The 72,089-nt window shown below is 33.6% G+C and overlaps 4 protein-coding genes across 4 annotated transcripts in view; all 4 read right to left on the bottom strand.

The window, feature by feature from the left end:
- Positions 1–3,602, bottom strand: part of LOC109712962 (cytochrome P450 90B1-like) — an 8,585-nt gene extending 4,983 nt beyond the window's left edge. The window contains exons 1-4 of the mRNA XM_020236871.1: positions 3,340–3,602; positions 2,168–2,537; positions 1,552–1,704; positions 439–750 (exon numbers count right to left, since the gene is read on the bottom strand). Of these exons, the coding sequence (XP_020092460.1) occupies positions 439–750; positions 1,552–1,704; positions 2,168–2,537; positions 3,340–3,572 (1,068 nt within the window). The 5' untranslated portion in view covers positions 3,573–3,602. The remainder of the gene's footprint in view (positions 1–438; positions 751–1,551; positions 1,705–2,167; positions 2,538–3,339) is intronic.
- Positions 13,042–18,320, bottom strand: LOC109712898 (probable receptor-like serine/threonine-protein kinase At4g34500). The gene is made up of 7 exons (XM_020236741.1): positions 17,845–18,320; positions 15,888–15,992; positions 15,691–15,813; positions 15,137–15,307; positions 14,596–14,725; positions 14,201–14,410; positions 13,042–13,309 (listed from the first exon to the last, which is right to left on the bottom strand). The coding sequence occupies exons 1-7, from the start codon at positions 18,303–18,305 to the stop codon at positions 13,193–13,195; spliced, it is 1,317 nt and encodes a 438-aa protein (XP_020092330.1). The 5' UTR covers positions 18,306–18,320; the 3' UTR covers positions 13,042–13,192.
- Positions 29,110–29,935, bottom strand: LOC109720770. Its single transcript, XM_020248083.1, has one exon. It carries the CDS (start codon positions 29,807–29,809, stop codon positions 29,339–29,341), a length of 471 nt encoding a protein of 156 aa, XP_020103672.1. The 5' UTR covers positions 29,810–29,935; the 3' UTR covers positions 29,110–29,338.
- Positions 35,256–45,682, bottom strand: LOC109718748 (cytochrome P450 90B1-like). The gene is made up of 8 exons (XM_020245146.1): positions 45,246–45,682; positions 43,653–43,977; positions 42,260–42,412; positions 40,324–40,575; positions 39,980–40,072; positions 39,472–39,550; positions 39,224–39,330; positions 35,256–35,769 (listed from the first exon to the last, which is right to left on the bottom strand). Exons 1-8 carry the CDS (start codon positions 45,488–45,490, stop codon positions 35,539–35,541), a joined length of 1,485 nt encoding a protein of 494 aa, XP_020100735.1. The 5' UTR covers positions 45,491–45,682; the 3' UTR covers positions 35,256–35,538.

Below are 72,089 nucleotides of genomic sequence, written 5' to 3'. Positions count from 1 at the left end.
CAAGAAAATAAATTTTATAATTTTTCAATATCATATACCTAGTGATCGAAGTAGCTTAAAATCAACAATTTTAATAATCGTGATGAGTTGTTTGCAAGTACATAATGATATAGAAATATCCAAATTACGTAAAATTTTGGTAGAAAATTTTTTGTATTATATAAAACAAGAACAACATTTTTCATTTAAAATTTTAGTGTCATATCATTATTTTTTTTGTAATATTTTTATTTTTGCTCGTTGATTTTGAGTTATTTCGATCACTAGGTAAATGATACTAAAAAATCACGAAATTTATTTTTCAGATATTTTCAATGCTCTAAATCAAATCTAACGGCGTCAATCATCGATCAGAAACGACTTGATAGTACAAAATCTACCGTACTTGTAAAAGCGCATAAGCCAGATTATATATATAAGGTTGACGTAGTTACGTACTCTCAGTTGTTGCACTGCTTTGGGGGAAGACTGAAGGAAGTAGATGGCGAGGGCGATGGCGGCGGACGACGTTTCGTGGCCGGCAAAGAGCATGCTCAGTACTAGGTCAAGAATTTGCTCTCTAGTTAGATTTTGATGTTTCAAAACCAAATCAAGAAGATCTCCTCCCCCCTCTTCTTCTTCTTCTGCTGCTTTTTCTGCTTCTGCTTTGTCTGCTTTTTCTGCTTCTTTCAGAAGCTTCTTTTCCTGCAGCTTCTGCTTGATCCTCTCATCCAGCTTTTGCCCTATCAGGCTTAGGATCTTGGCCCTTGACTGTAAAATCAAATTTATCCAACTTAATAATTAATGTAAATATTGTAATAAAACATTAAGATTTTGTTTGGTATTGTCGCTACTTTTGTTGTTTTTTAAGTAATGATATATACATCGTACGTATGTAAATGTAAGATGCTTTTTAGTAAACAATAATAGAAGCACAAAAATTCACTTGCCAATATATTTAACCATATTATATATATAACTTTTTAGGGTTTAACTCTTTTTTTATTTTTCTATTTTGCGGTTTAAAAAGTTTAAAAAGTGTCCATGATACGTATACCCGTCGCCGCATAAGTATATAAGCGAAAAATGAGAAAACATCGAAAAGCGCATTAGATAGCATAGTAACTCTACAATATATATATAAGAGTTAATTTCATACAGGTCCTGCAAACATAATGAATGTCAAATATATTCCTATAAAGTTTAAATTTTATATATTGTCCCTACAAAAATCCTGATATTTTCAAATATGTCCCTGCCGTTAGAATTCGTTAGAAAAATTTAATTAATCATAGGTTAAATACTTAATCCTGGTTAATTTTTGACATTTTTAGCACTTTATATTATACTGTTATGACTTTTGAAGGAATATATTTGTAATGACAAATTGAAAGTATAATAAACGGTTCTCTAATGATTCTCTAACAGTAACAAATCAGATAGACATATTTAAAATATCAAGAGACTACTTTTGTAGAGACAACATATGAAAATTGAACTTTATAGGAATATATTTGTCATTCACTATATTTGCAGGGGTCAGTATGAAGTTAACCCTATATATAAACTAACCTTGCGAGCTTTCCTATGAGCCATTCCCGGGAGATTCAACGGCAGTGATGCCATTCCCCGCATGAAGGTGGCGTACTCCTTGCTCAGCTGCTTCGCCTCGGCCGTTTCCTCCTCCATGCTTATCAAATGCTTCACCATTACACTAAACGTAAACTGCATGGACATATACACACACGTGCGAACAAAATTAATACACATGCATGCACGCATGCATGTATCTGAGCCATGGAGAAGTTCACGTGATTGGGCTTATTAATTAGCTTGTTCAATAATAATAATAAATAAATAAATTTCAGTTTACTTTATTATCGATTAGTGCATTTTTATTTTACTAATTAATCGTATGGTTCAAAAGATTATACTTATCTATTTTGTGATTAAGCGCATTTTACACTTAATAATTCTGCAGTATGTTATTTTTGTTTCATTGTAAAGATCTATTGTTAAAGAGGATATATAATATCATTTTGTAGATTTTAAAAAATTTGGCTCTGCTATTCTAGTTGACAACTGACAACAAGCTTTTTTTTTTTAATAAAATAAAATTTTTTAATCATAGGATGATAAAATAAAAATATACTAAATAGAAATGGTCAAAGAAAAAAAAAAGTTGTACGTTCTTTGCTTCCTTGTGGGCAGAGAAGGAGGCGGCGGCACCGACGGAGCCATGGCAGACTCTATCATTCCACGAGTCGAGGACCTTCGCCGCCTGCCGCTCGACGGTGGCGAAAAACCGTGACCTCCTTCGCAGGCCGCCACTGGTTCCGCCACCGAGGAAGGCGACGGCAATGGAGCGCATCTCGCGGTGGGCATCGCCGACGAGGGCAAGCATCGACTGCCGGCCCATGATCTCCGCGATGCTCGTCGGGCAGCTGCCAGCGAAGAGGCCCTGCCCCTCGGCCTGCAGCACCCACCGGTTGAACTCTGCGTCCGCCGACACCACCGTCGCCTTCCCCAGCAGGCTCGTCCGGAATATCTTCCCATACCTGCATTTATGTCGTCAAGAACACATAACACAGTACACGTACAGTACACGACTCAAATACAGTGACTCGATAATTTAAAAAAAATCAAAATACAAACAAAATATGAAACCTACTAAGTAAATATAATATCATATCTATATTTATTATACATAAGATTATGTTTTTATTAAAACATTATTATATTTTTTATATGAAATTGTATATGTACATATTGTAGTGCTTAAAGTTAAATTCTTTTATTAGAGACATAGCTCAGGGAAAAAGCCGATCGAATTTTTATTTATTATGTACCTTTCTAAGTAACGAACATCACATCATGACAATGACTGAGAATCACTTTTATATTACAAAACCTAATATAAAATGAGTGAGAAAGATAGTGCTCAGAATTTTTTTTTTTTAATTTAGTAAGGTATCGTTTGGTTCGGGGATAAGAAAAAAGTGGCTTCCGTGCTTCCAGGTCGTTTTCCATGTTACCAAGTTGATCAAGTTTAACGGGGCCGATCAAGTTTAACGGGGCCGATCGACGATTCGAAAGTCGCAACATCGAAAATGACCTGGAAGCACGGAAGGCTCCGTGCTTCCAGAAGCATTTATAGTAGCCTCACATTATAAAAAATGATGCCGAAAAATTATGAAATTTAGTTTCCAAGTTATTTTGATAGTGTAGATCAAGTCTAATGGAACCGATTGTCGATTTGGAAGCCGCATCATTGAAAACAACTTGGTAGCATGGATGTCTCCGTGCTACCGATAGTATACCAGCCTATCTCTATATATATATAGAAGTGTATGTATATACTTAGCGATGCGTCGGTCGATGAAGTCTCCTAAGGAGGCCGAGGAGTGGGGCCGCATGAAGGAGACGGTCTCGCCGACGAGCGGCCATCCAGAGCTCCCCGGCGGCAACCGGAGCGGCCGACCGCAGTGCGCGGCGGCGTTCCAATGGCTACAGCGAACAATGAAGATGTTGAGAGCCAAAATAGCTAGAAAAGATACTAAGAGGAGGAGAGGAAGCGCCATGAATAAATGCATGAGAAGTTGATTATTATTTATTTTTTTCTTTTTTTTCCTTGTGTGGTTTTGGAGGAGTGTGATGAGCGAGTGTGAGTGTCTTGCGCATATATATAGGTGTTGGGGACACGTTTTGGCGTGAGAAGCAACGTGTGCGTGTTGCCGTACGTTGTGTGTTTCAAAAAAAAGGGGATTGGTTAAAGCATCTTCAAATTAGTTAATTAAATTACACCCTTAATAGTTTCTAGAGTAGTACTTAGAATAGTACTGAAAGCAAGAATTTATGTATTTATCGGTACAGATCGTATTCACAGAATCGTACTGTATCAATAAGATATCGATATGATACAGTTTTTATATCAATAGCACAACTTAAAACTCTATATTTTTTAAATTAGTAAGTAATTTTCTCAATAATTCGAATGAAATTTGTATCATGATTTTTAAATTCGTTGAAAAATACGATTTAAAAATGGGCTCGCTAATTATTCGGATATACGATTTATATAAAAATTATATGTTCACCAATTAAAAATACGGGATCAAAAATTCGGTTGTTAAACTAAGCTTTTTTCGTTAAATTTATGCTACTAGCTAGCACACATAGTTATAAATTCATAAGAATATATATAAAAATAGAAAGCTACAAAATAAAGTAAATTAAGTAAAAAAGCTTAGTTTAACAACCGAATTTTTGATCCCGTATTTTTAATTGGTGAACATATAATTTTTATATAAATCGTATATCCGAATAATTAGCGAGNTTAAATTTATGCTACTAGCTAGCACACATAGTTATAAATTCATAAGAATATATATAAAAATAGAAAGCTACAAAATAAAGTAAATTAAGTAAAAAAAATAATAAAAAAATTTATTGTTGTCTCTTTCTTCATTTTTTTCATGATCCATATATTCCGGAAGTTTACGGAAGTTTTTCAATAATTCTTGAATAATTCGACAATAATTCATGAATAATTCGGCAAGGGATGTTATCCAAAAATTTTGTGCGTTTTTTTGGCTGAATAGTTCTGCACATGTGAATTATTCGTGAATAATAAATCTTATCCAAAAATTCACGTTTTATTCTATTTTTTTAGGAATAAATTGCCTACGAACTGTTTTATTCCGAATTTTACTAATTCGTAAATAATTCGTGAATTAGCTAATTATAATCTCAACCCTTCTCTTTTCTCTTTTCGTCTCATTTGCTATACTCGGTGTATAAGTATATTTTAAAACCCAAATGTCCCAAAATCAAAATATAATTTATTCGATGTATTCCACAATATTCAAAATGCCTATATATCAAATTTGATCTTAAACATTTCATGTAAAAACATTAACAGTTAATTAAAAAAGGTTAAAATACAAAAAAATTCCTTTGAAAAAGATCTATAGTTTATATATCCATTTAATATTTTAGAAATATTTTTAAAGAGTTACGATGTAATGGAGAGAGAGCGAAATTGTGATATACTGAACGTTAGCAAATTGATAAGGTTACAGTATAAATTTATGCTTGATTGAGTTGGAGACGTTTTGCGCAAAATAGACGTAAAAACAGACTTTAAAAATCAAGATTTATATTGTGAAGGACTAAAGTTGAATACCTAGTTATATAGGGGCTTGTGGGCAATTTTGTTTAATTAATTTTGTTTAATTAGACGGTGGAGTCCACGTGCTCCCCCATCCTTATCCTCTCTTTTTGATGTTTTTTATTGCCAAGTTTTGAGCTAATTAATTAGCAGAGGAGAACTTGGGTTCGTTGTTACGAGCGAGCGAGGCGAGCGAGCGAGCGAGTCGAGTGTGTGCGTCATGGTAGCGCCATTGGAGGCCGGGCGAGCACGGAATTTTTTCTTCTATCGACTTCTCACTGTCGTGGATTAGCTTTTAAGGTGGGTTAATGTTATGCTTACCGAATTACACGGAATTCCTCCTAAGTTTAGTTGTTGTCGACATGTATTCGCCGTTTTGTATAGCATATTTTTGTTGCTCGATTCGTTGGTTTACTGTATTTCTAAATTTGAATTGAAGCTTAAAATATTAGTTAAATTATACATGTTGGATTTGGAATTGACTTACGAGAAAACTGCCGATTCTATACCGTCATATGTTAAAACTACCAGATTTAGCTCTAGTAGCCGTTGTTTGTTTGTATCGTCACAGTTTGTGGGCGGTGGATACCCTAATTAGTGTAGAATACATTTACGCTCGTGCTGAGATGTCAAGCTTATTTTTATAGCAGTGTTTAGACTATTCTGCACTGTTGGGTGCCGTTGTGGTTGACGGTGGACCCAGTTTACTGCCTTTGCATCAGATTGTGTCGAGAGCACGTGAGTTTGGTTGTTAGACCTTGTTTATTTTGACCATAGCCTGTGAGAGCCTGATTGAGCTCGGCAGAGATACGCTTGCATAGTCGGTTGGATAGCGCCCACGAGTGCCACTCCGGAGTCGGGCTTAGTGCTTTTGCGTTGATATCAGTTTGTCCTGTTTGGACTTGCTCTCCACTAACGATCTAGCGCGGTGGCAGTTAGTGTAGCTTCGACAGGCGGGACGGTTGTGTTCACAGTCCCTAGTGAGATTAGGTCAGAGATTGTATTATTTTACAGATAGTTAGTGTTGGATTATGATAGTATAGTGGTATATAGCTATAGATTGTTTTCAGATCATTTACTATCATTGAGCATACATCTGTAGACTTAGTGGGTGAGCCGTTGAGGTAGTTAGCGGTACCCATTGAGGACTATTTCTTTTTGCAGTAGTTCTCACGCCAAGTTGTGGATCTTTTGCAGAGCCATCTTCTTCGGCTGCTGCTGTGGTGGAGACCGATCGTGGAAAGGGTGTTGCGAGTTAGAGCTCTTCCCGACGAGTTACAGAGCTAGAGGAGCACCAGCTACAGGTAGTTGTAGTTTTGGTTCTTATATATACTGATATTTGTATCTCGCTGGAGCGAGTAATTTTGTATACTTGGATGTTATGTATGTATAGTTAACCTTTGTTATTATATATGTTTTTATTTTAGCAGCTCTATACTACTGGTTGTAGTGTTGTATGATTACAAGTATAGGTACAGTTTCGCTTCGTATACAGAAAAAATTTCTATGTATACGGCGGGCCTGTTAGCGTGTCCGGAAAAATAAGTAATCAGGGGCGTGACAGAAATGACTAAATTATTTTTATTTGTTCTATTAGAAAGAAAAGATTTTTTTAAATATATTTTTGTTAATTTTGAATAAATTTTCGGTATAATAAACTATAAGAAGGGTGGAATAGAAACAAAATCCTAGCGTAAGGAGGCTAAATGTATCAATTTAAAATTTTTAGAAAGTAAAAGAAACTCAATATAAAGATGCTTTTTAGACGACGCTTGGGAGAAACGTCCCCCATTGTTCTTATAATACAGTAAATACCGACGCTTCAAAAAGCATCTATTATATCAAATATTTTATTAAATGACAAATTTTACTATTATTTTTAATTTTTTGACGTTTTAAAGCATCAAGATTTTAAAAAATCCTAACACTTTAAAAAATAAAATTATATTTTACCGACGCTTGGTATAAGCGTCGGTATATATTAATAGCGACTTTTCATTTTTCGACGCTTTTAAAAGTGACGCTATGTTATATTGGGACGCTTTGAAGCGTCGTTAAATATAATATTTTTTATAGTGATATAAGTTTTTAAAAGTCATTATTTACAGAAATTTTTTAAATATTTTAGCCAAAAATTTAAAATACACGAGCATTCTACTCACGTGTCAAATTTTTTTTTTTAATATATTTTAAGATGTCAAACGTTTTGGAGTAGTTTTATATTGAAGGCAATATTCTTTTTCACTAGCTAGTATGAGATTAGTTTTTTCTTTTCTTTTCTTTTCTTTTTATTTTCTTTTTTTAGAATATATTTTATTTTAGACGGTTCCCCACCCTAACATGTCACGTACGGAAAGAACTAGAAAGTAGAAACTCGTCTTTGTTTCTTTAATTTTTTTTTTTCCAATTCTTATAAAGGAATAATTATTTATATATTCCTCAAAATTTTAAAAATATCTAATTTAATTTTTTTTTTACAATATACCTCTTGTATATTCCTCCATTATTCAAAAATTTCTCTGCAGCTACCATCCGTTAAATTATTTCGAATTAAACGTGAGTTAAATATTCGATCATCAGAGTTAAAAGAATTAAAATATCTTTTTGGTTCTTAATTTAAAGGCAAATAAGAAAAATTGATAATGATAAAAAAGTACATATATTTGAAGAGTTATATCACACAATACATTACAACAAAAACGGTCTATAGCGACACTTTTAAATATTGGTATAGGTCAAAAAAGTGCTGCTGGCTAAATTTACCGTCACTTTTGAAAAGTGTTGCTATATGTGGGGTCGCTAGATATATAGTGACAGTTAAAGAGTGTTGATATAATCTAAAAGAGTGCTGCTAATTTACCAACATTTATTTAAGCATCTAGCAACCGCCGGAACTCTACTTCGTTGGCTGCGGTGGCGGAGGAGGACGAGAGGAAATGATTTTCGTCTAGGATTTCAGTCGATTGAGTTAGGGGAGAAGGAAAAATGATAATCGATTTTTCTTTTCTTTTTTTTCTTTTCTTTTTCTTTTCTATTTGTAATCGGGCCGAATGGGCTAAGTAGAGTGGGTTGAGTACAGTACCTTTTTATTTTTAGTTGACTTGGACTTTACATTTAGGTATTAGTAGGATTTTTTTTAAGTTTTGGCATAAATGTGACACTTATACAAAAGTGTCCTAAATATGTGTCGCTATAATCTAATTCTGTTGTAGTGATAAATCATTTGATGTGACGTCGCTTTTTTCTGTGTAATTAAAACACGTTTTTATATTGAATTTTTCTGGTAGCGTACACAAAGTTCAATTCACATACCCATCATTTTAAATAGAGACTGTTTTAAATTGGAGACGGATTTTCCACGCTTTAAATTGGAGACAGGTGCTCCTGTCACTGTAGCTTTGAAGAGTCAGAGTTTGTTCTTTTGTTCTTTTGTTTTAGCCTTTTTCTTTCTGTCTTTATTTATTTATTTATTTATTTTGTTTTGGTCCCGGCACCCGCACCCACCTTCTCTTGTCACGTACGAAAAAAGCCGCACGTTGGGTTGCATGCATGCCGCAGTCAGAGCAGTGAAGATTCCGGCGGCGTTGGATGCGTCACCGCGTAGGTCAGACTGACCGACCATATGTGTGCTATTTTTTTTAATTTTTTTTTTTTTAAGGAAAAAACAGCATGCTACCAACTTCATTAGAAATGAGAGTTTTTTCTGCACATCCATATGTCCCAAACTGAAGTCATGTCATGACCCAAATCCCTTCGCTGAATATTCTCCAAAGCCAAAACCAAAAGGAATCTGGAAAATACACACCGGGTAAATAAATGATCCACAGTTTCTTCTGCCGTCCTACATAGTACACAGTCCGTGTTACCAGTCCATCCTCTCTTAAGGAGATTATCTACAGTGAGGGGCCTTTTTTTGAGGATGAGCCAGCAAAAAATTTTACTGAACCGGGTATTTTTTTTAAATTTTACTGACTTGATTTGGATCTTTAGTAAATTAGTCAGAATATACTCTCTTCTTTTTTTTTTTTCTCTCTCTCTTCATCTTTCTCCTCTATCTTATCCTGTCTTTTTCTCTTTCTCCTCCCACTTTCTCTCCCTCCTCCTCCACCAGCCTCACGCCGATGTTGCTCTCTTCTCTCCTGCATGGCCCGCACCAACGTCGATGTCGATGGAGGCGATGCAGGCTTGAATATGAGACTTATTGCGGAGGTAAGGTTGCGGGGGAAGGAAATGGCTGTGGACAGTGACAGCAATGATGGTGCAACAAAAATTTGAGCGAGACAGGAAGAGAGAGCGTGTTAGGGTGGGGGCGATTGGGGAGGGCTGCGTTAGCGAAAAAATATGCAGAAGGTTGAATAAAAAGAAGAAAAAAGTAAAAATAAAAAAATAAAAAAAATTCTCCTGAGAAGGCTGTTATATGTCGTAGCTGTTTGAAACAAAATTATATTAGTTGACATTTGCGATGTTTGAGACTAAGTTGCACCATTTAAAACTCTTTGAAACTATGTTGTATCACATAAAAGATAAGTTGTATTGGTTGAGATTAAGTTATACTATTTGTGACTTAATCTCAACCAAAAGTAGTCGCATATCAGATGAGAAATAAAATAGAATAGGAAATACAAAGGATCGGGGATCTATAATAATAACATGGTTTAAATTTGAGCTCGATTCACTAGCGGAAAATATGTAGTGGGACTCACATTACCTAATGATTTTGGATTATGTGTGTGGTTGGACTGACGAAAAGGCTAAGTTCTTAATGATCTAATAATTTGGCCGTATAGTTTAGAGCCCAATGAGTTATTAGTACTAGTAGGTTGGATCATTATTGATTTATTTTGGAGAGTGGATGGAAAAATAAAATAAATCATAGAAAAACTAAAATTGTGATTCCAGAAAAATAAATAAATGAATAAAAATAAGTAATTATAGCTAGGGATGCAAACGGATTCGGGTTGGTGGAGCTCCCGCCCCGATCCGCCCCGACGGGATAGTAAATGGGAGAAAATAAACGGATTCGGGACAGGAAATGGGATAAATTTTACGATCCGAGACGGATGCGGGGCAGGAAACGGGAGAAATTTTGACCCGCTCCGAATCCGCCCCGAATCCGCTCTGCCATGATCCGCCCCGAATCCGCCCCGAAAATTATTTATATTTTTAAAAAATATTCCTAAAAAATAATGTATTTACAAAAAAGTTTAAAATACAAATAAGTCAGTATTCTCATTTCTAATGTATTTGAAACTTTTAAATTTTATTTTGAATTGTAATTAATATTTTTGATTTTTATAATTGATATTGTTAAATTATATATAATATTATTAAAAATTATTATTTTATATTTTACAAAATATTAATAATATTATAATTTTATAAAAAATACTAGTTGGTGGGGCGGATTCGGGGCGCCGGCGAAAGGCGGGTTACAAGGTGGGACGGATTATGGGATGTATTTTTTAACTCATCGCGGATTCGAGGCAGGAGGCGAGGCGGTATTTTGCTAGTCGGGGTGCGAGGCGGGGCGGGGCTCCCGCCCCCATATCCGCCCCGTTTGCATCCCTAATTATAGCTTCTATTTGCGTGGCCCGAAAGCCCATTACAGTCTCTAGCAAGCATTTAAAACTTTTCGTATTTTCATTTGTCAAACATCTCATTCATTGCTAATTCTACCAAAATTGTTGTTTCAATAACACTAGTGTAGTTACCGCAAGATGCAGCGGACAGATTTTATCGAAATAATATTTTTTACGCTAAATTATAAAAAACCCCCTGTTAAAATTTAATTTTTACTTTCCACCCCTGTCATTTAAAAACCTACACATTGTCCCTTGTAAAATGAAAAATATGACTTCACCTCCTACCATTAGTAATCCGTTAGAATTTCGTTATAAAATATTTTTTTATGCCAAAAATACCCCTTTGCCATTTTTCTTGTTGCTTCGCCCTCTCCGCCTCGCCGCGCCCTCCTCCACTGCCTCGCCCTCGCCCATATCTCCATCTGGGCCCACAAACACCCCTTCGCCCTCCTCCGCCGCCTCGCCTTTGCCCTTGTTGCCCTTGCCTACCTCTCCATCCATGCCCACCTCGATTTCCTCCATATTGTCGCCGAAATCGAGGGGCAATGAGAGTGCAGGAGAAGAAGGGGAGCATATGGAGAAGAAAATGGAAAGAAATCGCGGCCGATTGAGGCGCGAACCGCGGCCGATTGAGGCGGCAGATGAGGAAGATGAGGGAGGAGACAAAAATGGCGAGGGACAAAATGGTTATTTTGTCAACACAATTCACATTGTACCTCTATGTGAACATTTTTTATTTTACAAGGGGGCAAAGTGTAGGTTTTTAAATGACAGGAGGAAAAGTGAAAAATCGAATTTTGATAGGAGGATTTTATGTAATTTAGCTTTTTTTTTTTTATTATCGTTGATTATCAATGATAGTACGTATGAGGTTATACATATATTAAAAAAAGAATTAATTTCATACGGGTCTTTACAAATATAGTGAATTACAAATATACCATTACAAAGTTCAACTTTCATATGTTGTCTCTACAACATATGTCCTCACAAAGTTCAACGTATGTCCCTACAACATATGTCTTTACAAAGTTCAACTTTTCAAATATGTCCATGCTGTTAGGATTCGTTAGACAAGATTAGTTAACCATAGATAAAATATTTAATCTTAGTTAATTAATGAGGTAAATTAATCTTTTTATCATTTTTTAATTAATAGTTATGACTTTTTAAGAGACATATTTATGATGCAAAAAGGTCATTTCACTTATAAAATAAACAGTATTTTAACGGTAACAAACCAGAGGGACATATTTAAAAATATTAGGACTTTTATAAGGACAACATATGAAAGTTAAATTTTGTAGGAATATATTTGCAGGAACATGCATGAAATTAACCCCTAAAAGGGTTAAAAAAAATGTGGCAGGGAGATGAAGAGAGGAAGAAAGAGAGGCATGGGAAAGGAAATTGATAAAAGTTGACAAAGTTATACGTATATATTAAAAAAATAGTTTTTGTTGAAAGTGGGTCCCACTTATCCCAAAATAAGGAGAGGCTTCCACTTTAGCAGTAGAAATTGAGGTTTCATATTATACCAAAATTTTTTAAATTTAAAGCATTTTATTATTATCTAAAAGATTGATCTGGCAATAAAAGAGGCCTCAAAAATAGTTTTAACATTCCCACTTACGTGGACCCGAAGAGGTGATGGAAGTAGCAGCAAAATAATAAATAGAAATTTGAAACTCAAAATTGGGAGCTATTGAAAACGAAAGGTGCTTAGGACAAATTCCAAGAAGCAAGTTTTAATTGCTCTGATTTTGTACCTCTAAAAAATCAGAATCAAATTTTGAAAACATTCTATTGAAAAAAAAAAAAAAAAAAAAAAAACACTTTTGATCCTAAAATTATTTTCCAGAATCTATCCCAAACACTCCCTAACTCTATTATCATGTTGCCAAATTCAGAACCACTGAAAATGGAGGTGTACGTGAGATTAATTCCAATGCCATATTACCTAAAAAATCGACATAATAAGAAATAGGGCCCAAAAATAGTCCTAAGGGCATGGGACTAATTCTATGCCATGTTACCCAAAAAATCGACATAATAGGAAACAAGCCCAGAAATAATCTTAATATTCCCCACCTACAAAGGATTTTGGAGATCTTCCTAACATAAAAGAGAGTGTGAACAGCTCCTTAATTTCTATAAATCAAATGAACAGATAAATCTAATATGTATATATATAAACCAAAAAATCCTACAATGAAATATATTTCCTATTTATGCATGTAAGAAAAAAAATCTGCTAGCAACTATAGTAACTTTTCATGCTGAGTTTAGTAAAAGAATAAAAACACACCCTCTAATAACATAAATAACATTACTTAAAAGCATATCTATTTCTGCAAAAATTAAGTGTTTGCAGTTACAAGTAGAATTATTTACATATCTAAGAAACTTTGATAACATGATTATGAATTTATTGTCTTATGATATGTACTGCGCGATTTCGTCATCTGCACATCGACATTTTGGATGCAGGAAGTCCCACACTTTCAGCGAGAGCTGTGACTTTGTTGGTCGCGAGACTGCGAGAGTTCGAGTTATGCTCTCGCGGCGATCGATGTTCCTGCAAAACAAAAACAAATATAGCATAACAATTTCAACAAGCCAAAATGTAGCTCATGATGTTTTCTTACTAAGAACCGCGCTGATATTCTTTTCGGTCGATAGTGTTGATCAGGAATTGAAATTGAGATCAATAAGATTTCACGTAACAGGATTACGAAATACTCAGCAGAGACATTCGAGAGAAAGAAAAAAAGGATATCTATATCAATTTGATTTGAGCTTCTGAGTCAATTGGACTATTACTTATTTGAGCATTTGATGAAATGGACATTTTCGATAAGCCTAAATATTACGCTACGATATTTATCTCGCGTTTTAGAAGCAGCAGTTGATAAGGCAATGTCCTCGACTGCGACTCCTCACGACTCGCTATTTTTTGACAAATCATTCAGAAGAACAGCCACTGATACATAAAAAGTTAAGAAAAGAATATCGAGACTCGACTCTTCTGCTATCTATGGTTCCGTAAAACTGCAATTATATAAGCTCATGAAGGTGCTTATTAACTTAAATAAGGCTTTTAAAATCCAATCACTAGATACGATCTCACCGAACTAAGTCAAGCTATGATGATACATATATAAATGCGGTAATACCCCAAATTTGCTACAAAAAGGTTTTTTCTTTGTGTGTGTAGTAGATTAAATAAGTTTTAACTCTTCTTTAATTTAGTTTAAATGTCATGTCCCTTTTTTTCTTGTATTCAAATTTCTCCAAATTGGACATAGATAATTTTGATATAGTAGATTATATACATTCGTTTCGTAATTACTTACTCCTTAGTTTAACTTTCGTTTTTTTTAACCATGTATATACCAACTCTTTCTATGGTCTAAACAAATTCGCAAGATCAAGAAGAGAAGATGTGGAAAGAAGAATATGATCTTACCGTGCGAAAGGGGAACTCGTCTCCTTCGAGCATGTGCACAACATGCCCCATCCTCGGTCTCTTTTGAGCATCCGGATCGACGCATCGGAGACAAACCATTACCACTCGCTTCAATTCCCGCGACGAAGGTCGAGCTTTGATTGATGGGTCCAACACTTCCTCTAAACACCTCTTTCCGACCATCCCTTTAAACCACTCTACCAAGTTTATCTACAAAGCAGAAGCAATGATACATTTGAGAACAACAACTAATGCAAAAGCCACATTTTAATCCGCATTTTTCGTTTTCGCAAGTTCAGGTCAAAATTTTCACTATGGACAAAACGAAAGAACGAAAAAAAGAAAAAGAAAAAGAAGAAAAGAATCAAAACTGTCAAAGATTTGCCGTCACCGACCTCTCCAACCGGCCTGCTGTAGTCCACCGGATTACGACCTGATATCAATTCCATCAACAGAACGCCGAAGCTGTACGCGTCGCTGCCCTCGTTGAGTAAACCTGTGTTTACATACTCAGGTGCCACATACCTGGACAAACAGTTTGAGGAAAAGGAGAAAAATTTACATAAATCGGATAGGAATATACTGGGGATAAGATTAAATTGATCAAAAAGTGGTGCTTCTGTAAGTGCTATTTCTGTAGAGCTCTTCGAAGAACTCATAGCACTTTAACTAAAATCCGCGAATAGCTATGTTACTGGAGTCGGAGTGAAATCTTTAAATTGGAGATTTCGTTCTTGGGCTCAGAAGCTCATTTCAGTTTCCTGTCACGGCCAAAAAATCTAGACATTTTGTTCGTCAAATGTACGGTTGCTACTTTTTGGAGTAGAGAATCTGCTCCAGAAGCCAGGCTCAAATGACAACCTTCGAGAATGCCTACTAATGAAGGGACAAAATAAAATAAATGTTAGTATAAAAGAAGAACGAGATGAGGCTCACCCAAACGTCCCCATAACACGAGTCGTCACAAAGCTCGAACCAGAACCCAAAAGCTTGGCGAACCCGAAATCCGATACTTTTGGGTTCCATTGCTTGTCTAAGAGGATGTTACTCGACTTGATATCTCGGTGCACGACTTTAGGCTCTATTCCTTCGTGCAGATATGCTATTCTGCAGCAGATTTAGGTAAAATTCAGTAAGTAACTTCACAAAGAATGTTATTGGGGGAATTTCGCAGAATTAGAACCAAAAGAAGAAGCTTCTGAAAGACAATGAATGTGCAATTGATGTCTGAAATAATTAGCTACATCAATGACACATATATATATATACATATACTGAATCAAGTAAACCTGTATACATTATGTAAGATATAAGTTATGTCCCTGGAACTGAATTTTCATATATACTGTACAGAAACTTGATATTGGTATATATACCATGCACTATCTTATTTGCGAAAAGCACGGAGGATGCAACTTCTATTCACTGAATAACAAGAACACTGAAACAGAAATGAAGCAATTGGATAATATACATGAGCTAAAACTAACCCTTTTGCTGTTCCTACAGCAATTTTCATTCTGATTTCCCATGTTAGGGGGCCGAAACGTCCAACATCTCCATGCAACCACTGCTCGAGATTGCCATTCTCAGCGTACTCGTACACGAGCAGCCTAAAATTGCAGCGACAAATTATAAAACAGGCTGCTGTTTCGACAAATTATAAACTGGACAGATCTAAGTATACCTTTTAGATCCTTCTGCGCAGTAGCCAATGAGGCCGACCAGGTTCTTATGCCTTACTTTTCCTAAGGCTTCGACTTCCACCTTGAACTCCTCCTCTGCTTGGCCCCTGCAGAAATGATTGCTTACCATTATCAAGAGATTTGTCGAGCAACATATTTTGCTAAGGGAGACAGAAGATTACATGTTGTGAAGTTCTCACGAGCTCGCGTAAAGATTATTTATTGCTTTATATGTTTCAATTTTATGTTATGTATTTGCATATCTGCAACTGTAAAGTAAGATTTTGTCAACTACTACCTGTGCAACCAAATTTTCATATATGCTGTTCAAAAACTCGGTTTCGTGCGAAAACTTTGTCCTAGTCAGAATCAGCTGTTACTCCTATGGAACAGTGATAGCTTGTGCGGTTTGGCGATTTTGTTTGTGATTCCAGTGTTTGAAGTATTTACGATCCAAATTTTATAATTTTTCGATATCATATATGGTATAATCGATTCAGTAAAAACGGAGGGTTAAAAGTGATAAATCACACTAAAATTGATGATAGGATTCTTTATTTTTAGATTACGGGTATTTGCGTTAGTCTAGATACCGAAATAGAATTTGCGCTTGGATAAGTTATTCATATCTGTCATTTAGACTATCGATTTTGAAACATTTTAATCACTAGGTTAATATGGTACGAAAAAATCATTAAAATTTGATTTTAGAAACTTTAAATACTTTACACCATTGTCATTTGAAACAAAGTAGAAGTACGGAAGCTTCATAACTTTGTACTTCCTAAAGCACTCCAGCACAACTCTACTCTATATAATTATATGTAATTTTTCCATTTTTTTTTCTAAAATCATATCTAGAGTTTCATCTGTCACGTCCCCAACCTTTTAGGTCATGACGGGTATGCTCTAAAATTTAGAATTTAATCCAATTTATATACAAATTTTTATAAATTTTGTAATGTATCCGTTACAATCTAAAAGGTCTGGAGCATAATAAGAAAAAGTTAGCATCAGAGCAAAAAAAATTAAAGATGACTACGCAATCTAACAATGCTATCGGTACACTCTAAAGTGGGGTGTATGTCTTATACTCACTCCATCTAAAGACCATTTATTTTTTACTTATCATATCAATCTTTTTTGTTTTTCTACCGAAAATCATTTGAATTTTTATGAACTCTAAAATGGGGGGTGTAAGATCTACACCATATTTGGAGTGAACAAGTAGAATTTCTCCTACGCACTCACTTGTTGTTATGTAGATTCTCGACGGTGACAACCAAGCAGTCCGGCGGGACGCCGCGGTAGACCGTCAAATTGAAAGGTTGGATACTAAAGCCAAAATCTCGAAAGGCTTAATAGCCAACTCAAAATGATGTGTAGTTCAGATAAATTCTGCACGTTTTTTATCACGATAAGGATTACCACTAACTCACTTGTTATTATGTAGATTCTTAACAACATCAACCAAGCAGTCTGGCAAGACGCTTTGGTAGAACGTCAAATTGAAAGATTGAATACTAAAGTTAAGATCTTGAAAGGCTTAGTAGTCAACTCACACTGATGCATAATTCAGATAAATTTTGTACGTCATGGTAAACCATCAAATTGAAAGGTTGAGCACTAAAGTCAAAATCTTAAAAAAGCTTAGTTACTAATTCAAAATGATGCATAGTTCAAATATGTTCTGCACGCCACGGTAGACCATCAAATTGAAAGATTGAGCACTAAAGTCAAAAACTTGAAAAGGCTTAGTTACTAACTCAAAATGATGTATAGTTTAGATAAGTTCTATATCCCACGGTAGGCCATCAAATTAAAAGGTTGAGCACTAAAGTCAAAATTTTGAAAGGCTTAGTAGCTACCACAAAATGATGTATAAATGTGCATAGTTCAAATAAGTTATGTATGTTTTCTTTCATCACGATAATGATTACCACTCACTCACTCACTCACTTGTTGTTATGTAGATTCTTGACGGCGACCACCGAGCAGTCCGGCAGGACGCCACGGTAGACCGTCCCGCAGCCGCCTTTTCCAATCACATTTCCCCGGCCGCCGCCGCCGCCGCCGCCGAATCCCCCTGTCGCCACCTCGAGCTCCGCAAACGCATACCACCTCCCTCCCCACCCCATCTCCATCTCCACCACCACCTCTTCATTAGCATTCTCCTCCTTGCCGAAACCGGTGGCCTCGACCTCCGACGACGACGACGACGACGTCGACAGGCCGGACACGTGGTTCACGCGCAGCGACGGCCGGCGGCGCCACCGCCGGTCGCTGCAGCGGAGGAGGCGGATGAGGACTGCGGCGGCGGCGGCGGCGACGACGAGGGCTGCGGCGGAGACGGCGATGAGAGCGTACAGCCTCAGCCCCAGCACCGCCGTCTTCTCCGACAGGAAGAAGCCGCCGGCCATCCCCTCCTCCCGCCCGACCAGACGGCCAGCCGTGGAGATTTTTATTTTTTTATTTTCTATTTTTATTTTATTATCTTTATTTTTATTTTATTTTGGTGTAGTAGTAAAGAGACAAAAGGATTGCCGGGAAAGGCAGTGGTGCGAAATGCGAATGCCAAAGCAGCAGAGCTTATATAGGATCTGGTGGGGATGCCAATGGAATGGAATGGAATGTTAATGATTTATCTGTATTTGAATTCCAACAAAATAAATTTATTCAATACTAAACGAATATAGTTTCAAATATATCAAAAATAAAAATGGGACAAATTTTATTTGAATTTGTATTTTAAAAATTTAGATTTAATGTAATATATTTTGAAATATAGTAAAGAGAAATAATTATTTTGAATTCGGGTTCAAATTTTGGTTCTCAAATTTTTGGCCGGATTCAGGTTTGAATATGAATGCTTAAAGTATGTCGAATTCGGGTTTGGGCTTTGTATCTGATTTAACCGGTTAAGGTTCGGATTTTTAAAAATTTGCTCTATATTTTCCACTTTGTTATTCTGTAATTTAAGAAGTACACGAAAAACTTTATTTTTAAATAAGATAATAAAGTAAGTTTCTTTAGCAACTGTGCAGGATAGTACTATGTTTAACAATAGTTCCTTGTAATAAAACAAAAATAATATCACAGAATAATTAAAAATAATTTTTTGAAGCACAGAATAATAAAATAAAAGTACGCTATATCACAAACTAATTAAGTGCAACATTTTGGGTTAATTGGATGTTTAAAAAGCCAACTCAACAAACATTAAAAACTTTTAGCTTTAATTAGCTTGTTTATAAAACAAAACAGCAACAAATTAGAGGTTTTGCTTCGAATGGTAATGTTAGTTCATGAGAACTTTTTAAGTACATGCATGATAACGCGCGAGAGCATAAGCCATAAACAACTACCAGTAGTTCGAGCCATTAACTGTTGTTTATATTAATTAATAAGGGAATTAAGAGTTTAATTAAAGTTTTAATGATTATCATAATATAAGTAATATATGGCTATTATACTAATCGTGTTTGAGACTTTGAATTGAAGTATCTAAGTTGCTGGAACGTGACAAATATATAAATAGGAGTAGAGGTTGGTGCGTTATTGGAATTAGTTGTTGTCACAGCATTCAACGAGAATATAAATACAACTTTTTCAATGTATTTATTTTACAGGTTAGGTGTTTACATTGAATTCGAAGCTATGATAATACTATAAATAGAGTTGAGCTGCTATGTTTTTAAAAGCATAGATCGCCTCAAGACTCGTGCAGTATTAATAAAAAATGCGTGTAGGAACAAATCATTAATAATACTCCCCAATAGTCCCACATCGGATGGGAATGGGGTTGTCATTGGGTTTATAAGAGACTTAAACACTAGTAATAATAACTGGGCTTAAGCATTTTGGGTTGTTGGCTGGGCCCAACGAGTTATTGTTGCTAGTGGGCTGGGTCGTTACATTTGGTATCAGAGCCGGTTCACCAGCTGGACATGTGTGGCGAATCTCGGCTGAGTCAGGGTCTGGATGACGGGCTAGCGAGACGAGTCTCACATGAGTCTGTGACACCCCAATAGTCCCACATCGGATGGGAATGGGGTTGTCATTGGGTTTATAAGAGACTTAGACACTAGTAATAATAACTGGGCTTAAGCATTTTGGGCTGTTGGCTGGGCCCAACGAGTTATTGTTGCTAGTGTGTACGAATTTTGAGGCGGTCTGATGTACAAATTTTTCAACAGTAATTTATTCGAATTGATGATCAATACTATTAAACGCGATATATCTAATCTATTTGAACTCTATAGGGGTTTAATTTTGTAATTTTACGATGATTTTATGGCAACTATATTTGCCTAGCAATTTAGACATCTTATATTAGTGATTAAAAATTATTAAATATATTTGATGCAAATTGAATATATAATAAGTGATGCCTAAAAATTATAAAATTTGATTACTAAAAAGCTCAAATAGCTAGCCCAGAATCATATTTGACGATATTGATTATTAATTTGAATATTTCATCATCAAAAATGACTACATCTACTTCTTACACTCTAGGTTAACTTGCTTGTTTTATCAAATTTTTATTTTTAACATACAAAAAGTTCTACAGAGTTTTTTATATCTTTGGATGCAAGGGTGTACAATTTATACACCGATATGAGGCGAACAGGTAGTATTTTTCAAGTATTTTGACTTTGCTCTTTAAAAAAGATAATTATAATATATGTATAGAGAGAGAGTTCAATTACTATACTTATGAGTACGATCACCATCGTGTTTATAAGTTGTTTTCGATGATAAAATTTTTAAATTCACGATTCATACCATTAAACATGATTTAAAACATTTGAAATTTTTAGTAATCAAATATTGTAATTTTTCGATATATATTATTTACCTTTCAATCAAAAGATCTCAAATTTGATAATTTTTAACGACCAGTATAAAACGCATGCTAGCTTAACAATATACAACAAATATATTGAATAAAATTTTTAGTAATCAAATATTGTAATTTTTCGATATATATTATTTACCTTTCAATCAAAAGATCTCAAATTTGATAATTTTTAACGACCAGTATAAAACGCATGCTAGCTTAACAATATACAACAATCACAATCAATTAATTGATAAAAAATTTTATTCAATATATAGATAAAGATCAATAACTCTGAATTGAAATTGAAGAGTCTGTTCTTCTATTTTGAGGATGTCGTTCATTTTGATCCTTTTTTTTATTCTCTCTTGATGAACTTTATTAATAATTTCAAAAAATCATGATATTCATAATATTCTACAAGATTCAAATGCTCTATATTATATTTAACAATATGAATCGTAGATTTAGAAGCACTATCGTTGAAAACAATAGTGAGTACGACAGCCTCAGTACTCATAAAATTACTATAATCCTCCTCTCTCTCTCTCTCTCTCTCTCTCTCCCCCATAGCTAGGATACTATTAATAGTATATTAATATTGGTTACTATCCTTTTTTTTCACTCTCCCATAGCTAGGATACTATTAATAGTATATTAATATTGGTTACTATCCTTTTTTTTCACTCTTAAATCTTTACTATTCCACCATTCAATTCACTCTTTTGGGTACAAAAAAACGAGATTGTAAGGCTCTTTCTCAAACAAAGCGTTCAATATTCAAAAAATGGATAGTAAAGAATATTATTCATATATGCTAAATTACAGAAAACTCTCTTGTAATAACTCGTTTTTTCATTTTTTTTTCTGACATTTAAAAACCTACACTTTGCCTCCTTGTAAAATAAAAAATGTGTACTTCATCCCCTGCCGTTAGGATTCCGTTATAAAATATTTTTTATGCCGAAAATACCCCTCCGCCCTCTTCTCTGTTGCTTCGCCTCTCTCCGGCTCGCCACCTCGCTGCCGCCTCGCCGCCTCGCCACCTAACCGCCTCGCCGTCCTCCACTGCCTCGCCCTCGCCCACATCCCCTTCGCCGTCATCCGCCGCCTCGCCTTAGCCTTCGTTGCCCTTGCCTACCTCTCCATCAACACCCATCTCGGTTTCCTCCCTACTGTCGCTGAAATCGAGGGGCGGCGAGGGTACAGGAAGAGAAGGGGAGCAGGTGGAGAAGAAAATGGAGAGAAATCGCGGCCGATTAAGGTGGGAATCGCGGCCGATCGAAGGGACGGCTGAGGAAGATGAGGAAGAAGACGAAAATGGCGAGGGGCAAAATGGTCATTTTACACACCGTAACCCTCCTGTGAACATTTTTCATTTTACAAGGGGGCAAAGTATAGGTTTTTAAATGTCACGGGGGGAAAGTGAAAAAGCGGATTATTACATGAAAGTTTTCTGTAATTTAGCCTTCTTATATATACTATTAGTATTATTCTAGCACAACTTTCTACTTCTCTCTCTGTATATATATAGAGAGAGAGAGAAAAAATTACACTGAAATGCTTCTAATAGTATTAAGTCATTAGCGCTTGTGAGTTTTCGGCCTTTGAGTTAAGGAGTTATGAGGTTAGAATAATAGTGACCCACTTTGGTTTAGTAGTCGTTGGTGGAACAGTATAATTCATAAGAAATCTAAGAATAACTTTATTTTATACATTATTTATAAAAAAAAATTCAATCAATTTTAAAAATTTACGCTGATAGCTGAAAAATCCAAACACATTCCATACATATCAAAATTAATTTATACTTTTATTTAACATATATAACACTATTAATTTTAATAATATATCTGACTTTGTTTTCCATCATATTTTTTGTTTGCCTGAAATTCTATGAAACTTTTTTTTTCACTTACCTTTTTATATATTTTTTTTTTTGTGAAAGGTGACACGAAACGCTAGATAGACCCCAGAATCGAGGCGTAATATATTATATATATATATATATATATATATATATATATATATATATATATATACACACACATTAATCAATGTATATATAGCGATTAATCAATTTCCCTCAAAAAAATATATATATACATTAATAATCTATGTAGTTATTGTCTTGTATTGAACTAGAATTAAGATATATAGTTTTCTCTTTCTATGTTGGGAGTTAGGTGTGCTTTAAATTCTTAAATCCCACTATTTACGCATTAGAATCTTACTCTCTCAAAAAAAAAAGAATTTATAACTAATAAAATTAGAATATTTTTAAAAGTAAACGGAGACACTTCGCATTGTTTACAGTGATGGATCATCCGAATCAGCAATTGATACTGTTAAATTTGATTTAGAGTACTCTTTTAAAGTTTAGAAGATTCAAATTGGAAGAAATTAGATAGATGCTATGTTGGGAATGTTGGCTTAAAGGAGACAACATCATTTCTTTTGGCGGGAGGTCAGGTTAGGCCACATCACGTTCGAATTGACGAGAGCTAGATTGGGTTGAGCCGAGTCATATTTGAAGTGGTGTGAGACTGGTTGAGCCAAATCACAGTCGAGACCCGTGAGAACTGTATTTGCACGTTTTGAGTGAACTAGTTGCATTTTCCTTACAGCTCGAGTATTTGGAATTAATGATTAGTGCCAATGATCCGAGAGGAAAGCATCAACTGAAAACAACAAAACACTTATATTATTTACAACTAGTGCCTCTTAACAGAGCAGTTAACTTCCCTATGTAACATTATATAGTTTTGTTACATACTAGTATAGAGATTGGCAATTCAAAAAATAGAAAATGAAATTAGCATAGTAAATGATAATAACCCTGCTAAAATATAGAAAAGAGATATAGCTAATCTATTTGAACATCCTAGCAGTCGAATTTTGTGAGTTTTAGACAACTATGTTGTCTACTGATCAAGTAGTTTCAAACTCATCTTACATTAGCTAATAAAAAGTATCAACCTGGCCTAAATTTGTAGTGTAGTAGGCAATGATATCGAAAATTATAATATTTGGTTTCTAGAATGTTTAGGTAGCTTAGAGTCTTATTTAATGATGTTGATTATTGATTCGAATGTCGCAACGTCGAAAATGATCATGCAGAAGTAAAAGGCCTTATTTACTTCAAAAAGAATCTAAGCTTTGCTCTATATAAAGATAATAATAATTTTTGTTCTATGTTTTCAAGATGTTTCTTAAGTCACAATGTGCATACACTTTCTATATAAAAAGGATTTCGTGTTTCAATTTTTGAATCTGAGTCTCAGAACAGAAGGTAAAAAAATATATATCTCACTAAATTAAAATTGTTCTAAACAGTGATAGCCAATAATAGGACTTGGGAATAACTTCTTTCCATGTAATGTTTGTAAAAAATTTCAAGCGAATTTAAAAACTTAAGCTGATAGATAAAAAAATTCCAACATATTACATGCATGCCAAAATTAGTTTACACTTTTATTAACATAAAACTATCATTATTTTAATAATTATATTTGACTTTGTATTTCATCATTTTTTATGTTTGGCTCAAGCTCTATGATTTATTTTATTTTATTTTTTTTTTTTTTTTGGGGTGGGGGAGGTGACCCTAAACCCTAGCTAAACCCTAGAATCGAGGTGTAATGTACTTGTCTTGTATTGAACTATACAATGCATATAACTATATATCTCTTTCTATGTTGGTTGTTAGGTGTGCATTGAATTTTTTTTAAATCCCACTATTTAAGCATTAGAAGCTACAATTAATTATATTATTATATAAAAAAGGGAATAATTTGATAATAGTGTCAATTTTCCCCATGCATAATTTTTTATTATGTCTTAGAACTTGAATTAAGTTCAATTTTCTCACACAATGCCTAAAATATGAACATGATCTTCGCATATCATATTAAATATGAACATGAACTTTGTGTATCTTAGTGGCTATTAATTACACTTTATTTTATATACGAGAATAACGTACCGTATAAACTTTTTCTGTTTATAAATAACTACATAAACTTTAAAAACTTTATATCTATTATCTGAACTTTTAATTTTTTACAATTAATCATTTTGGATGTATTTTTATTAATTAGAGTGAGTAATATTAACTAAATAGTAAAAATATTCAAAGACTGTAATATAAAAGAGCAATGTTCCTATACACCAAATAAATCTTAGCCCTTAAATTTTTTTAAATGGACGGTAGTGATGCATCTTTTATAATGAGGTGACTGGCTTTTGTTGTCACCGGTACCGGTCACCTCGCCTACCAAAGGCAAAAACTTCCTCTTTACATGGAGTTGCACTGAGGGTATTTTTGTAAAATCTCAGCATCATAACATACAATCCTTGTAAATACAAAATATTCCGTCTTTCTCCTTCAATATTCCATCTTTGCATAATTATCTTTACTAAATTTGATTTTTTTTACTAATGAATCATATTCAAATTAAAAATATAAAATGATGCATTATTGAAAGGATTTAGCCTATCCGTTATTCTTGAGCCTGACTTCTAGTCTTTGTAAAATAGTTTGGTCCACAAAACCGGTTTTATCCAACTAAAAATATTGTGACCCTCTTAAATACCTACAACAATAGTTGAATTTCAAATTACAACCAAACTGTAAATTTAAATTCAAAACAACATTTAAAACTTTATAAATCAAATTCAATTTTTTGAATATAAAACACAAATTTTGAAATAAAACTTTTAGTTCCAATTCAAAATTTCAATTTAAATCAAAATTCAAAAGTTGGCTTTAAGATTAAACGTTCAATTTAGATTCAAATTTAAAAGTTTAATATAAATTTCAAAATTAAAATTTTACATTACAATACCAATTTCAAAAATTAAATTTAAATTCAATATTTTTTTGAGCTGGATACTTAATAAATTGGATATCATCTAATTTGGTAAGTTATCAAAGTAAATAAAATATTTAATATTTAAAGTATGCTGACAAATTTGGTATATACTAATTTTTTTTCCAATATTGTCATGTTAACTAATTCAAATCGGTAACATGTTCAACAAGTTACTTCATGTAAAGTCCAACTATACCCTTTACTAATTAAGGAATTAAATTTTAATATTTATGGTGTATTGAAGTATTTCTCAATATAAAAAGCCTTTTAGACGTCAAGGTTAAAACTTGTGGTAAAAATATTAAATTTTAGCATTTGAGTGTTAAAGATTGAATACGATCTTTAATACTCAATTTTAGTCACCAAAGCCTGTGCAATGCTTACTTTTCTGTTCCTAGATAGTTGAGTACTTAATTTTTGCAAAACTTCAATCCCTCTTTCTCATTTTCTTTTTTTTGCACTTAGTCTTTGAGGGCAAGGAGGTCCGGACAAGCAAGATCGAGATAAGTTTACCCATCTTTGAGCAGAAAAGCTGGCACCGCATGGACTTTAGCGAGCAAAATCACTAAGTTCGTGACAAACAGGTCACATCTATATTGTGGCTTGCACGTTTTTTTCGTATGTTGATCATTTAGGTAATGGTTATAAATTTCAAATTGATAAAATAAAAATCTAAATAGTTAGCTATAAAAGTTTGAAAGTTCGGGGTGTGTGCATGAGAATTGCAAGAATTATACTAATTAAATCTATAAAAACAATTATACATTCAAATTACTTTCTCCAACTGATGCAATTGGAACTACGGTCAATTTCGGTATAGTTCGAACTACTGCAATTTAACCTCTTTACGTAGTTCCAACTACAATAGATGATTCAAATGTATCGAACTACTTACTAGATTTGGATTTGCATATAGTTGTAAATAAAGTGCAATTATAACTATATGTAATCAAAAAGCCCTTTTACATTTGTACAGAGCTTGACTGCTATAATTTTCTGATTAAGATCGCCTATACACTCATAAGTCATTTTTCATGATAGAATTTTCGAATTGGCGTTCATACCGTTAAATATAATTTAGAATTATTTGACATAATATACACTATGACTAAAAGACCATAAAATTGATGGTTCTAATAGCCGATATGAGGTGCTTTTTAATTTAACAATGTTGAAGAATCAGAATAGATTCAAATTTTTTATAAAACAATATTTAATTCATTATCTACATTAAGATCAATAACTTCAATCTTGATTGAAGATTCCGATTCTTTAGTTTTAGAAAACCGTTCGATTTTGGTCATTCTTAGCCGTCGTATTAATAAGTTATCTTCTTTGATAGAACTTCTGAATTAACAATTCATATCGTTAAATTTTATAATTTTTGATAATAGAAACCAAATTTAGCAATTTTTAAAATTATAATAAATTTTATCAAGAAGGTATAAAATGAATAGTTAAAATCGAATGACCTTCGGATTCATTAATTTACGATCAAAATTATTGATTTTGATTTAGATTGTAGCTTTAATCAATGACTTTGCAGTAAAGATAAAATAATGTCATGTCCACCTATATATTATATATTGTTCATCAATCATTCATTCACTCTAACTAATTCTTTTCTTTTCTTTTGTTTTTCTTTTTCTTTTTCTTTTGTCTTTTCTCTTTTTGGGGGGCCATTCCACCTCCCACTCTCTTTCTATGTTCTTTTAAGGCAAGATGTAGACCTATTTACTTTGAAAATTTTAAAGCCATTTACAAATAAATAAAACTTTTCAAAAGATGAGCAATACTACTAATACGGTACACTCTAAAATAAAGAGTACATCTTACATCCTTTTCATTGCAAAAGTATTAATACTTGTCGGATCAATATTTTTTATTTTTACTAAAACCATTTAAAATTTTATCAATCCTAAGATGAGAGGAGTAAGATCTACACTTTCCTTTTTAGTGTACAAGAGGTATTTTCCTTCAAAGATATTCTTGTTTGATGTTGCAGTTAGGGAACTAAGCAAATGGATGCGGGTCGATGGAGCTCCTGTCCCACTCCGCCCTGAATGAGACGATAAATGTAGACCAAAAAAAATAATAATAATAATCCGGTTTAAATCTGTCTCAAATATTTAAAAAATAATAATAATCCGCTCTGATTAAGGCTGGAACTTAGCTGGGCATTGGTCGTGCCATACTATGCTCAAATCGGGTCGAAATTAAAGTCCGGTCCAATCCCGAGCTGTAAGCCTAATACACATCAAGCTTTGCATGCATTTATCAAATAGCACATACAAGATATCTATTTTTATAAGTTCGAGATCGACTGGAGTTTGATCATACCAAAAATTAATTTACTTTCAAATAACAAGAAACGTCTAATTAATTAGGACTATAGAATAATACTATATGTAACAAATAATTAAAAATGTGGTTAGTTGGTAAATATAATTAATATATTGGGCTTTCGGGTCGGATCCAGACTGGGCTTGGACATGTCCAAATAGACCCGTAATATTTGTGGATCAAAATTTAAACCCGTGATGTGTGGCAATGATTTAGAGACTGTTGACCATCTGTTGGTTGGATGCGTAATTAGCAGATTTTTTATGTACAACATCCTAGAAGGTAGATACATTCCAGAGCCTGGGATGGAGGTCAGGAGTGTTTGGGAGCTTCTGGCTGCGGACCGCTGTCAAGGGGCAGCTATGAGGGATCTTAACCAAGGTCGTAACCTGTTGGTGGATGATCTAACGAGAAAGAAATTATATTACTTTTAGGAGCTAATCATTTGACTTTTTTTTGACTATTCGACGAATACGGGACATGAGTAAAGATTGGACTGAGTATTGCAGCTCTTAGTGCTTTAGTTTTGTGTGAGGGATATTGAGTGAGGAGTACAAGTATCAATTTTTTGTATTTTTTTATTTTTATTTTATTTGTCTTTTTTATTTTGGTTGCCTTTAATATTTTTCGATGCCGTGTTGCCTCAATCTTTGTAGCTAAATTCATCTACTAAATGAATGAAGTGGGTAGCGTGTTACCTTTCTCTCTCTCTCTCTCTCAAAAAAAAAAAAAAAAAAAAAAAAAAAAAAACCCAGCTAAGGCTCAAAATTACAAGTCAGATATCCAAAGCTTGGCCCATACATGGTCCGTTGGGCAGTGCCTTGTTTAGGCCCAGGCCGAATTTCACCCCTAGCCGCAAACCATCAAAAATTCACTAAAAACCCGCTCCTACCCCGGCCCACTCCGAGGAGCACTAATTGTGAGTAAAACAGGGCCTCTATATTATGAGAGGTGTAAGATTTACACTTCATTTTAAGGATATACTAGTAGCACGACAGAGCTCTTTTTGTAAGGAAAGTTCTATGGGTACGACGTAAAAGGGCAACGTAAATCTTTCACTCTTGTCCTTGGATTTAAAAATTCTTCATGTTTTTACTAATAAAAAAAAGAAATTTGAAAGGCAAGAACTTAATAAAAAATTGGATATTCCATACACTTTGGCCATATGGTTCAAACACCGCTGCTAATATATATATATTTTTTTTGTTACAATCTTTCCTTAACAACCGTTTTAGAAGGTTATCCTTTCTGTACAGCAAAATTTATTTTTTTTAATAAATTTATTTGAACTATGCAAAATGATGCATAGTTTAAATAAGTTGTATACATTTCTATCGAAAATAAGACCAAAATGGTAGCACAACAAACCAACCGATCAATCAAATATACCATTTTATCCCCACCCCTGGATGGGCCACCTCTTCTCCGGGTCCGGCAACCACGACGACCTCTTCTTCTTCTTCTTTCTCCTCCTCTCCTCCTCCTCCGTCTTTGCCGCTGCCGCCGCCTCCGCATCGTCATCGTCGCCTTCTTCGCCCCCTCTCCTCGCAAACACGTACTGCATCAGCTTCTGCTTCTGCTTCTGCTTCTGCTTCTGCTTTTTCCTGTCGATCGGATCGGGATCCTCAGGCGACCGCATGGACTGCGACAAGCGCTCATATCCGGGCAACGGCATGTCGTCGTCGTCGTCGTCATCGTCGTTGCGACCGTTCTTGTGCGTAAAGGCCGTAACGCCTCCTACTGCTTCCATTAGAAGCAGGTGCTGGCAGCTTCGGGAGCGGCCGGTGATCCTCCGGAGGAAGGAGCAGGAGTCAGTCCTATACATCCTACGGCTGCTGCCGTGACTCTCCCCCGCAGCCGCCATCGTGACCTCGCAAGCAGCGCATGCGCTACTACGATCGATGCTTTCGCTTCTGAAAAAATGGAATGTCAAAGAATATTATTTTAGGAAAATGATAAGAAAATGATGAGAGAGATCAAGGAAGCTTCAGCTCTCATGAATTATCTTCTTTTAATTTTTTTTTATTTATTTTTTCTTTTAAATCGTGGTTGACTTTTTGATTGAGGAGACTTGACCGAAAAGCCGTGTGGATTTTTTTAAAAAAAAATAAATTTTATAAATTTATTTCTATTTTCTTGTAAAGATCTAATATTAAATAGGATAATAATTAAAGTGGCAGGCATATTTTAAAAACTGTAAGATGATAACCTATAAATTATGTATAGAAGTGCAAAATATTATATTTTAGGGTAAATTTTACTTTTGGCTCTCGAATAATGATTATTTTGACTCGAATTTTTTAAATTATTAAAATTATCCAATAGAGTCAGCAATATATTGATATCTCTTTAATGTTGAAATGATACAACAATATCGTGATGGATGTAAGATGATATAATTATTTTCATAATAGTGACATGTCATAATATTTCGGCAACCGTTAGGTGGAGAAATCGATTCGGTGCGATATGTACGTACATTTTCTCCTCTATGTTATGTCCCTCGATATGCAGCTGAATTTGTACTCTTTATTTTAATTGTGGACAAAAGAGGAACAACCAGGTCGGGTTCTTTTCCGAGTCTTAGTCCATCGTGTTCTTTTTCCATATCCTTCAATTCAACTACGGCGTAGCTATAATTAAAGCGACATCCGCAAGGTGGTTTCGCGTCATTTTCTTAAATCGCTTTCGAAAACCACTGTTTGAAATTTGAATTTCAAACAATCGTCGATTTGAATACTCATTATGCATTAAATCCTTCTGCTCTTCGGCTTAGTTCCCCACCCACTGTATGATCAAAAATACTTCTATAGTTAAAAGAGAGGCCTATTAAATTATTTGATAATATTTAGGAGTCTAAGAAGGGATGAGAAACAGGCTAGAGATGTCAACGGGTCGGATTCGGGGGCGGATTTTTAAAAACCCGAACCCGAACCCGACTCCAAACCCGAGACCCGAACCCGAACCCGAACCCGACGGATTTTAAAAATCCATATCCAAACCCGAACCTGAACCCGAAAATTTGAACCCAAAACAATTATTTCTTTTTGTAATATTTCAAAATATATTGTATTAAATCTAAATTTTTAAAATACAAAATCAAATATAACATTATATTTTTATATACATATTATATATAATGTAAAATAAATTCGGGTTCGTTGGGCTTTGGGTCCGAAAGTCGGGACGTTCCTGGTCGGATCACAATTCAAAAATCCATATCGCAATCCATATCCGTACGGGGTTTCTATTTCTTTATATCCGACTATCCAAATCTATATTCATATCACACGGAATATATCCGTTTCAATTCGATTGCGGATTGACATAAAATTTTGTGATATCCATACACATTTGAGCATTCCTAAAGCTAGTAATGGAATGAGTAATGTAACTGGCTGTCATTTATAATCCATATGCATATTTTATTGTCAAGCATCCAAATATATAATATATATAGTATATATATATTATAATATATATATATATAGTATATATATATATATAGTATATAAGTTATCTAATGTTATATGAATCGCAAATCCGAATCCAAAAAGAAGGAATAGTAAGATAGAGTTAAAAAAAAATCTCTATTCATTATTTTATAGTCAGATCCATATATAAATTTGAATCTGAAGAAAGAATAATAATCTAAATCTAAATCTACTAATCCGAGATTGAAAAAGGTATCTAACTCTAGTAATGAGAATCAATAATCGAGGGCATAGTACAAGATTTCAAATTCATAATCATCTCGGTAGGTTCCAATTTTGAAAATTGAACAGGTTCTATACATTTTCTAAAAATAAAAAGTTGGTAATAGTTCTGGAATTAAAATAAAGAAGTTAATGTTTGCCACCATTTGAGGCAGTGGGGCATAGATGACGATTCCCAGTATCGTGTAAATTGATAAGTTATTTAAATAATTAAGATCCCGATTGTATAATGGTTTTTTAACTTGTATTATGGGTCACTATCAATAATTCTCGAAAATTAAATTATTTTTAAATACAAATAATAGAAAAGTTTGATACATCCTTGATCGACTCTATATTAGGCAAATAAAATATAGAATATTATGAAATTAATTTGTAGCAAAACTAAATATAGTCTAAATGCGTGATTTAACATGAAAGAGTTTTCCTTTCATTGTGTTGATTCATATATATATATATATATATATATATATATATATATATATATATATATATATATATATATATATGTAGCTCTTTGCACGATCTTAAATGTCATGATTTGTCACGATAATATATTTCACTTACTAAAATATTCATATTATTTTGTAAAGAAAAAATGACTTGAGAGGTGCAATATATGTCTGTATAGAAATTTAATTATACTTTTTATCCTTTATCTAGCAAATAAAAAATATATTATTATTAATATATTACCATAATATGATATAAAAGTTTTTAGTTGATACACTTCAAGGACAAAAATTGATGAGAACAACAAGAATTAATTAATTGGATAATCTTCAAAATAAGAAAAATAGAATATATTATCTTTAGTGGTGCCCAATGGTGGCCATTAATTATAATGTGGCAAAAGTTTGATCCTACACAAAAAAAAGAAAAAAAAAAAAACAATGGAGTTTGAGACCAATTTGATCTCTAACACAATTTCTGATTACTGCAACTAATTAGCTAGATATAAAAGTTTGAATTTATAAACCATATATCTCTTTATTTAAAAACAGATTGTGGTTTATTTTATTTCATTTTTATAGTTTGGATGATGTTAGAACTAAAACTGAGAAAATCTAGTTCGTCGGATGCGAAAATACCAAAAGAGATCCGAGAAAGAGAGAAGAAAAATAAAGCACACAATATTTACATGGTTCGGCCAACGGCCTACGTCCACGGGCGAAGACAGAGCGAAAATCTTCATTAGAATCAAAGTGGTGTACAAAATATGTCTCTCTCACAAAACCCTAATCCCAAAAAATACACCCATATTTCCTCTCTCATCTTCCGCACCAAATCAATGGTATAAAGGGTATATTTATAATAGTGGCTAAATCCTAATACAACTAAGAATACAAATCCACTAAGATTAGGAATATATCAATAAAATTAGGCATAATCTAAACTTAACTTAATGGGATAATCAAAACAGAATAGAGTTAGAAAATCTTGTGGTACTAAAATTCGAGACATATCTAACAGATGATAATGTCAAATTGTTCTGATAGTTCAAATGGACCTAAAACTTTCTTTCTCAAAAAATTAATTACACATTTGGACTAGGCACTACATCTACTCAGAAATTCAAAGCTTGGTACGCGTTAAAACTAATTATGGGCTAGTTATCGACTAATCAATTTTTTAGTACGTTATTAGAGCCAGCTCACTACAGGAAAAGGTGCTTGTAGAGGCGCTTTTTAGTTATCATAGAGGTGGTTTAAGAAAAGACGTTTGTAGAGGCGGTTTAAACCGCCTATACGAATTGTAGAGACGGTTCCAACAACCACTCTAAAACATCTATTTTTTTATTTTTCTTTAATCAATAAATATGGCGCAGCGCATCTGATATCTATCATGTACGTGAATATGGTATTAAGACTAATTCCAAATCCTTTTCCACTAAATCAATCTTTTTGGATGCATATTTAGTATTAATAGTTAGATCACCAACTTATAAGTGCCAATGTATAACAACTTTTGAACTAAATAATTAATGAAGTACTTTTGCACCTATTTAAATGAATCAATGGTCTTTCTAAGTTTCTAATTGCTACAAAGTGAACTTGATTTTTTTTCTTTTTTTTTTGAAAAAAAATTGACAAGTTGATCAATCATGTTATCAACCTAATTTCATTCTTTAATATTCAGGGGTGTTCGTTTCCTCTGAAAAAAAATTTAGAAAATAACTTTTTGGCCGAAAAAGTATTTTCAGTACACTAGGTTTCCAGAAAAATTAGTTTTTCTAAAAAAAAAAATTCCCCAAATCCTATGAAAAAAAGGTTACTTTCATGTTCGATTTTTTTTTTTTTGTTTGGAAAACAAAAAAGACAAAAAATTGTTTTCCATAAATTTTTCTTCTCCAAAAAATAATTTTTCATAATTTTCTGAGGAATTAAACACCTCCTAAGTCAAAAAAAGCTTTGCACATTGATTTAAAATTATTCTATAAGACTTTCAAAATATGAAAATTTTCACATGCCGCCTAAACGCAAACTTCTTAAAAAAATCATAGGGAGAATAATCAAAAACGCTCCGCAAAGACCACTAGCGCTAGTAACTCGTTGGACCCAAATTATTAGACCAAAATATTTAAGTCCAGATATTATTACTAAAGCCCTTCTTACTTATACTTTGATACAAAATTTCTTTCTCATTCGATGTGGCACCGTCGGGATGTTTGAGAGAGAGAGATTCGATGTGGTACTATCGGGATGCTAGAGAGAGAGAAAAAAAAAAAGAGAGGAATAAGAGAAAGAAGGGGAGATAAGGGGAGACAATTAGAAAAGGAAATGGATGAGGAAAGAAGTAAATACATGGAGAAGAGGGGAGAGTTAATAAGAGCACTACACAAAAGAATCACCTTGTATTTTACACACACAAAACAAAAATAAAAATAAAAAACAAAAAAAGGGTTAAATACATACAGGTTCCTACAAACATAGTGAATTACAAATATATTCCTATAAAGTTCAACTTTCATATGTTATTTTTGTAAAAATTCTAATATTTTCAAATATGTTCCTCTGATTTGTTACCGTTATAAAATTATTTATATTTTANTAGTTTAACTATAGGTTAAATGCTTAATCCTAATTAGTTTATGAAATAACTCGAATTTTTGTCCCTCTTGTATTATACTTTTGTAGCTTTAAAGGAGCATACTTGTGATGACAAAAATGACATTTCACTTAAAATATAAACAATTAGGATTAAGCATTTAACCTATGATTAACTAAATTTTTCTAACGGATTTTTAAAGTAGGGACAAATTTAAAAACATTAAGACTTTTGTAGAACAACATATATCACGAAGACGCACAATTTTTTTAAAAAAATAAACGGTTAATTTTATCATTTCTATAAATTTTTTTTGAGAGATAAGTAGCATGCTACCTACTTCGTTTATTTCATTTAGAAATAAACTTAGCTAGAAATGTGAATCAACTAGAATTCGAACTTGGGTCTCGAGTATCAATCACCAAGCCCTTAGCCACTTGCTCTAGGGGCGGTCGGTCTCGCAACTACATTTTTATACAACACAAACAGTTGGAGAGGCCATATCATGATCGCATGGCATGAGACCATTTATATATATATATATATATATATATATGATCACTTTCCTTTATCATAGACTTTAATTAATCACCAAAATAAAGAGATATACAATAGAAAAATAATGTACAATCACTTGATCATCATTTCTAAATCTCTCTCTCTCCTAGTCTCCTTTAGTTCCTTTAAACCTTGCCCTATCTATACACCCAAAAGCCTATTTTCTTTTTCCTGATCAATCAATTTACTTAATTTGAAACTAATGTGATCTAATTTGGCTTAATTGATTCCATTAATTAATCTCTCCTTAAATTGACAAAAGAAAAAAATGTCATGTGATGCTATAAACCTTTATTGGTAGACCTTTTCGGAAGTCCAGAAATGGGTGTGCAAGGGCTTGGTCAGGCTCAGCTAACTCCCAACTGAACTTGAGCACAAGATAGTGCAAGAACACTGCCATCTCCAGCTTCGCGAGCTCCGACCCCGCGCAGAGCCGCGGACCGCCACCGTACGGCATGAAGTTGCTCGTTGGCGGCAGTGAAACCGCGCTGGATAAGCCACTCTGCGAGATAGCAAACAAACATAAATTGTTGAATTCAGATATTAAAAGTGCTGTTCTTCACTAGCTTAAGTTTTAATTATTATTGAGAATTTGGTAACTTAGGAAAGGGTAATATATAAGTAGGTAACTTTGAGAGAACCTATCACTTGTTGGAGAAACAAGTAAAAGCTCCAATGAGAAGCTTTTGCATCTTGCTTAACCAAAAATTTGCTATAAATAGAACTTAGTCGAAAAGCTCTAGGCAAAACGCACTTCTTCTGTATTTAAGAAGAATACTATGCCCCTTCGCCAAATTGGGCTTCACTAAGAAGTTTAGAGCTAGAGCCCATTAATTTGGCCGTATCTAGGCCGATCCGGGCCCAACTTTTCTTCTTCATTTAAAGAAAAATTCTACTAGGAATAAGAATAAGATATTTGATAGATTAGATATGTTTGAAGTTCTGAAGAGTATATTAGATATTTTCTCTAAATTTTATCACTTTTACGTGGAACCAAATTAAAGTTGGATCACATGTTTAATTAACTTCAGTCAAGTTTCTATCAGCTTATGTTCCGTTGTTTTAATCCGATTCTGATTTTTGAAAACTTACTCAGATTTCGTCTAATTCTATTATGATCATGCTAGGTTGCCGCAACACACTAGTAAAGCCTAGTACGTGCCAAGTACATGCTCGGAGTTAACAAGCAGGGATCTAAACAGGACAAATCTGGAGGCAGGTTCCACCGCCCCCCCCCCCCCCACTTTTCGCCAGATTGGGATGAATTCAGGGCAGATTAATTTTTATCCTATTTTTAGCCCTCACATACCACTCCATTAAGGATAGATCGAAACGGGAGTGAATTTGTGACAAATCGGGACAGATTAAAGAAAGAAACTAAGCTCCCACCGCTCACTCTATTTTTTTGACGGATCGAGATGGACTGAGCAGGGGAGGTTACAATTATCTATATTTTGGTTTCCACTCACTGGACGGACGGGGTTGGTTCTCCACCAACCCGGATCCATTTGCATCCCTATTAACAATGGTGATGTACGTGGTGCCCACAAGAATTGATTAGGCCAAGATGTGTGGTTGCTTTCACACAAGATTAGGCAAAGCCAAGCATGCCCATCGACCGAATCATATGGTGGTCCATGTATGACATCCTCATTTGATAGCTATGCCCATCATTTGCCATGATAACCAAGGCATGTATTTAATTTCACTCAATTTTTCAATGGACTAAGTTCAAATATATTGATGGTGCCAATGATCAATCCCACCAACAAAAAGATAAAATATTTAAAACACTATTTTCTGACTGCTTAAATCTGCTTTTTCACATCATATCAAAGAATGTGATCATAAGTTCAAATGCCACTACGAACACCTATGCTTTATTACGTAAACGGTGGTTGTCATATAGAGCCAAGACACTATTGGCAATTTATTATTGGCTAAAATAGGTTAAACAATTAATAGGTTCGAGTGACTAATAAGCTGAGTTAGGTGAGTCCAATAAGTTGAGAGTGGTTGCGGTCCATAAGGCTCAACAAAAGACCTAACATTTAGATAGGTCGAGGCAAGTTGAAATCCGTGAGCACTGTGGTTGAGCCGTTAAATGCAATGGCACACTTTCTATACTATGGCAATAAGCCTAAAAGACTAATAAGTTGAGTTGGATGAGCCCAATAAATTGAATGAGGCTACAATTTATGATAGATCTAACGGTAAAAGGCTCAACTATAGACCTAACATTTAGATGAATTGAGTTAGGTTGAAGCCTGTGAGCATTATGGTTGAGCCATTAAGGTGCGATGGCGCACTTTCTGGCCTATGACAATACACCTAAGAGACTAATAAGTTAAGTTGGGCGAACTGAATAAGTTGAATGAGTTTACAGTCTACAATAGACTTAACAGCAAGAGGTCCAACAATAGATCTAATATTCAGATGGACTGAGTCAGGTCGAAATCTATAAGCATTGTAATTTCATTCTTAAGTGCGATGGATACGTCCTTTCTATCGGTACGTGTTTTGGAATTGTTGAAAAATGCTTATGATCCACAAACACAACCCAAAATAACTTTGGATTCAGATCATAATTAAGTATAAGTAGACCCAACCCTATTTGGGAAAAAAGATAGACCTGATTTACTTATTCAACCTTTGAAGTAACTTAACATGTGTATGCTTACAATTTCCTTTTCTTTTGTTTAACTTACAACTAAGCCGCACTTATTCTTTTCTTCAGTGGTGTAAATCCCAATTGTGAATGGTCAGCCATATAGACCATCCTCATTTTCAAGTAAAAGCTTACTGTTATCATGTTGTGTTATTAAGGGCTTATTTGGGTTACTACAAGTAGCAGAAAGCAGAAAAAAGATTCTATGTCTAAATGCTAAAAGCGCAAATTTAGTGCTAGCTCTTCAATCTGCTGCAAAGAAAAGGTTTTGAGCAAGGATTTAAGTGCCGTGGCACAGGATCGTGCCGGAAACCTGCCGGCACGGTACAGCACGGTGCGTGCCGAGCCGTGTCGATACGTGCCGGTCAAAAATATTCTTGTGTGCCAACGCATAATAGCATGAAATATTTATTTTCTTTAGCAACAAATAATTCTAACTATTTATTATGTCTTTTTATCACATTTTTTGAACTTTATTGAGTAAATTACTTACTAATTTAAAGAATAAAGGGTTTTGAACTATGCCATCGGTACGGGGTCTGTATCGTGCCGGTATCTTGTTGGCACGGTACGATATGTTGGATACGGCCCGTGCCGACGGGCACTTGAAACCTTGGTTTTAAGGTTATGTCAATATAGTGCTTCTCCTAATACATAGATAGGTTGTACTATTTATATAATATTTTATCGAACAACACTAGAAATACAAAATTACAAGTTGCCGACTCGAATTATATTCTTGCAATCTGAAGTTTATTTTGCTTTTTCCCACATAAAAACACTATTTTTTCCTGTCAAATATTTGCTTGCTACTTCTTAGAGCAGAAAAGCTGTTCAAAAGGCCAGACAAATATTATAAAGTAATACGTAACACCTAATTTATTAATTGTGTCTAAAAGTAGTACAAGCTAACAAAATTATCATTTAAAACTATGGTAAAAGACTAATCGATTAAATGACATAGTTAACAGTGTTAGATGTATGCCCTAGAAGCCAACCAAGCCGACACATGCATTCTTTCTAAGATATAAATTTGTATTTGACTTTAAAATAGTATGAATAACTTCGGGTTCTTATTTCCATTCATATTGTGTATGTATCCATGAATCGTCCAAAGAATTAATAAGATGATGACTGATTGGCTTTAGTGCAAGTGGGAGATTGTTAGATGTATGCCCTAGAAGCCAACCAGGTCGACAAACAGAAGTTGATTACTAATAATATTCGAGAAAAATTAATCGCTAATTGTACCGTAATACTAACAATAAGCTGAAGATTTTTAATTTACCTTCCATCTCCAGGGATTAAACTGATGGGGATCTTGGTAGAGAGAGGAATCCAAATGAACAGCAGCAAAAACAGGTAGAATTTTCCATCCACGAGGAATATCATACCCTACAAAATCATACATACATAAATAACATGTCACTCCCATTTTGTCACCAAATCCTATATATTTACTTCGTTGAAGAATAAGAATATTCTACATGTGTATAAGAGAGAGAGAGAGAGAGAGAGAGAGATTAAAATTTGTACCTTTGTAGTGCACGTCTCGAATAACTCTTCTGTGCACAAACCTAACAACGTTTCCTAGCCGTAGTGTCTCATTTATAACCTGCAGAGGACCATAACATATATGTATCTCTCTATCTAGGTAAGCCAAACTACTATTTATAGCACAGTGACTTTTAGAAACTATGGCCTTTAGTTATTACAATCACTATTTTCAATTAAGCATTTCACCAGTAGAAATATCTAAAGCATTAAATGAAATGAGATTTTGACACAAAGAAGCAAATAAAAGTATTTTAATAAAATATTTTTCTCAAAAACACTGTTCAAGCAGCACTTCAACAAACAGCACTACAAATAGTACTCCTGCTTTGTATGGCCTTCAAACAACTTCTATACTCCAAAATACAGAAGAAAAGGAGCATTTAATTTTCAACTTAAAACTTCTGCTTATGCTTTTGGTTTTGTTACGAAGTTTATTATTAGTATGTCATTCAACGGTTCGATCAAAATGGTTCTCGAATTCGCTTACGCATTGGGTGAACTCCATCTTCTTGTAGTCTTCCCAGTTTAATCTGCTCTCTCCACAGTCCTTTTTCTTTCTGGCAATCTCAAAGTGCTCCTCCTAACCAATTGTCGCGAAGAAAAAGGAGTTATTCATTTGAAATTTGATCAACATTGTAATGACCCGACCCGCTAGCAACAATAACTCGTTGGTCCCAAACCAATGGCCCAAAATGCTTAAGCCCAGTTATTATTACTAGTGTGTAGGTTTAATATGTTCTAATTAGAATTAATTTTTCATCCGATGTGGGACTATTAGGGCGTTGCAAACATGCACAAACCAAGTGAAATTATTAAAGTGTTGTTCGGTACCCGCAGCTCGCGAACAGCTTTCGGGCATCCCTCGAGGAAGAAGATGGCTAGGGCTAAGGCCATCGACGACGTCTCGTGGCCAGCGAAGAGTAAGCTAAGTAAGAGATCAAGTATCTGCTCTTTGGAAAGTTTGGATTGCTTCATAGCCCATCCTAGAAGATCATCCTCCTCAATTATCTCCACCTTTTGATTCATTTTCCGCATCCTTTCTTCCATTTTCCTTTCTATCACTGTAAGAATCGCCGATCGCGACTGCAACACCATACCTCTCTTAATTAGATAATACAACATTTTATCGAAATTATTTCATTTCATAAGTTGAAAACCGATCATTTTCACTATGTCTACTCTGTCGATAATAATAATTATCTTGCTTATATATATATATCAGACTTTAAAACAGATCAGTATCATCCGTGTTTAAAACTTAATGCTATTAATGATCATCCTCTTCAATTAACTCATTCTGTTTCTTCATTTTTTGTTTTCTCTCTTTCATTTCTCGTTCTACCACCATAAGAATTTCTGATCGCAATAATTAGATATTGAAACTTTTCATCTATGGATAGATTACGTTTCTAAGAAAAAAGTTACTTAATTCAGTGTATCTTCTTGTGAAAAATGATCATATTCAATACATCTGCTCTGTTAATAAAAAACGTTATTTTATTACTGTCGAAGCTGAAAAGGAGATTTATATCGATCACTTTTTTAAAGCTTAATGGTATTGACGATCGATGACGAATATGTCCCTTAATCATTCATGTGTAATTATGAGGTGGGTCATCTAGCTAGCTTTCAATTTACTAAATAGTAAAATAGATTGATCATAAAATAAATAGAAGTAGCTGGAGATATGAATTAATTACTTGATTGTGACCTCTCATAAGCAAATAATTTTGTTGGAGTTATAATAATTAATGCTCTATGAACTTATTCTACCGACAAATTAATATGAACCACACACAACAATACATGTTTAAGAAATGAAACCATCCTAATAATCACATACATAATAATCAAGTTTTAGTTATTTTTCCAAAATTTCGATAGAATAAGCATGTTTTTTTTGTTAGGTATGAAACATTAATACCTTAGTTAAACCACGGTGCATGTTGAAATAAATACCAGAGTTTTAAAAGTTTTAATTTTACTACCTAACACAACAATTTTTTTAATATAAATACCTGAATTTTAAAATTTCTTATTTTACCAACAACACTTTTTTGACGAATTCAGTTACTCGCAAAATACTCCGTCAAAAATCATACAAATATCCTAAGATAGATAGTAAAATTATTTTTTTTTTTAAAGTTCAGTTATTTATTTCAAAATATATTACAGTTCTGATAAGATACTATCTGTGTTAAATATAAAAATATTTGAACATCTTTTCTACTAGCTTAAACTTTTAGAGTACAATAATTATTTTGTATATTTCACATGTTATCAGAGCAGAAATCATGAGTTCGAGTTCCGATCTGCATAATTCAAGTCCACGTCATCGGTCTAGCAACAAATCTCGAGCCCAGACGTGAGGGAAGGGTTTCGTATATTTCACATCGTATCAAAACAGAAGATTATGAGTTCAAGTTCCGCATAATTCAAGTCCACGTGATGGGTCTAGCGACAAATCTCGAGCCCTGACGTGAGGGAAGGGTTTCGTATATTTCACATGGTATCAGAGTAGAAGATCATGAGTTCGAGTTCCGCATAATTCAAGTCCACGTCATGGGTCTAGCGACAAATCTCAAGCCCAGACGTGAGAGAAGGGTTTCGTATATTTCACATGGTATCAGAGCAGAAGATCATGAGTTCGAATTCCACATAATTCAAATCTACGTCATCATGGGTCTAGCGACAAATCTCGTGGCCAGACTTGAGAGAGGAGTTTCTCTACCATATTTAGTAATCTATTTTATGTATATAACCATACCTTTAAAGCCTTGTAATATGGAGTGCCAGGAAAATTGAGAGGGGCAGAAACAACTCCTTTCATAAAAGTTATGTACTCTCTCCTCAGCTTCTCAGTCTCTGCCTCGCCCGGGTCCATGCTCATTATATTCTTTGCCATTAAATTAAAAGTGAACTGCATTAAGAAAAGACCAAAAGTAATGTACCCTTTAATTTAATTTTTTTTTTAAAAAATAAATACCTGTTTTATAGTTAACATGGTTTTGTGACTCATTTGATTAATTACTAGATCTTCAGTAGAATGTATCCATAGTTTTGCACTCTATCCTTTCACTTGAACAATTTTTTTTTAAAAAAAAAATCATGTCACAATAAAGTGAAAGTATGGGAACTAATTAAAGCTTCAGTTGTTCTACATGGAATAAATAAATGGGTACTTGTGGCCAACAAGCATCTTCAAAGGAGCAAAAAGAAATGATAATATATATATATATATATATATATATATATATATATATATATATATATATATATATATATAGACGTGGGCTGGGAGGTGCTTTCGGAAAGCACGGAGCGCTCGTTGCGCTCACTTTGTTTTCGATGTTCGGGCATTTCGACATCGACGATCGGCTCCGTATAGATTGATCATAGAGTATTTAAAGTACCAAGAAATTAAATTTTGCGATTTTTTCGAATTATTTGCCTAGTGAATCGAAGGGGCTCCAAAATCAATAATTTTCACGGCCGTGGTGAGCCGGTTGCACGTAATACGATGTAGAAATACCAAATCAACGGTGATTTTGATAGAAATTCTTTATACTCTATAAACAAGATCATATAACTTTGATCTAAAATTTTAATGTATATCATCATATTTTTGAAAGATTTTTATTTTCAGCTGTTGCTTTTGAGCCACTTCGATCTAGGCAAATGATATCGAAAATCGATAAAAATTTAAATTTTCGTAGATACTTTCAACATATGTGATCTAATCAGTCTAAACGGAGCAGATCGTCGTCATTTGAAAGTCCCAACATCCGAAAACAAAGTGAAGCACGGAGCGTCCGTGCTTCCAGAAAAGCACCCCAGACGCACTCTATAATATATAATATATATTATAAAGGTTCAAAGGGGGAAAAAATCTAATGAGATGTGCATGGACCAATTATGGGGACTATCCATAAAGCAACATTAATTTCTCTTCAGCTTCTTGCTATAGCACTAGCAAAAATTTTTTATAATTGTCGAACGTTTTACTAAAAATAACTGTTGCTGAAAGCAAAAGCAATTTCCTCAGTTTCTTGCTGCAGCAGTAGAGGGAAAAATTTCTAATAACTATCAAACGCTATACTAAAAATGACTATTACTGAAAGCAAAAGTAGAAGCGGAGATGCATATAGACGTCATCGTACCTTCTTGGCCTCGTCCTGGGCCGAGAAGGGCGGCCCCTCGCGCCACGACCGGAGCACGTGCAGCGCGTGCCGCTCGACCTCGGGGAGCAGGTGGTCCCTGAGCCTGGTGTTGCTCATGAAGTTGAGGGAGATCATCCTCATCTCCCTATGCATTTCCCCTACCAGCACCAGCATAGACCACTTCCCCAGTATCCCGCCGATGCTCCGCGGGTAGCTGCACTCGAACAGCCGCCCCTCGTTCTGCAGCACGAACCGGTTCAGCCCCGCGTCCGCCGATACCACCGTCGGGGAACCGAACAGGTCCGACCGGTAGATCTTTCCGTGCCTTAAAAAAAAAAAAAAGAAAAGAAATAGAGGGACAATTATGTGACAAAACCAGAGTATATGTTACACCATTTGATTTGCTCACTATCAAAATACCATGTTTAGTTCAATTCAACCAACCAATCAACCAATTCACTTTTTTTAATATAACTTTTAAATTTCAAAATCAAAGAAAATATAAAACATCTCACTCACTAGGCAGTGCGCATATGATGTACATAGTGGACATGGTCCAACTAAAATTCCCTAATAATAATGTATACCCTATATCACATGTTGCCTAGTGAAATATAATTATGCTTGTCTCCCTTATTCTTTCACTTCTTACACTGAATAATTCTATAATTAGTTACTACTAATGTTATGCTATAAAAATATATATACATGTATATATATTATACTAGAGAAATGTTATTTATACACCTCAAAGTAGATCGTACATCTTATAAATATTGAGATTTTTTTAAAATTTTAATATTACAAAAAGGATTGATAAGACTACTTGAAATATTTTGATTTTTAAAATATGAAATTTATATTCACCTTTTTTTTTTTTTATATATACAGATAGTATTGCTCTCTATATTATAAAAACTAATATTGTTAAGAAATCTAGCAATAAATAAGAAATGACAAGTAAAGTCACAAGTTAAATCGGTCAAACAGAAAACATGACCTAAAACAGCACCCATCATGACCTTCACATGGTAATTCTAATCAATCATTAATAAGTGGTCCTTATGGCATAACAAAATAGCAACAACAAAATTATAAATTGCAACAAATAAAACAAATATTCTATAAAAATCCTCCAGAAAAATTATTAGGCATACAAAAAAAATATATATATATATATACTATCACATCACTCCTACATTAGCAATACAGTAAAATTTAATCAAGTATATTAAATTATAAAATTTAATTGCAACTATTTAGAAAATTTAAAAATCAAAATATCATGCAACTGACGGATTAAGAACCAAAAAAATAAATTAGATTGTAAAACTTAATCATAATTATTTAAAAAATACGAGTCAAAAATTATAATAATAAATTAAAATTTTGAAACTAAATTTTAATACTTCTGACAGATTGAAAGTCAAAAGTCTCTATAAATTCTCCTATAGAAGTTGTTGCGGACAACAAGTAATACAACAATATTTAGTTGACTAAACTAGATCGTAAAATTTAATCATAATTATTCAAAAAGTTCGAACAAAAACTTATAATAAATTAAGATTTGAGAACTAAAGTGTTACGCGTTACCTGGAGATGTGGTTCTCCATGAATTCTCCCACGGAGGCCGCCGGGTGGGGCTTGAGGTAGGCGAAGGTCTCGCCAACGAGCGGCCAGCCCACTCCGCCGCCGCCAGGCGGAAGGTTGAGCTGCCGCTCCTTCCTTCTTCTCCTCCAATAGTGATCATAGAATAAGACCAGTAATAACAACAATAAGAAGAAGGAGAAGAAGAAGCAGCAGCTCCGGAGAAGATGAAGAAGCGCTTCTTTTATCATAGGAGAAGAAGATGTATCCAACTGAAGCAAAAGAAGGGGGATATATACTACAAATGCTATCTTACTATATATATATATAGAATATGTAGTAAGCTTTTATTACAGTATTATATGTGTGTGTGTGTGTTGTAATTGGGTTTGGAATTTGGAGCAGGAAAAGTGAGATTGGTGGCTCATCTTTGTCTCGCTTTATAGAGTTGTTTTAGGAAGGGGGGGAGGGGGGGTGGTGCTTTGAAATTCGTGCAGTGGGGAGTGGGGGTGTGCTTTGAAAGTCGTGCAGTGGGGGTAGTGCCCACGACAGCGGCGAGGGGAGGTAGGATTTGGGGGTTGGGACGAGCCGCTTTGGGGGGTTTTGTTTCTCTGCTCGTCGCTTCTGATTTGAGACAAAGCAAGAAAGATAAAAATTTGGAGAAATAATAATAATAATAATAAAAATAATAATAATGTATATATAGGAAGGAGTAGAGTTATTGTACTATTGAAAACATAGAAGAACAGATAATTTCTACTTTTTTTATCATTCATAATCTTTTGATTAATATTATTATTTTATAAGGATCACTCACCGTAGAGGAGACTACAATTATCATAATCATATAATTTTTTATCCAAAGACTAAAAAGTCGAAAACACCAAGTTTCTATATTTCCGATTGCATATATAGTAGCTCTTCGTATATAGAAAGCTCATAAATTTTGGATTTTTTCTTTATAGAGGAAAGAAAAATGCTATTTGTATGCTAATACATAAGTATTAGAGCTTGGTTTCTTGAAAAATTATAGAAAAAAATTTCAAAACGAAAATTTTTTATCTATTTTTTTTTTGTTTTCTGTCTATTTAGTTATAAGAAAGGCTGCTTTTTTCGGATTTTACACCAAAAAAAAAAATTAGTATTTTTGTTTTTCGATTTTTTTTTGAAAAAAACAAGAACAGTACTACTTTTTCATAAAGTGAGAAAAAAAAATCAAATTAAGAACTAGTAGCCTTTGGAATCAAACAGGCAAAAAACGAGAAAAGAGATTTTCCATAAATATATACTTTTCTTCGTACTTTTTGAGGAACCAAATTAACAATCTCTAAAAGAGTGTGTAAATTAATCTTACACTTTAGCATCTAAGAGTCATTATAATATTTGGTGTCTCAGTAAATTTGATTTATAATATTAAAAATCTCAAAGAATATAAGCTGTAGAATGTATGACGTAAGATCTATACCCTTTTAATAACGTACTATTATTATCTTTCTAAGCATAAATTTTACACCTCATTCATTCTGAGGTTTAAATAATTTTTTTGGAGTTTTTGTACTAAAAAAGATGATAAAACTAGTGAAAAAATAGTGGTCTTTGGATGACCAGAGTATAGGATTTAAATCTAGGGGCGTACATGTAGCATTGCTCTTCTTCAAATAGATGTATGTGTAGTGTTCCTGAGCTTTGGATAGGATTGGCTTCAGTATTATAGACTGGTCGACATCTCTGGAGAGTGTCGGACTGAGTCGGAGTCAATTCTGCACGAATTGGATGCAGAATTGGACTCGGCGCACTCAAATAAGCAAAACTGGAGTTTTGCCANCTGCAGGTAGAGGTTTTGTTTCGAGTTTATGTACATAGTGGACTTAACTCGCTAGTGCGAGTAGCTTTGTATTTTGAATTTGGACTATGTATATGAAACTCAGTTTGTTTAGCTTCTGTTTTCTCTAACAGCTCTCTACTACTGTTCGTAGTAGTGTTTGTTTTACAGGTACAGCTATCGCTTCGTATACAGGGGAAATTCCTTTGTATACGGCGGATTTATCGGCGCGTCCGGGGAAAGTGTAATCCGGGGCGTGACAGTATGATTGTTTTATTTTGATAATTAGATCATCTAAATTTATTAAAAAGTTGGATAGGCTCACATCCTTCGTCAAAATTATTAAATTCACAGCCATTTTGATAGCATGTTTTGCACAAAACCTTATAATATTTGAAATATTATACATTAGAATAAAAGAATTTTTTTCATTTTTTGTGCTTCGAAATTTTCTATAATAAATTTGCAAATAATATAAGATCCAAATGGTTGTATAACTAGCAATTTCAATTAATTAAGGAGGGAGACATTAAATTATTTTATAAGTTAGAGGGTCTCTATAAATTGAAAGTTTCTGGCACCTACACTACAACAAAAACGCTCTATAGCGACATTTTTAAATGTAGGTACATGTCAAAAAAGTGCTGCTAGCTAAAATTACCGACACTTTTAAAATGTGTTGCTATATGTGGGGTCGCTAGGTATATAGTGACAGTTAAAGAGTATCGCTATAATCTAAAAGAATGCTGTTAATTTACCAACACTTATTTAAGCATTTAGCAACCGCCGAAACTCTATTTCGTTGGCTGCGGTAGCGGAGGAAGACGACAGTAAAAGCTCTTTATCTAGAATTTCAGTGGATTGAGTAAAGAGAGAAGAAAATATGGTAATTGATTTTTTTTTTTTTTTGCTTTTCTGTTTGTAATCGGACCAAATGGACTGGGTGTGGTGGGTTGAGTAGAGTAATCTTTTATTTTTGGTTGGATTGGGCTTTATATTTAGGCATTAGCAGATATTTTTTTAAGTTTTAGCATAAATGGGACACTTACTCAAAAGTGTCCCAAACATGTGTCCCTATAACCTAATTCTGTTGTAGTGCTATTTGCGAAATAGCTAAAGGTGATAAATTTGTGTGGTTATTTGTTAAAAAATATGAAATAATCGTTATACTTTGAAAGCTTATACTCGTAGAAAATAGTGTTTAAATATTTGACTCGAACTCAGAACATCCTGTTTTGATATTATATTAAAGAATATAAAACAACCATGACACTATACAAACTTACGGTTATAGAAAATAATGTTTAAATATTTTTATATTTAATAGTATTTTATTTTATTTTCTAAGTTTTTTTTTCTTTTTTTATGCTTATTTGGACATTGCCGTATACTTATATAACTAGTTCGTTAGAAGCAAAATAAATTCCCCTATTACATCTCCATCAACAGATTCAAAATGGACGATGTGTAAGAAGTACAATAATAACTAAGTGGGGGATAGAAAAAGTACAAGCAGTATCAAGGAATAAAAGCATTAATGGATCTTCCTCAGTTCACAAATGGTCCTATATCCACACTCTTGTTTCTATATTATATATATATTAATATATTAATGCAAAATAAAATATTTTCTTTAAAGGATGTGTCATTTTGGACTTGTTTCAAACTAGTATCAAACTAATTTTATAGTCTTGTGAAATGGTGAGAAATCTAGCGAATTAGGATATATAATAAGACAATTTTATATTAAAAAGATGTCAAAAAAATTTTTCTTATATTTATCTGTAGTATATTTTCTTTTTCAGATGTACATCTTTATAGTGATGTAGTAGGTTTTATTCTGTAAAAAGTGATGTAATTAACGACATGGCGGTCGATTGGATATGGGTTGCTCAGTTTAACGACATGGCGGTCGATTGGATATGGGTTGCTCAGTTTAACGACGTGGCGGTAGATTGGATGTTAGTGAACATGGATTTATTTTGTCTTTGAGAAGCAATCGAAATTGCCGCACTAATCGACCCTAAGGTGAGTTAGCATTCTGTCATTGGCAAAATAGATCTTTGGGTAGTCTGGTGCCCATACATGGCGGTCGATTGGAGATGGGTTGCTCAATTTAACGACATGGTGGTCGATTGGATATGGGTTGCTCAGTTTAACGACATGGCGGTCGATTGGAGATGGATTGCTCAGTTTAACGACATGGCGATCGATTGGAGATGGATTGCTCAGTTTAACGACATAGCGATCGATTGGATATGGGTTGCTCAGTTTAACGATAGAGTTCTAAACTATATACTTAGAATTCAATCACATGATATCAAGTTCATTTGAACTCTAATATATATACTTAGAGTTCATCCGACTAACCCTAATACAATCACAAGTAACATATAAGTGAATAAAGAAAGATTTTCCAACTAGCTATTACATCACTTGCATTCATCATTTACATCAAGACTACATATACATCTTCCAAAATGAATATATACAATGTTTATCTCCTACTAGCATAAACCCAAAATACATGCAACTCCCAAATAAATACATCAACATCTCTCAAGTGCCCAGGTACTCTAATGCAAATAGAAGCTGCTAACTAAATTAGGGCGCTATGCCCTTACCACGATCCTCGTCGGGAGCACTCGAACTCGGCCCTGCAACAAAGTGGGGTGAGAACTATTGTCCATAGTTTCCAGTGGGTTCGACCGCCGATTCCGCCGATCTCTCCACTAGGTCTAAGTAGGCATAAGCAGGTAGATAGATAGATAGATATGAAATTGAAGTGCAACATAGTAAGCAATTTGCAACATTCTGCTATGCTTTCAATAATCAAATGGATGAGTTACAACATAGTATGCAATCTACTACGTCAAGAAACTATGTCACTCTTGCTATCATTCAATCACGCGGCTCACCTGTAGGTGCCGCATCTACTAAATCTCACAGGTGAGGACCTGCTCACTCACCCGACTCATAATCTAGATGCCACAACTCAATTTCAATTTCACAGGTGAGGACCCGCTCACTCACCCAACTCACAATCAAATCTCAAAGGGGAGGATCTGCTCACTCACCCGAGACCGTCTGCGGGACCCCATAAGACTATCCCTTGGGACCCCATAAGGCTATCCCTCGTGTGATAAACTCCGGAGCGCACTGCTTGTGCGGAGCGACCGCCTACAAGCTCTGAACAGACATGTGAGTATGATTAAATCCTCGTCACTAAGAATACCCTGCCATTAGGGTCAATATCCACTAGGGAACTATTTGATCCCTAAGTTCAACATGCAACAAGTATTTTCATCTATACACTACTTGTCATGCCACTCGTCAAGTTATCAACCTTGTCTAGGTGCCATTCGTTCTTTGGTTCTCGTCAACACAAGATTAAGTTCATCATTTAACTTTACCACTATAGAGTTCTAGGTCACAATTCCTCTATTCTCATGCATCCCAACTCAAGTGCCAAACTTAAGTTACTACACTACTAAGGATCATGCAAGAATGGAAATGCGACTATCCAATACCCTATCATGCATAATACTAACATGCATATGTAATCAACAGTATAACTCAGACATAGAGGGAAGCTCAGTTGCTTCGGGATGACACCACCCACCTTCTAGTGCTATCACGATGCTACGATTCCGGTTCCGTGATTTTAGGAAGCCTACGCCGCGAGCTGCGACAATCAGTACTAAAACCGGCTCTTTCCTCGATTCCTTCACGTACACTCGTCGGATTGCCGAACCGAGCTCACCAACACGTTAGAATACCTAGCAATTAGGTTAGAGAGAGATCAATTTCTACTTTAGATCTCATTTGGGCAAAACCCCCTTTTGGATGCCCTAGATTCTTATTGTTGCAATAAGCCACACCAAGCTATTATTTCAAGTAATAAATAAGATCTACTACTCCTAGAGCATCAACATATACCATTTCTAGGGTATATAAACAAATCCCTAGCCATCTACCATGAAAAGGGCTCAAAAGCTTACCTCTACTAAGCTTTTGCCTAAGCAAAAGAAAGAAGAAGGTGAAGAAGATGATGGTGATCCTTCTCCAAGCTCCAATCTAGCTCTCCTTCTTCTTTTTCCTCTTGATCCACTTCTAGAGAGAGAGGAAGAGCTTCTAGAGAGAGAGAGGGTGTTTTGGGTGGTTGCAAATGAGAGAAATGAGAAGGAATGAGTTCTACATCACCCATATGCCTCCACTCATGCCACAATTGCAAAACAGTCCCTCAACTTTGCAATTAGTGCACAGCCCGTGCAGGGCATTTTTCGTCTCGAGGTTCAGACCCTAAAGCTAGGGTCCGGACCCCGTATTTCCAGACAGCCCAGTAAATTTTAGGACTTAGCCAAATTTCAGCATTTTCCGTTTCTTCTCCGTTTTTGCTCATTTTCGCTCGTTTGGCCTCCGATTCATTTCAAATCGCACTGAGACTCTCAAAATATGTTTTCGAGCGTATTTAAATCCACTTTTCATCCACCTAACGCCGGATTTAGTTCTCGGTCCAACATAGCCTTTCGGGTTCCATTTTCGCGCCCAACGCGTCCCGAAAACACCCGAATGCTCCCGAACTTCACCGGAATCTTTTTAATGGCTTTCCAAACCAATATCCACCGAAACTTCATAACTTTAGAAGTTCGGCACCTTACAACAGTGGTATTTCAAGTTTCATGAAGCTATTATCTCTATCAGTATGTCCTTAATATAGAAGGATCATTGTGTATATGTCAAGAAGATAGAGAAGGAGATTATGTTCCTTTCCCTATACGTCAACGACATACTATTGGCTAGAAATGATATGGAGTTAATCAATACCACTAAGGAGTGGTTGTCTCTCAACTTTGAAATGAAAGACATGGGTGAGGCGAGCTATGTGCTCAGAGCGAAGGTCATCCGTGATCGCTCTAGAAGGCTTTTTGGTTTGTCTCAAAAATCTTATATTAAAAAAATTTTAGAGCATTTTAGGATGCATCATTGTAAACCCGTTGACACTCCAGTGGAAAGGAATCACATTCTAAGGTTGATCAATTCCCTAAAATGGATAAAGAAAAAGAGCAAATCAATAGGGTTCCTTATGCGATCGAGTGCAATTGGCAGCTTGATATACGCTATGATGTGTACTCGACCTAACATTTGCTTCGCTATTGATTTGGTAAGTCGTTACCAGAGCAACCCAGAACCTATTCATTGGCAAGTGGTCAAGAGAATTTTCAATATTTAAAAGGAACCAGTGATCTCGTTCTCTACTTCTGAGCTGGGGACTTGAGATTGAAAGAATATAGCACTGCTGATTGGGGCGGTGATAGAGATGAACGCAGGTCCACTTCAGGTTATGTGTTTATGCTTGGAAGTAGGGCAATTTTTTTGTGCAGTAAGAAGAAGAGCTGCATTGCCTTGTCTACTATGGAAGCGGAGTATGTTGCTTGTTCAGCAGTCGTTTAGGAGGCTGTTTGGCTAAAGAGATTTCTCCAGCACCTTGACTTTGTGACTCGAGCTGATAAGACTGTTGAGATATTCTCTGACAGTATGGCTGCCATGGAATATATGAAAGACTCCGAGTATCATGGCAGGACCAAGCATATAGACATTCGTTTTCACTACATTTGAGAGATAATTAGATTAGGCGAGGTCACTCTTAGACATATCTCCACCACTAGGATGGTGGCTGATCAGTTGACTAAGCCGATAGCCAGGGATATGTTCCTGACCTATGTTAGGAGTTTAGATCTTCGTAGATTTTGATATATGAACATTATTTTGTATCTTACGCTTTATTAATGAAAATATATTTTTCTTTTTTTAATGTGATTGTATAATTGATACTAGTAGGCACATGTGCGATAAGTCACCAGGCTCAGATCAGCCACTCACACGGGTGATCGCCCTGGCATCTAGATGGTGAGCAGAATGAGACTAGATAATCATATTAAACTTGAGTAGTTGTAATATGATTACTTTGTTCATATACGTTATGAATGAAGTGTTGATATAATTTAAAAGTCGCCTTAGTTAGTTTAAGATGAAACTCTAAAAAGTTGGATATGAAAGTTTTTCTGTGAAATTTCATATCGAGCCTGTATAGTAGCCGAACCTAAGTGCTCAGGTTTGAGAGATGACTTGAGCTGTGATGGTTAGATACCTTAGTAGTACCTAGACGAAGGTTCGTATGGTATTTTTTCAAAGCGTGACATGACCGATTGAGTGGAAGCTCCACCATAACATACATATTATACTGTATGTGTTTGTCGACCGGTTAGTAAAGTGACATAAGTTCTTCCCTCCATGTCACTGTGTGAGCACTAACCCTTTTGTGCCCTCGACTTAGAACTACGTTATGAAGTAGAGGTCTAAAGTAACTAACTTAGCATATATCTTAGGGTCATGAGAGAATAAGATCTCGCGGAGCATATTTAGTAAAGTCCTTGGACCAATATGGATTAACGTGAGGGGCTGAGGAAGATGTTTCGATAACACACCACGTAAGTCTTGTAACTCATTGCCTGGGCGGTTATCTCAGTTATGTTGCTTGAGATAATCATGAGTATGAGAAATAACTGTAGGATCAAGCCCTGTCATTACAGAGAGGGACTTTGTGATACTTGATCCAATGTGTGTTGAAATGTCTAGAGCATAGACGAATTAAGTTAGTGATATGCTATATTAGTTGTCTGGTGACTTAATATAGCACTCCTGCATGTGTTTTTCTTTAGTCAGGTCTCACGCTTCATTACCCGTATGAAGAGATAAATGAGTGAGAGAGAATTGGCCAATGTGACCAAGTGCAAGATTGTTGCCAACTGGTGTGTCCACATTGGCGAGTCTTAATTTAACCCGATCCACATAAGATGTGGATTGGGATTTATCCTAATAAGTTTAGGATAAGAATAAATTATATGTTCTTATTAGTTAAGAAACGTATCTCCTAGTGGATATCTATTATAGATATCCCAATCATAATCCTTATCCTACTCTCTTTGTGAGATTCAGGATATTTTAGGAGTTTTGTTATTCTATAAATACGACCCCTTTTCTCTCCCGTAATAGACGATCAAATACGATCTAATTCAAAACAATTCCCGATAAATCTTACTTCTTCTCTCACTTCTTACTCTTTGGGATTCTATCTACGTTTCGGGGGTTTTGGAGTGTGGACATAGAAGAAGACTCTGGTAGCCCTCTTCGATCGGCATCCATCGCATCTAATCCGTGTCTGACGCATCCGATCCGTGACGCAAAGCGTACGCGTAAGAGAAGGCGAGAAACGTGGGAGATCTAGAAGAATCTAGATCAAGACAATCCAAGCAGGCTAGTAAAACAAGCAATCCGATCCGATTCCGGTTCCTGGATACCTTGGCTATCCAGTTTGTAAGTTTTCGCTACCCTAATATTTCCAACAATTCTAATTTTTCAACGCTTTAAAATGTCAAGATTTTTCAAAATTTTGACACTTTAAAATGTCGGAATGTATCTTACAGATGCTTGACATAAACATCAGTATGAAAGAATTTTTTTTTTTTTTGCTTCGAAGTTTTCTATAATAAAATATGCAAATAATATAAGATCCAAATGGTTGTATAATTAGCAATTTCAATTAATTAAGGAGAGAGACATTAAATTATTTTATAAGTTAGAGGGTCTTTATAAATTGAAAGTTTCTGGCACCTATTTGCGAAATAGCTAACGGTGATAAATTTGTGTGGTTATTTGTTAAAAATATGAAATAATCGTTATACTTTGAGGCCCTGTTTGGATCGCGGGATAAGCGGGGATAACGAAAGTTATCCCCGCTATTCCACCAAACGAGGTGAAATTTGGCCGGGATATTTTATCCCGGTCAAACCTTGCTATTCTCGATTATCCCGGAATAGCAAGGAATTTGCTATTCCACCATTTTGGTGGAATAGTGCTATTCCAATATTTAATTTCAAACTTAATTAAACTTATAAATTGAATTAAACTAAATTATATAAATATAATATGTTATATATTATAATACATTATTTTTATTATAAAATTATTAATTGTACTATATTAATACATATTATTTATATTTAAATATTATAATAAAATTTATAATAAATTATATTTAAATATTATAATAAATTCTTTTTATTAAATTTAAATTTAACTAGAATTTTTAAAAAATTTATAAATTTATTATAATAAATTATTTTTATTAATTGTTCCCACCACTATTCTTATTTTAAAATTTTAAAAATTAAAAATTTAAATTTTTAAAATTTATAATTTATAATCTCAAAATTAAAGTTTAAAATTTAAATTTTAAATTTTAAATTTTAAATTTAAATTTTGATATTTTAAATTTTTGAAATTTAAAATTTGATATTTTATATTTTTTTAAAATTAAATATGATCTTAAATTTAAAGTTTGAAATTTAAAATTTAAAATTTTGAATTTAAAATTTGAGATTTTAAATTTCAAAGTTAAAATTTTAAATTTAGAAATATAAATTAAAAAATTTAAAAATTCAAATTCAAATATAATAAGTGGATAATATCATTATTTTTTATTTACGAAATTCATTATCTTTCTTATTCCATCTTACCTAACCAAACGCTATTTTTTTTATTTCAGGAATAACCCAATTTTTATCCAAACGCAAAATTGATCTAATCCTCGCTTATACCTCAATTTATACCTATCCCTGGAATAGCCACTTTTTTCTTATCCCCGAACCAAACGATACCTGAAAGCTTATACGTACCGTTTGATTCGGGAATAAGCAAGAACTAGCTATTACAGGGATAGGTACAAGTATGGGGATAAGAAAAATAGTGTTTGGATGAAAATTGAGTTGTTCCCGGGGATAAGAAAAATAGCGTTTGGATAGATAATATGGAATAAGAAAAATATTAGGTAGTTTTGTATAGAAAATAGAGGTGTTGGTGGGGATAGTTATAACCGGTTATTATAGATAACCGAGAACTACTGTTCTCGGGTAAAAAATTAAATATTTGACTTGAACTCAGAACTTCTTGCTTTGACACTATATTAAAGAATATAAAACAACCATGACACTATACAAACTTAAGGTTATAAAAAATAATGTTTAAATATTTTTATATTTAACAGTATTTTATTTTATTTTCCTAGTTTTTTTTTTATGCTTATTTGGACATTGCCGTATACTTATATAACTGGGTTTGTTAGAAGCAAAATAAATTCCCTTGTTACATCTCCATCCACTGATTCAAAATGGGCGGTGTGTAAGAGGTACAATAATAACTAAGTGGGGGATAGAAAAAGAACAAGCCGTGTCAAGGAATAAAAGCTTTGGATCCTCCACAGTTCACAATTAATGGTCCTATATCCACACTCTTTTTTCTATATTATATATATTAATATATTAATGCAAAATAAAATATTTTTTTTAAAGGATGTGTCATTTTGGACTTGTTTCAAACTAGTATCAAACTAATTTTATAGTCTTGTGAAATGGTAAGGAATCTAAAGAATTAGGATAATAAGACAATTTTATATTAAAAAGATGTCAAAAAAATTTTCTTGTATTTGTCTGTAGTATATTTTCTTTTTCAGATATACATCTTTATAGTGATGTAGTAAGTTTTATTCTATAAAAAGTGATGTAATAACTAAAGCCATATAAAGGAGTGTATTTTGCGCAGCATCGACATTTTTCAAATTAAATTTTGGTATAAGTACTTATTTTTTTATCTGTATGATGATATTATGAGATAAGTTCTCAATATATTAATATGTTTTCAAAAAAAAGGATGTGTTCTTTTAAAATGGATGAGTTCCAACTTTTGGATAAGTTTCAAAATTAATAGAAAAATTAATGAGATTGTAATATTTGAACTGGCACTGGGTGATGATTACGAGTATAGCGAAATTTTCGATCCCGTTGTGTCGAGGGTAGTGTTTCAATCTTGATAATTTTTTAGAAAATGTGCCTAATGTTCAAATTTATTTTTTCGAATGTAGTGAAATGGCTTTCAAAAACCATCATAGCTGATCTCACCACGGGTGATAAGGTAGATGGAAAGAATTATGACATTTGGTATAGAAAAATACAATACCTGCTTAATGAACAAGTGGTTCTCGAAACTCTCTCTGTCAAAAGAGTTATGCCTGCCAATGGCACAACTTCTGATCATAAAAAAAGAGGTCTATAACAAGTGGTTTAAGGAGGATCAAATTTCTCGGTATATTATGTTGTGTGCCATCGAAGACGACCTCATTGGACAGTTTGAGACCTTTGAAATCGCCAAGGATATGTAGGACAATCTGAAGATTACTTTTGATCAAACTTCAGTTACGAGGTTACGTGTCTTAAATCTCAAGTTTTTACAGTATATTAAAGACCCGAAACATTCAATGACAAAGCACCATCGTGTGATGAGCGTCATAATTCGGAACCTCAAGGCTACTCGAAACGAGCTCACTGATGAGCAATAAGTTTTAACAGTAATTCGTTCACTGCTGAATTTTGAATGGTCCCAGATGAAGCTCCTGATGACGCACAAAGAGAGTATTAAAACGTTTAATGACATCTCGCGCCATCTCGAGCTCGAGGCAGAGCGCTTAGAAGCGAACCGTTCTATTGCTCTTGTTGCATGCTCTGAGAAGCGTGGCAGGATCACACCCAAGCTATATATGCAAATAATATAAAATCCAAATGGTTGTATAATTAGCCATTTCAATTAATTAAGGAGAGAGAATAAAATTATTTAATAAGTTAGAAGGTCTCTATAAATTGAAAGTTTTTGGCAACTATTTGCTAAAGAGCTAAAGGTGATAAATTTGTGTGGTTATTTGTTAAAAAATATGAAATAATCGTTATACTTTGAAAGCTTATACTCGTAAAAAATAGTATTTAAATATTTGACTTGAACTCAAAGCATCCTATTTTGATACTATATTAAAGAAGATAAAACAACCGTGACACTATACAAACTTAAGCTCATAGAAAATAATGTTTAAATATTTTCATATTTAATAGTATTTTATTTTATTTTTTCTAGTTTTTTTTTCTTTTTTTATGTTTATTTGGACATCGCCATGTACTAACATAACTGGATTTGTTAGGAGCAAAATAAATTCTCCTGTTATATCTCCAACCACATAACCAAAATGGACGGTGTGTAAGAGGTACAATAATAATGTTACAGCTCTAACCACAGAACCAAAATGGGCGGTGTATAAGAGGCACAATAATAACTAAGTGGGGGATAGAAAAAGTACAAGCTGTATCAAGGAATAAAAGCATTGGATCCTCCACAGTTCACGAATGGTCCTATATCGATCCACACTCTTTATTCTATATTATATATATTAATATATTAATGCAAAATAAAATATTTTCTTTAAAGGACGTGTCATTTTGGACTTGTATCAAACTAGTATCAAACTAATTTTATCGTCGTGTGAAATGGTGAGGGATCTAGCGAATTAGGATAATAAGACAATTTTATATTAAAAGGATGTCAAAAAAAAATTTCTTGTATTTGTCTACATGAAAAAATATTACAAAAAAGATTTTCTTACACATCAACAACTTATAAAGAAAACGCTTTAAAGATCCTATTGTTTTAGCGAAAATATATTAGAAATTATTGCTGTAAATCATTAATCAAAAGTATCAAATAAAATGGAAGAAAGTGTACGTGTGAATAAAAATAACTTCTCTAATTTGAAAAGAACATATTTGTCACTGAAAGAAATTAATTAAATGTGCTAATCTGATTCTTCTTTTTTTTTTTTTCAAATAGTAAATTTGAGTAATTTAAAGTATCTGCACTATCAAAAATAAGATATGTTACATGTTAATCCAAATTATCGATCAAGATACTAACCAGAAATATATGTAACAATCTAGTTACGCGCATGATGAGTCTGAAAGAAACGTAAAATTAATAAATTACTTAAAGGTGGAAATCAAACCCACGATCTTACAGAATGGCAGAAGCGTGCAATTGGCTACGATATTATGTCACCTCAAAGATTAATTATTTGGATCTACCTCTTCAAGATCTAAAGTGGATTATCTTTTTTTTTTTCCTTTTTTTTTTCTCNTACTTAAAGGTGGAAATCAAACCCATGATCTTACAGAATGGCAGAAGCGTGCAATTGGCTGCGATATTATGTCACCTCAAAGATTAATTATTTGGATCTACCTCTTCAAGATCTAAAGTGGATTATCTTTTTTTTTTTTCCTTTTTTTTTCTCTTTTTTTTTCTTTTCTCCAGTTAGTTAGGTCGGAGGTGAACAGAACAACTTTTCACTGTATACTTCATTAATTATCTGTGTCCTTCATTAGTTATAGTAATAACATATGTCCTTTATATGTTCTTTGTTTGGTACCAAGGTTAACATATATAATTTTCTTTGGTAGGTATAAGCTTTAAGGTTTTTTTGAAACACTATATTAGTCTTTTCATTAAAATTTTTATAACAACTTTCGATTGCAATAGAAACAGAAGCTATATATTAAAATTTCTTCTTTCTTACAGTATAAAAAAAACAAAAACATCTACGCTCGGGCCTAGAAACTTATTTTTAAGTTCCCACTACAATTAAAATATGAAGGACCAAGCACTGAACTACCGCTTATCTAAGTGAATAATAAATTATAGAATGTAACGCCAAATGAGCAATTAAAATATTCTAATTTTACTAGCACACCCTTTTCATGCCCTTGAAGGATAAAGTTGCCTTTATTTTTGGCTTTTTCTTTGGCTATTTAATTGATGGTGTAAAATTTGCCTAATATCACTTGTTTTAGGTGAACTGCACTAAATGCTTTTCCCTCCTATATATCCAACTACCTTGTGACAAATCTTTGTAGTATGATCTCATGGTAACACAAGGACAAAGTACTAGCAATCCTAATATATACTAATTAAATTAAATCCCACTAATCATGTGGGCTCATTTCATTGAATTCTTGAAGAATGCCAAGTCATTGAGATTAGAAAAAGGTATAAAAAAATTAAAGATTAAGTGCATGAAAGAGAAATCTAGAGTGGAATGTGTTAGCAAAGATGCCCTAAATTTGTTATGTGAGATTCTCATGAATAAGAAGCTTACATGCTTCCTTGTAAGCAAGTGTTAAATTAATCATTTGATTAACTTAATTATGAAGAGGAAAAACAATTTAGTGCACTTGTAGTCACGAAATAAAGAAGCTTTGTATTGCACTACCTCTTATATATAATAAAATAAATATTAATCAAAGGAGCATCAAAATGTATGGTGGGATATACATCCTTAGCTTATGTTTAGTTAGCTAGCTAATTAATGTGATAGCCAAAAGACAAGGGTTTTGTATTGACATGTGTGGTAGGATAGCAAAGTCAAGAACAAATTATTGCATTGATTGGAATCATGAGTATGACATTAAGCCAAATTGGTGTCCTTTCGCATATTTAACCACATGATATGATGTAATAAACATCAAAGCATCATTTACTTAATTTGGACTTAAACTAGCATCCTTTTCTCAATATTTCTAATTTTACTAAAGATCTAATCAATAGCTTTGAGTCATGCATAGGTAGCTTAGTTATGATTAAACTTGTCAAGCAATTTAATACTTGATCAAAAGAAGAGAACTTCATGATTGTTATACAAATGATATATATATATATATATATATATATATAGAGTGGGGCTAGAATACTTTTACAAGTATCACCCAAGTGATACTTGTGTGTTTTTAGCCCTTGGATGGAGAGATGTGAGGTTGAGATGATGGGGGTAGGTAGTGGTAGGTGGTGGTAGGTGGAATAGTGTTTGATCCAAGGGCTATTTGTAATAAAAAAGTAGATCCAATGGCTAAAAACGTGATAGCAACATGGGGATGATACTTGTAAAAATATCCTAGATCAACTCTATATATATATATATATATATATATATATATATATATATATATATATATATATATGTTGACGGGCTATCTATTAGTAGCAAAATTCTATTGTTGCTATTAGTTTTTTTAGGCCTTTGGATCAACTCTTTCATATTTTCTAACCATTGATTAAATACTATAACCCAGTGGGAGCACTCAACCCTAGGGGGACATTCAATCTAACCGACTAATATCATCCTGATCCTACAATTTTTCATCCAAGGATTAAACTTGATAGCAAAAAGAGCGTTTTAACTATTAATAGTATTTCAAGCCTAATTCTAATATATAATATAAATATATATATAATATATATATATTATATATATATAATATATATAATTAAGTATGTATATAGATTTTGCTAAGACATACATATCGTTAGAACGCTCGTTTACACTACCGATTTGTTTTTGATGATAGAGTTTCCAAATTGATGATCGACAGTGATCCGTTAAATATGATCTAAACTATTAAACTATCTGGAAATCAAATTTCACACATATTTTCGATATTGTTCTCGTTGTCCATCAAGTGAACAGAAAAATGAATGGCTGGAAATAATATCCTTCAAAAGTGATGTATAATTTTTATAATTTGAGATCTAGAGTCTAGATCTTATTTTAAATAGTTTAAAAAATTTTTAACGAAAATTTAGTTGATTGAACTCTTCCACACTGTTAAACAAGCAAACGCACCCTTTGATCGTTCAGTAAGTGAGCCAAAAATCATGAAATTTGATTTCTAGATACTTTAAATGGTCATAAATCATGTTCAACGGTGCCGGATCGTCGATTTGGAAGCTCTATCATCGAAAATAAATCGGTAGTAACCGAGCTGTTTACTACCAGATAGTATTTCTAGAAAACACTATATATAATATATATTATATATAATAATATATATATATATAATATATATATATATTAATATGAGGCTCTATGCTTTTAAAAGTACAAGTCATTGTGGCTGTAAGTTTTCGGCCGCTTGAATTAAAGGATTGTTGATGTGGGCCCTAGGGTTGAGTGGTGAGGTTGAATATATTAATCTAACGGATAAAAATGATCAATAGGCAGAGATCTAATGGTAAAAAATTTTACAAGCACCAAGTGGATTAGGTACTTTTACAAGCACCATAGCCGGACTATATATATATATATATATATATATATATATATATATATATATATATATATATATATATATTTCATGATCTAATAAAGTGGAATACTCCTATTGTGACAATGTGTCATTCTCCTAACAACTATAGACCATTAAAGGGTCAAGAGACAAATTGTACTCACAATTAATGCTTAATTAGTCGGCAATTTTATGAGTAAGTGTTGGACTCTTCATTAACACTAAAGATTCCTTTTAGATGTTCACATTAATTTATACAATGATTAGATACATATGTTTTACAAATATCAAGAGTGCTTTGCAATATTTGGTTTATTACATTTATAATGAGTAATTTTAAGGTGTTCCTTGTAGCAACACCTGCAAAATATTAATTTGTCATCCTCAAATGAAAAAAACAATCTACAATTTGGTTAACTTTTTTTGGTTCACACTCTTTATTGATCTATTAGTCAAATTATCATACAACCTACAGTGTAGACAAAAGATTATAAATTTTTGTCCAAAAAAAAAAATTCATACATTCAAACAGATTGTATAAAAACTTTGAATTCTTTCAAACTAAGTTATCACAGATCAACATAGTAGTCGTCAAATATTGAAATCAACATTAGCTATATATAATTTGAAATTGTCTCTTAAAAACTGTTAATATGCTGGCATACTGATGATTCCAGTATAAAGCGAGCATATCAACTGATATGCCGATAACACGTAACCTAGAGCATTTTGATGAGTTGATCCTAATTTTGACAAAGTATTCATTGAATTTGATCATCTTAACCAAATAGCTGGCACTCGCTGGTCTTCTATTGCATGCCAATCGCGAGATTCTGTTGGCTTAAATCGGCCAACATCCTGCCCTGTGGCAGGAGGGCATGCGGACCAAGTCATGTTCGAAATGGCGTGAGGCTGGGTTGGGCCGAGTCATGTTCGAAGTGGCGTGAGGCTGGTTGGGCCAAATCACAATCGAGACCCATGGGCGTTGTATCTATACATTTTAAGTGATCGAATTGGTTACATATTTCTAACAGCTCGAACTTTTGGGATTAATAGTTAGCGCCAACGATCCGACAAGCGGTATCAAAGTTAGAGGTTACGGGTTTGATTCCTGCATGCTCTTAAAAAAATAATAATTTAAATCAGAGTTACCTAATATTATATCTTATAAAATATGTTTCTACTAAAAATTGATGTTGAAGTGCGGCACGAACACCTAAAACCCCGGTTTTAGATTTATGATCACCACACTACCTCTTTTTATCTTTCGGTACAAGTACACGTGTAAGGCCATGATTGGAATGCCCATTTGCAACTTTATCCCCCCAAAATATTTTTTTTGCCGACCACCAACAAATTAATTAACACATCCTTATTAATTCCACTGACACGCAGCGAAAAACATGACCCAAAAATATATAAACAAACCATCTTAACTTTGTGACCCATAAAAGTTGCACCCGTGCAATTGAGTGCTTTTTTTTAGGGTTATTATAAATACTTATAAAAAAGTTAAATGATATTTTATGATAAAGTTAGGATTACGCATGGCTCCACCAACTTTGGTGTTTTGATGTAAAAACATATTATTAAGTAGCCACTAATTTATTAATTTAAGTGATATTATCAAGTGGGATTTGAATTTCAAATTAAAGTTAATTTGTAGTTAAGATCGATGTACATTTAAGTTTGAAAAGCTAAATTACTAATGAAATGTTACCGACTATTTATAAATTTCATCGTATAAATATACGACACGAGCGGAGCAATTTCGCTTTTAGAAATACAGAGGCCAGTATCCATGCTTCCACGACTTTTAGAAATACTGATGTCAATTCAAATGTCCTATTATCAAAAGAATCATGAAAATATATAGGCCTCTGTGCTTAATTATAAAAGCACGAAAACTCTAAACAATCTCATGCCAAAAAGTATCAAACTATTCAAATCAAATATATTAAAAGATTAATTAGATAATAAAATTAAGATTTTGAAAGATCAAATATATAGTTATTTCAAAATGTTCACAGTTAAGATAAGGGAATATTTGTTTCATAGAAAGTGGAGGCACATAAAGTTATTTTCGATCGTAAATGACTATTTTCTTTATTAGGTTCAGCGTGAATCAAATTCATCTGTAACTATAATTTTTTTCTCAAAATGTTGTACGACTAAATAGTGGCAATTACGGAGAGATTACAATTAATATAAAATCTTACTTATTTTCTTACGTAATAATATGTTTTGTATATCGTAATAAATCAATAATAATATTTTTTTCATAATCTTATTAAAAATTAATAAATATTTTTCTATATATATGTTTGCCCTAATTTCTTTTGATAAAAACGTATAGAACTTAATTAGTTTCCTGAACTATGAACTATTTTGAATTAATTACCCAACCATTCAAAAATTTAGAAATTACTATCCAATCTTTATTTTTGTTTACTTTAAGTTAGCCAACGGTCTTTTGACATCAAAGTGTAAATATTCCATTTATCTTCAAAAACTTTATTATAAATTCAGCAAAATAAGTAATTAGCTTAAATTTTGAAGTATTTGACTTATTCAAATCAATTAAAATGAAAAATTAAAATCATACAATTCAAAATTTAAAAAACTAAATAGTTAACTTAAGGTAGTTCATAATTTAAATAATACCTGCAGAATTTTTTTATTTTATTATTTTTTTTGAGAGATAGATAGTATATTATCCGTTTCATTTATTTTATTTAAAAATAAATTTAGCTGAAAATATAAATTAACTAAAATTTAAAATGGGGACAAGCGATTTTTATTATTATTATTATTATTATTATTATTATTATTATTATTATTTTACTGGTGGAGTTAAACATGCGCAAGCATACACACCAAAAAGGTCGCCGCGACGTCCGAGCGACGCCAACCACCCGTGCGGGGAGAAACCCAATCACATCGCGACGCGTGTCGCGCACCAACGATTACCCCCNCGGCGGGCGCCGCTTCGGCGCGACTTTCGAAGCGCTTTGGGAAAAGCGACGCGACGGTCCCTGTTGGCGCGGTGGAATTCGCATCGCATCATTAATAACTAATTAATTATATATATATATTTAAAAAGTATAATACAAATAATATTTTAAATTATGATTCGACGGATTAATATAAAAAAAAATATTTAGTTGGTTAGAGATGCCACGTCACCGGTATAATATGTACATTCTAAAATTTTTCGTTGAGGTGATGCGTTGCGAAGCGTGGCTTTTCCAGTTACATATAATCATTATCAGAAAAGAAAGGTACTCTGTGTTACTTTTCTTCGATTTGTAACCATTTTAATTTTATTATCTGGATGTTTAAATTTATTTAGGTTGAGCTTGTGAGAAATGCCCTAAAATAATGATAAAATTGTTACAGTATTGAATTAACTGTTATAACTATAAATTATAACAGAAAAAAATGGATACTTAAGAAGATATATAGAAGAGTACAGTATAGAAAAATTTTGGCTAAGATACAAAAAATCTTCTTACAAATATCTATTTTTTTATTTTTTCTCTCTAGCTTTCAAAAATTTATATTTTACTCCCTTAAAATTTTAGAAATACGTTCTATGGTTTACGGCGTTGATCGAAAGACGAAATGATCAAATTACACTTTCTTCTACAAATATATATTTTTTTATTTTTTTTCTCTCTAGCTTTTAAAATAAAAAAACTTCAAATACCACCCATATGGTTTCACACTTTTTCACTTTAGTACCATATATTTTAAAGTGTATCAATTTAGTACCATATGGTTTCGTACTTTCTCACTTTAGCACCATGTGGTTTAAAGTACATCAATTTAGTATCATGTGGTTTCATTTTTCACTTTTCGTCGGCTCTTTTATTAATATTTCGTTAAAGTATATACAAAAAATTATAGATATCCTATCTAGATTTATCGATTATTTACTTAAGTATCCTTTACTTTTAACTTTGTCACTTATTTTTTTCTTCCATTAATAATTTGTTAAATTATATACAAAAAGTTTCAGATATCCTACCTAGATTTATCGAATATTCACTTTAGTGCCCCTTAACTGTAACTTTGTCACTGATTTAACGAAAAAAATTAGTGAATAAAAAGAGAAAAATGATACCACGGGGTACTAACTTGATATACTTTAAACTACAGAGTATTAAGGTGAGAAAGTGCGAAACCATATGGGCTAACTTGATACACTTTAAACTAAAGGGTACTAAGTGAGAAAGTATGAAACCACAAGAGGGCATTTGAGGTTTACCCTTTTAAAAATGTATATTTTGTTCTTTTAAAATTTTATAAATATTTTTTGTGATTTACGGCGTTGATCGAAGGGCGAAATGATCAAATTACTCTTTTTTATTCTAAAAAAATTATTTTTATTATTTTAAAAAATATTATCGATAAAAATTATAAAAAATAAATAGATCAACTTGAAATTTTAAGTGGAATTAAAAATAGATACTTACAAGAGAATTTTTTTTTTTTTTGTATTTTAGCACATTTTTCTTTATTTTAGCCGTTTTATAATATATAATCCTTCGTATTAATTTAGGGATTTGCTGTGATTGTGAAGCTTAGATCAGCATCGGAACCAGGGATTGGCCTTTTGACTTGGTCAAACGTGATGATCATGCTCGAGCACGATTTTTCGCGTGGGGAATGGTGACTGCGGGCGATGCGGCGCACATTGCGTACAAAATTAATACGCCTTCAAATAAAATTACGAACATTATACGCCGTGGCGAACGATTTGATTAAAATAAATTTTATCAAGTGTGACTTTCACATGTGTATCACACACTACAATAAATTCGTGATTTAGTGATATTTAATCTGCCGTATTTATTTAATTCATACATGTTAATTAATATATTTAACAGTATTATTTGATAATTATTGCTATATTTAATAATTTATTATTAATATTATAAAATCGGATAAATTAGCAGAATAAATTAATGAATGCCGTTGAAATTTCTAACCTTTTATAAAAAAATGATATTAAATGTAACAAAATAGCAGCACTTATTACTAAACGCCGCGGCATTTATTTAAATCATACTAATTAATATATTTAACAGCATTATGTAATGTTGCGGAGAGATCAGATTATAGAGAAGGGGAAGCTAGAAAAGAGAGGTTTGAGAGTAGAGGAGAAGAAGAGGAGAGAGAGGAGCTGAGGGATTGGGGAAGGAGCAAGTAGTTTAATTCATTACTCGTTGATATTTTTCACTGTTTACAACTTTTCTTTCTTTTTTTTTTGTGATATAGGTAGCACGCTACCCGCTTCGTTTATTTCATTTAGAAATAAACTTAGCTAAAAATGTGAATCAACTAGAATTCGAACTTGAGTCTCGAGTACCAACTACCAAACCCTTTGCCACTTGCTCTAGGGTCAATCGGTTGTTTACAACTATTATTTATACCATCTTTACATGTGCTGAGATGTAGAATAATAGAGTTGCTAGACTAAGTTGTAAAAGTAATAAAAATGGTAAATGGGCCATCTGGGCCTATTTTGGTGGCAAGGTGGACCTCAAGTTGGACTCACTAGCATCTTCTGTCTTTATGGCTTATCGGAGCGGATCCGTTATCCGACCACCCGATCCGTTAACTGAGTCTCCTCCTTGAACACGTTATTTCTTTGGAACTACTCTATTGCTACCCCTTTAGTTTCTATTCCCTCGTTCCCATTCCCAGGTTTGTTACACATTACTTGATAATTGGCGTTAGAATTAATAATTCAGCGGTAATTTATCATTAATATTGTAAAATAGGATAAATTAGCAGCGTGAATTACTGAATGTCACTGAAGTTTTCAGCATTTTGTAAAAAAATAATACTAAATGAAACAAACTAGCAGCGTTATATTTAGCAGTATTACTTGATAATTGCCGCTAGATTTAATAATTCAGCAGTAATTTACTATTAATATTATAAAATAGGATAAATTAGCAACGTAAATTAGTAAATGCCGCTGAAGTTTTCAGAATTTTATAAAAAATGACACTAAATGTAACAAATTAGCATCAGTTATAGCTAAATATCGTCAATAATCAATATATAATTATTAATATATCCTACTTTATACTTAGAATTAAAAATTTTGAAATTAAATTTAAAAAATTTAAAAATTTATAATTTAAAAATTAAACTTATAATTTTAAAATATATATTTTAAATTTTTAATTCTAAAATTTTAGTTTTAAATTTTAAACTTATTTATCAAAAAAAAACAGTATACAATGATTATTCTAGATGTGGCATGGTCGACCTACTGCACTCCTGAAATCGACCGCCATAGGTATAGTCGACTCATTACGGACGATCGACCAAGTTTGGACCATAGGTCGAGCGAGGGACAATCAAAGACTGTAGATAGTTCATTCCCTAACTTTTGTCGACTTCTGATGCATGCACCGATAAACTGGGAGTAAAATATTATCTCATTGAATAAGCAATTTCGCTATAACTTTTTGATTGCATTATCTATCTTTTTATGATTATGATTGTTTTCTGCACATTGTTGCATTCAAATATAATAGATCTGTATACAATGCTATTGATTTTTGTAGAATTAGTTTAGTGCGCACGCTGTCTGTGCTGAGTTGATTTTTTGAATTGACGATCGATTCTGTCAGATTTGATTTAATATATTTGAACTATTTAGAAAATAAATTTTATAATTTTTTTTATATCATTTACTTGATAATCGAAATGACTCAAAATCAATGGTTGAAAATAAAAATCTCATAAAAAATTATGATGTAGTACTAAAATGTTCGATCAAAAATATTGATCTTGTTGTAGATAGTTAAAAAATTTTCTATCAAAATTTTATCTGATTTGAATACTTCTGCACGGTTAAACTTGCAAACGGCATACATCAACCATTAAAAATCATTGATTTTGAATTCTTTTGATCACTAGATTAATGATATCGAAAATCTGCAAAAATTATTTTCTAAATAGTTCAAATACGCTAGATCAGGTATGATGGATCTAATCGTCGATTTATGAACTATATTATCGAAAACGGTTTAGAAGCACGAAGGCTTCTATGCTCCTAATAGCACACAAGACCTACTCTCTCTCTCTCTCTCTCTCTATATATAAAGAGAGAGAGAGAGAGTTGAGTTGGAATACTATTAATAGTATTTAAGTTCTTTTGCTATCGATTTTTTAACTGTCAGATCTTAATTCCATCCTTTAGATAATACTATTCAAACAACCACCCAAACAACCCTATAGAGGAACCACTACTAAACTCTAAGGGACCACTATCATCATAACCGTACAATTTTCATCCAAAAAATAAAAATACGATAGCAAAAGAGCCCAAATACTATTAATAGTATTCCAGCCCACTTTTATAGCTATAATACTATCAATAACACCAAGCACTTGGTGCTACCAAGTTTTTTACCCCTTAGATTATATTATTCCACCGAGCACCCACTAAACCCTTATATTTTCTAACAAAGCTAAATAACTGAAATAACAATTTAGAATTTATAAATTAAAATAATTAATTTCAAGTAAAGAACCTCACAGACATACATGTATCACTAAACTATTAATTATTAAATTAAAAAATAAATAAAATTCTGATGTATAATTATAAAACCTTAGTACATATGGATGTAGGTTTACCCTAAATTAAAGTCTTGAGATTCCATAGAATTTAAATTCAAATTTTGGATTTAAATTGTAGGGAGATACGGCGGTTGCAACTTAAACTTTATATGGGGTGGTTTGAGTCCTGACAATTAGACCCGACAAACGGGTAGATTGGGTAACCCGCGGACGGGTTATTATACCCGCGGATTACTTGGGCATGGGTAAAATTTACCTGCAAATTTTTAAATAGTCAATATCTTTACCCATACCCGCCCGCGGATGGGCGGATGGGTATGCGGGTTACCTGCAAATTTTTTTTTTTTCGTTCTTATATTTTTTAAATACAAAACACAAATATATAAGTTTTAAAAACGTAATATAACTCATTGTTTAAAATACCATAACATATAATAAAAATATTTAAAGTCTTAAAGCAAAAATAATTCATAATATAAAAGACACGCAATAAGAAATTAGGATTAGAATTTTTAAGATGAGTAAATAAAAAATATATATTAATTAAGAAAATATATTTTAGAATTAAAAAATATATGTGCGGGTATCCGTGGGTACTCGTGGGTTGCCCAAAATGCCCACTGTTTAATGAATACCCACCTGTTTTACCTATAATTTTTTGGGTTGGAAAAGTTGGTATCCATACCCGCAAATTTATCGGTAACCCGCGGATACCCGCGGGTTTGGGTTAAGATTGCCAGGTCTAGTGATAATAATCAAATATTTAGAAAGACGTACTAATTAGCTTTCAAGTTAATTTTTTAGAATAAATAAATTATCTTAAAAGTGTAATACTATATTCTATCAAATCGTGGCTACCAAGGCCTTTCAAGGGAACAAAATTAAGCTCCTAAATAGTATATAAGTTATTACTGAATAACTTACTCTGAGATTTAAACAGCACTTGCAATTTTTTTAAAATAGGGCAAAATATAGTCTTTTTAATAAATAAATAAGGGTTAATTGCATACATGTCCCCGCAAATACGGTGAATTGCAGATATATCCCTGCAAAACTCAATTTTTATAAGTTGTTCCTGCAAAAGTCCTAATATATGCAAATGTCCCTGCTGTTAGGGTCTGTTAAAAAAATTTCGTTAATCACAGTTAAAAACTTAACCATGGTTAATTAATAACGTGATTTGACGGTTTTACCCTTTTTCCTCTTCCTCCTCTTCCTTTTCCCTCTTCTTCGTCGCTGGTGAGGGAGAAGATGCACCGGCGGTGGCGGCGATGGCCGCGGCGAACCCTCTCCCTCTTCCTCTTCCCCCTTCTTCTTCCTCTCCCTCTCCCTCTTCCCTCTTCCTCTTCCCCCTTCTTCTTCATCTCCCTCTTCCTCTTCCCTCTTCTTCGTCACCGGCGAGGGAGAAGATGCGGCGGCGGCGGCAAACCCTCTCCCTCTTCCTCTTCCTCTTCCTCTTCCTCTCTCTTCCTCTTTCCCCTTCTTCTTCCTCTCCCTCTTAGTCTTCCCTCTTCTTCGTCGCCGGCAAGGGAGGAGATGCGGCGGCGGCAGCGGCAGCGGCGGCGGCGGCGAACCCTCTCCCTCTTCCTCTTCCTCTTCACTATTCCTCTCCCTTTTCCTCCCCTTCTTCCTCTTCCCTCTTCTTCTTCCTCTCCTTCTTTCTCTTCCCTCTTCTTTGTCGCCGGCAAACCCGACCCCGACCTCGCCGAAGCGCCGCCGCCGCCGTCCGCTCCGGCGGCCCGAAGAGGGAGAGAAAGAGAAATAGGAAATACTTTTGGAGGGACATATTTGTGAGGGTAAAAATGTCATATCACGAATTTACTGTTAAAAAATAAATAGTTCACTAACGAATTCTAACCAAATGGACATATCTGCATACATTAGGACTTTTGCATGGACAACTTATGAAAATTGAGTTTTGCAAGGATACATCTGCAATTCACTATGTTTGCAGGGACGTGTATGCAATTAACCCAATATATAAACAAACAATTGCACATCATCACACCATCAATTACGAGGAATATAAGTAAGTCAGCTTGACTAGTGGCATGGACGTGTGAAACCACAACTCCTTTAAAAATCACAAGATCAATAAAGCTTGATTGCTCCTTAATAGATTGGGTACCCTACAATATCACCCTTCCATGATCACCCTTAAATGAAATACCATTGCCACTCATACTTTTTTGTGACACTTTAGGGCACATTATAGTGATCCCATAGTAATGGTTTTTAAGAAATTAATATATGAAATAGACTCTCCTAGTGGATCACATTCTCAATGCATGAAAAGTCTTTCCTGTCACAGTTATAGTGCGTAGAATTTGCAACTCAATTATAGTATTAGAGAGAGAGAGACGCCATGGCTAC

The sequence above is a fragment of the Ananas comosus genome, linkage group 1 (genome assembly GCF_001540865.1).
Source record: "Ananas comosus cultivar F153 linkage group 1, ASM154086v1, whole genome shotgun sequence".
NCBI classification, from domain to species: domain Eukaryota; kingdom Viridiplantae; phylum Streptophyta; class Magnoliopsida; order Poales; family Bromeliaceae; genus Ananas; species Ananas comosus.
This window is presented reverse-complemented; position numbering and strand designations above follow the sequence as displayed.

Bases quoted from the DNA above. Each gene is read 5' to 3' on its own strand.
- LOC109712898 (XM_020236741.1), bottom strand. From the start codon at position 18,305: ATGGCCGGCGGCTTCTTCCTGTCGGAGAAGACGGCGGTGCTGGGGCTG. The intron at 15,308-15,690 runs GTTAGTTTTAGC...AATCTGCTGCAG, and splicing joins GCTGTAGGAACAGCAAAAGG to AATAGCATATCTGCACGAAG. The intron at 13,310-14,200 runs GTAAGATCATAT...TTTGTTTTGCAG, and splicing joins ACGAGTTCCCCTTTCGCACG to GAACATCGATCGCCGCGAGA.
- LOC109720770 (XM_020248083.1), bottom strand. From the start codon at position 29,809: ATGGCGGCTGCGGGGGAGAGTCACGGCAGCAGCCGTAGGATGTATAGG.
- LOC109718748 (XM_020245146.1), bottom strand. From the start codon at position 45,490: ATGATAAAAGAAGCGCTTCTTCATCTTCTCCGGAGCTGCTGCTTCTTC. The intron at 40,576-42,259 runs GTATGGTTATAT...ATGGTGTTGCAG, and splicing joins CATATTACAAGGCTTTAAAG to TCGCGATCGGCGATTCTTAC. The intron at 39,551-39,979 runs GTAAGCGAATTC...GGTCCTCTGCAG, and splicing joins AGATGGAGTTCACCCAATGC to GTTATAAATGAGACACTACG.